The sequence below is a fragment of the Pteronotus mesoamericanus genome, unplaced genomic scaffold (genome assembly GCF_021234165.1).
Source record: "Pteronotus mesoamericanus isolate MK-2021 breed Mesoamerican mustached bat unplaced genomic scaffold, CSHL_Meso_final contig_61, whole genome shotgun sequence".
Lineage (NCBI taxonomy): Eukaryota > Metazoa > Chordata > Mammalia > Chiroptera > Mormoopidae > Pteronotus > Pteronotus mesoamericanus.
In genome coordinates this window covers 417,664-489,752 of record NW_026555217.1, presented here as the reverse complement: position 1 = coordinate 489,752, position 72,089 = coordinate 417,664, and the positions used below count along the sequence as shown (strand labels likewise).

Genomic DNA, 72,089 nt, shown 5'->3' with positions numbered 1-72,089 from the left:
TTGGAAGAGAGAAACCCTGTTGCTTTTCACAGCTGAGTGCTACCTGTGTTCATTTCCTGGTTCTGGTGCTGTAGGCTGGGGAGCCCAACTTGGGGTTTAGAATTCATACTTCTCAGGGGAGCTCCTAACAACTCAGTTTCTTTCTGGCACTTCTACTCCCACCCATGGGAGGCCAAGCAATACTTCAAGTTTCCTCCATACTCTTAACCAGTCATGTTGTGGTGATTCAGTTTCTTTCATTTCTTTGTGTTTATAGGTTTCTCTTCAGCTTTTGTTGTGTTGGTTACTCCAGGTGGTTTCTTTACAATTTACTTGTAATTGCAGATTGGTCCTAAGAGGAGGTTAGTATAGTTTCTGCTATTGCACTGCTATCCTGTATATTCTATTGAAAACTTTTTAATCTAAGTGAAACATGCATGGGAACTTAATATTTTCTCCCTTTTATCTAGTGCATTATTTCTTTTGTCCATTTCTGGGCAGAGAGCTTATCGTATGTGCAGGTGCAGGAGCCTGGATTAGGGATGGCGAAACCCTCACAGACATTGTCTCTCCTGCACTGTGTCTGAATTTTATTTTTAACAAGTTTTGATGTGCACTAGACCTGCCAGGCTCCATGGGAGTGCAAGTAGTGTGCCAATGCTATATGAAATTTGGAAGCACAGGCTCAAACCCAAAACTGAAATCCAGAATCTAATCCAGTACTTCAGAAACAAGACCTCTAAGAGCCCAGTTTTATTAATAATGAGCATCCTGGGAACCAAGGGCATGACTTTCTATATGTTACTGAGCAAGAGACCCAGTGTTGGGAAGAGAGCATCAGCCCAGACGCACACCTTTGTGCCAAAGATGGGAGGGCTGGGCTGCAGGGGTGCTCAGTACAGGAGGGCATGCTCAGAAGCACCACATCACAAAACTGTTGCCCTGGGTGGGAGAAGAGCCTAGATACAGTCTCTCTGCAGTAATTAGTGTTTTCTTCTGCTCTCTAAGTTGATATCACCCACCAGGTAATACCATGCCTGTTCTTTGAGTCTCTAACTTCTCACATCATTGGTGGGGCAAGGAATGAGAAAGAAATTCTGTGTTTGAAGACACCTCATGGACAATTTCTAGAGACTCTTCCTTCACCCATTTCCTTTAGGACTTTGATGAGGGATCATCCTGAGGATTATCATGGTCCCTTGATGGGGACTTGTTTTCTTCAAAGGAGAACAGCAAGGAAATCAGCATGTTATCCATTTTCATCTGATACTTCCTCTCCTCAGACAGATACACACTCTCCCCACTTTGGCTCTATTTCAGACAAGCACAACACTGCCCCTCATGGCTATTAATAAACCTTTAGCCATCCCTGCCCACAGCCCACTTCATACCTTCATCTGGTCAGTGTGTTCATTCATAGATAGCCTGAACACATCCCAGACAGGTGGCCTGAATCTGGCTGTAGCACCCTGTTGAGCCAAGCAGCCACACACAAGCAAAAGCACCAGGAAATTCAGTGCAACCCAGGACAGGTCTGCACAACATGAGGGCACTGCAGCACAGAACTCACGTACTTTATATCATATTCCTTATGACAGAGGGCACCCTGACACTCCACCACCTGCAGAACAATGCAAGGGACAAGCCCTTTTTCTTCTTCCTGTCATGGAAAATGCTGGTTGTACTGGTGTCCACATGTCACTGATGACTGCAGTGACCAGAGCTTACATACACAGGCAGACATCTGTGGATGTGGAAGTAACAGAGGAAGCAGGACTGGGAGAGATATCCAGAACTGGGAATACATCAAATAACCCTTGAAATGTAGGAAATGACAGTAGCAGAAATGTTTAACTCATAAATTGGAAAAGGGGAGGAAAATGTGAAGTCAAGATTAGTGTAACTCAACACATTAAAACTAATGATTCATGTCTTCTTGTACTTACTCTCACTGTCTAAAACCACCAACCGACTTGTTTACATTCTGAAATTGATGACCACAAAAATTTCAGTTATGAAATTAACAAGGTGTAGTCCAATGTTGTAATTCATAATAAATATAAATGTTCATGTTTCCCTTGTTCTGTGCTCTCATTCCCCTCTCCTCTTTACAGATGAACACTGAACTTGCAGCTGAGAACTTCCCAGCCCAACTGTTTGCTGGACTGAATGACACAAGGGTCAAACTGCCTCAGGTGCTCAGAGTGACAACCAGGGGAGCCATGACCTTCACACTCCTGTCCTGGGACACGTCTTGAGTGGACTATAGACAACATTCACTGAAGAATCTTCTTTGAAAAGCCAACCATCACTCAGATGGAGCCCATTCCTTATAATTCCTGGACAAGTTGAAGTGGTAGACTAACTGCCTGTGCCAGGTCTTGCAACTACCCTTCTCTCTTTAGTTCATTCTGCTTTCTGGTTTTCACACAACCTGTATGCTGATCTTCTGATATGACTAGCCCTTGGCCATGTTAATCCACACACTCTGCTAAACACCATGCTCTGAACAAACATTTTGTAGACATATTTGTTGGTGACTACATTCAATTTGATGTGACCTCTTCCCTGTTAGTCTGGCTTTTCTGAGCAGCATGTTCGTTCATAGTTTTTGATGTGTCTTTCACATCTTCCTGATGTTTACTGTTAAAACATTCTTAAAATCACAATTATCCATATTAAAATATGGAAGAATTATTAACAGTATAAATCCATAAAATGAGTCCTCACATCCATGCTTGGAAAATGTGTTCATTTGGGTCAAAAAGGCCAGGAAACCAGTGGTCGTTGGTGAACATTCAGTTTTGCTCTACACATTCCATGCCCACTAAGTTCACAGCAGGTCACCCCTGGTACCTGGCCTTGGACTCCAACCAGGGCTGCCTCCCACAAAGGCAGAGGCAGCTCTGCATGAAGGTCCTCTCCTCAAACCTATGCAGGCATGTTCTTCTCCATATCTTCCCATGGAGGCTGCAAGTTAGAAACTTTAAGATTCATCTTTGCATAACCCAATATTGACATTGATCCTGTTAAGTTGGTTGGACTAGAATTTCCCACTGCAGATATTAGATCACCTCTATAATTAATTGGGATCCCATGCAACACCACTCTGAGGTGATTTCTGATTACCATGGCCTGCTTTCAGCATAAATGCTCTTAGGTCAAATAAAAATCCCCCCCTTCACCTTTGTCATTACGTTTTAGTACTTTTCCATCCAGTCACCTCATCGTGTTTCTTGCATGCCCTTGTTTAATTCAAAGTTGAATCCAATCTATCTCTGCTACTTCAAAACTCAGTTGAATATTCCTCACACTTCAGTCAACCTTCTTGTTGGTAAAAAATGTTGAGACTGGATATTTTCTCCATCACTCGACCCTGAGTGCCTGAACCTATTATGACACATGTCAGCCCTGCCTGTTGATGTGGTCCCAGCTCACAAAGTGCCCAATACACAGTCATTGCTTTGTTGATTAAAACAGACCCCAACCACCTTGGAGGTGGCACTCTATCCCAACCAGAATCTATCTACCTTCTAAGCTGGGTTTTGCTTCTGCCAAGAGCACAGTCTGCACATGAATGTCTCAACCCCTCCTAGGAGGCTCACACATGCACCTTTCCTCATGCCCTTGGGCTTCTGGTTTATGAACCCAGAGAGGCTCCTCCTGCAGGGCAGGGCACTAAATATGCACATTAACATGAGAAACTCTCACTTAAACCCAGAATCCCCTCCATGTTGATCTGTCCATCACCACAATACTGAGTCCACAGTGCTCACCCTCACTGTCGTCCCTCAGGATGGGCAGTGCCACTGTCATTATTTTTCTGTTTGTCCTTTGTGGTAGTCACAGACCCATTGTTGAGGTCATAGTAGAGAGAGAGTAAGATGGCTCCCCTTGCCTGAGCTCTGCTCCACCTCATGGATGTCTGTGCCCAGCCATACCTGGAACGATCAGGGGCAAGGAAAAAAATCAATAAGGGAGGCTCTTCAGAATTTCTTCAGGGCTTCTGTGCACGTCTTTACCAGTAGCAGTATCAGCTGGGGGTTCCAGTTGCCTGGGAAAAGCCTGGAGTAGATAGCAGTGATCAATCCTGGTGACTCAGAAACCAGATACAGCTCGATTAACATCTGCACATCACCACCCTCAGGGAAAAGGTCATCAGCACCAGCTATTTGCAGTGGAGCTGCCTGAAGACTCCTGGCACAGTCATATATTACAGTTTGAGGGACTCAGTGAGAGCAATCATGTGCTGAGAGTGCCAACAACCCTCCAACAGCTGTAGAGGAAAGACACCCAAGAACTCTTATTGGGACCTCCCAGGTACACTCTCGGAGGAAACAATATCTGCAGGGTCCACAGGATTTAGGACAGGAGACAGTCAGGGTGGAAGTGCTGTCTCTGATGGGTCAGGACATACCTGCATCTGGGGCTCTAGCATCTTTTTCTGGAAGGCGATCCCAGTGCGGATTTCAAACACTGTGCTCTGTGAGGTTACACCATAGGGTCCGCTGCCCTTTGTAACAACAGCTCCCCTATGACACACTGCAGACAATCTCTGTGTTTCCCCCTCACCCTCATGTCCTTTTCTCTCTCCATCTTCAAAAGGCGAACTCTGTTTTGGATTCTTTTTGTCTGTTTTATGTTCCAGGTCATTAACATTCTTCACTCACAGTGTGCTGATTCTTGTCAGTGGCTCTTTTCAAATAAAAATTTACTTATTTAAAAAAAAATATCTCAGGCCTTCCAGTGAAACACTGAGGTCACTAACATCTGCTCAGGACAACTTGAGCTCAGAGATTGGCTCCTGCAACAAGTGCAGGTGGAATTCATGGCTGTTTTCTGGGGGTTTCGTCCTTCCTATTGATTTGGCAATTTTTCCAAGAGTTTCTCTAGACATATATTTGTGTCTACCAATGATGTGTCTGAATTTTACAAGTTTCATTGCCATAGTAGAAATACTCACACATAAACCAAAGACAGTGTGTTACAATTAAAGAAGAAAAGTGCAGAGGGGTTAGTTAGCCTGGGCAAACTGTAAAGATACAATCAAAGTTCATCTACAAAATGTGCAACTTGATTAAACTTCGGTGCACTTCAGGAAGGCCATACACATACACTGGGAATTTCTTAAGCTGAATATTTTTCCCCAGATGACACCTACATTTCCCTGAAATGACTGTTTCTTAGTGTCACTGCCAAGCTCAGTCATGGTGTGGGAGTCATGCACACCTATTCCTTCAGCACAAACCATTATGGATCTCAGAGAGCAATGACTGTTTCCTGTGCTCCCTTGAGTTGGAAGTGAGGGAGGTGCAGTCTCAGAACTAAGATACTCTATGAATTACACATTTAAAAAACTGGTTTTGCATAATCCTCTTTGGTTATATATAAAATTACTATTTTTTCAAACAATTGTAATATTAAGAGAAGTTGAATTGCATTAACCCTATATTGTGATGAACATTGTTGCTGAGAGTTATCTTTCAGAGGAGAAACTGTTATATGTGGTTTGAGAAGATGTGTTTCCTTTTCCACTGGTGTCTTTCTGTGCCCAGAAATTTAAATTAGAATAATTTTATCCCTTTCTTCATAAAATACCCTTCTTCTCAATGGAAAGACACAGATGTCTTCGATGCTGAGTCTTAGTCTCAGGTCCTGCAGAGATACTCCCCAGCTGCAGTTTATAAAGGCAGGTGCAGAATTTTACCTGCTCCCTCATCGATACACCTAATTTTTAGTCCCCTGGGGATTAGCGCACCTTAGCAACACATGCAAAACCACACAAAAATATGAATTCCCATTATACCAAGTGCTGCATGAGCAACAATGTGCACCAGTATTCGTCCAGGTTCATACTCTCCCTATGGCCACACTGACCCATGTACTACTGTTCAAAGCAAGGGGCCTGAGGCCACATGATGGTCATTGGTCTCACTTTTTTCTGGATGTCAGGGTGTGTCTTTTTTTTTTTTTAATCTGGCAGTTTATAACAGGTCAGCCAGCATTTTCAGGTTATTAACAAAATATTTAGATTTTTTTTTGAGGGGATCATCCACAAACTTCTGGTGATTCTTTAAGAGCCTACCACTAGGTAGGTAGAAGTTACTACACATAATGTATTATTGAATTTGCATTTAAGATTTTGTTCATGCAAAGAGCCTGTCATATTTAAAGTAAATGGATCTAAATCAGTGCAATACTGGAGACATGGGTGAAGGTGGGTGATTTGATCAGGTAACATTTCAGTCCTGGAGCAGGTGTTCCTCACCTAATCAGAGGTCAGGCCTCACAGGGAACCTTCTGGCCTCCATGGAGGGTAATGATATTAATGTCAATGAAGAAAATTCTAAGAGGGCTGGTGTCCTTTTATTGAGTTTACATATCACGTTGCCACTGCAAACCCAAAACTGCTTTTCAGACAAAAGCAGAAAATGGAGGCCACATCTTCCATGTTGAAACATGACAAGGGCTCAGCTGTAGCATCCTCTCTACTGCTACTTACTCATAGAACCTCAGTCCTGTATTGACACCCGAGAAGTTACAGAAGAATCATTCATCCAGACCAGTAGGAGGGGCAGAGATGGGCAGCTGAGGTTGAGAAGACAAGCAGCAAGGCAGTGGGTGGAGGCCAGTCAGGTGAAGCAGCAGCTGACTGACTGGGCCGTTTGGCTTGTGTGTGTGGATAAACATGGAGGAAGAGCTGAGTCATGAGACAGACTGCTAATTCCGAGTTTACAGTATGGAAAAATAAAGCCTCAAAACCTCTGGCTGTATATACCTGTGAAAGATGTGGCAGCTGAGGACACTTACAGCCTCACAGAAGTGTTTGTTGTTGAAACACTCGGGGTCCTAGAGTGTACACAAACCCATCCATCTGGGAATCTGCACTGGAAACACCAAATTTACCTATGGGTAGGAGGCAGAAGTTACTGAAATCCAGCTCATACCCCAGCAAGTGGCATGGTTATGCCTCAGTCCCCCCCCCCCACACAGCATGACAACACAGTAACCTGGGTTGCTCCCTTCCTGGTAAATACCTAAGACTCCTCACCTGCAATGTAACAGGTGAGCTGAGACAGAGAAATAAGGCTCAAATGAGAGAGAATATAAAAGCTCCAAAAAGAGATCTAAGTGGTGAAAAGATAACCAACCTATCAGATACGCAGGAGGGAATATTAAAAGCAGAAAGTGAAAAGGAGGCAGTTATCTACAAAGAAGTTCCCAAAAGACTTTCAGCTAATTTCTCAAAAGAAACCTTGCAAGAGAGAAGGGACTAGAAGGAAATATTCAAATTACTGAAAAGCAAGGACCTACAACCAAGATTAATCTATCCAACAAAGATATCATTTCAAATGGAAAGACAGATAAAGTGCTTCACAAATATAGTCAAGTTAAGGAGTTCATCATCACCAAGTCCTTATTATATGAAAGGTGAAAGGGACATACCTAAGAAAAAGATGATCAGAAATTGAGAATAATAAAATAACAACAAAATCACAACTATCAACAACTGAACCTAAATACACACACACACACACACACACACACACATCTGTGTATATATACATATGTGTATATGTATATCTGTGTGTATGTTTATACATGCATGTGTATGTATAAATGTATACATATGTCTGTGTATATATGTACATCCACAGAGATATGTATACATATGCATACATGTGTGTGTGTGTGTGTGTGTGTACCAAAAGCCAGCTAAGCAAAGAGCTATAAGAGAAAAAATACAGAAATTGAGATCAGAAAGTAGGAGGAGATGGAGAATTGGGGAAAATGTACAGGGAATGTGAAGCATAAATAGTAGGTACAAAACAGATGGGAGAGGATACAATAGTATAGAAAATGGAGAAGTTAAAGAACCTACTGTACAACCCATGGGTATGAACTAAGGAAGGTGGGGATGCTGTTTGTGGGGGAGCAGCATAGAGGGGAATAAAAGGAGAGAAACATGGGACAACTGCAATGGCATAATTGAATTTTTATACACATGTATACACATATACAAAAAAGGGCCAAACTTCCAACTCCAGACACATGTCCCAGAAAAACTTCTCCAGGAACCTGTGCTCACTGACCATTGAGGACACGGTGTGTATCACTGTGGGGGAGACAGACTGCGGGGAGGTCAGCATGAGCTCAGAGACAAACTTCCCTGTCTGAGGGGCTCTTACACCAGGTGTGTCACTCAGGTTCCTGGAACAGCAGGATCATCCCAGGATCACTTTCATTTGTAAGCCCAGGCTTGTTCCCTGTGATATTTCCTCATCACATCATCTAACAGTTTCCATCAGGAAACCTCAGTGAATTCCTGATTCTGCACGAACCTCTGAAGTCTCTGAGTTAGAAAGTTCTGTTGTAAAGAAAGACAACCTTCTATAGTGGAAAAAAGGGAATGTTGTCTCTTTCAATCAGTTCTGCGCTCAATTTCAATGGATTGTCAGACCTCTGTCCTATCAAACCTAGCTTAATTTAACCAGAGGCTCTGCAATTTTAACTTGTGTGAGTTACAGTGTAACTATACACACCTGGAGGGTTCTGCCACCACTGTGGCCCTAAAGGTTGTGTTTTTACATGCATGACAGTGCAGTAGGTTGTTTTGCACAGCAGTCAGGGCACACACATATGAGCAATGCAATATGCTATGACATTACAATACCTACAATGCCCCCAGGTGAGAGAAATATTTGAGCCACATTGAGATCTGATGTGACCAGGGGAAAATCAGTTTGGCAGAGGAGTGAATGGAAGTCACACTGACCTTGTCCCAGGACCAACCTGGAATTACAACCAAACCATGAATAAATTACTGGAAGAAACAACTAAACAATAGGGAGAGAGGAGCCATATGACCTTGGACAGACAGAAGAATCAGCTTTAACACATCATAAAGGGTAAGGAGTGTGTTAGGGACTTGAGATTCTGGGTGGGGCACCCACAGGCAACAGCATCAGAAGGATAATGAAATGACCAGTTGGATCACTCTGAGAAGAGTGGCAATGAAACTATAATTGGGATATACAGCCTAAATATCAGTGTCCCTAAAGTACACAGATAACAGCCATCTCTGAAAAGCAAAAGGGTCACTCTCTTCCAGAGACAAGCACCTGGAGATGTCAAGAGCCTTTCAAAGGGCCATCAAATATATATTTTTTTCTTTGCAGCCACTTACCCTGTTCTCTGGAAAAGGTGGGGGTACAGTGGGCTGGAGACTCCTGAGGAGAGACTGGGTAAGGAGCTTTTGGGGAGAGAACTGAGAGAGTGGCCAGGCAGGATGCTGGTGTTGACTCCTCCCCATTTGGCAGCAGCACTGTCAATCAGGGAGACCCCTCCCATAAGCAGTAACAGCATGAGAAGTCACAATAACCCTACCCCAGCAGTGACTCTGCCCTGGCCAGTTGATGTAAAAGTCTGACTTCTGAGTACAGAGTGGCAGTCACAGTAATAGATCCCTGTCTAAAGGGGGCATAGAGTGGTCTACACATATTTTAGAAGAAACCAGAGACAGAGACTTTGGAGAGAGAACTTAGAGTAGCTGGCAGGACCCTAGTGCTGACTCCTTTCCCATACTGCAGCAGCCACCTGACTCAGGGAGACTGCTCCCCTGAGTGGCAGAAGTGTGAGAAAGTTTCTATAACCCTCCCCTGTGGTGCCAAAGCCTGATGGCTGAATGCAGAGTGACTAATTAAACAGCAGGGAAGCAGTTGCAGACAGCAGGTTCCTCGAAATCTTGAACAGGCTAATTAAGGTCAGATGGAGTCAAATTCTGACATCATCAAAGGCAGACCCAGAAAGCAAAACAGTGGTTTCCTACAATAAAGTTCACATCAAAATGTCAGGAAATCAAGACAGATCAATTTAAGAAGCAGAAGCAGAGTGGAAGAGTTTCAAAAATAATGGGAAGACAAAGAAACAACACTTAATCGAAGGGAAAGGAGGAATCCCCAGAAAGAGAAATAAATGAAATAGAAGCAAGTAAACTATCAGATGTTGAGTACAAAGCAATGGTTCTAAGGAACCTCAGTGGGCTCTGTGAGCTCAGAGAGAATTTCCAAAAGCTACATGGAAACTATGAGCAATTTAAGATGAAATATATCAGCATGAAAAAGGACATAGAAACTATGAATAAAAGAGAAGAGGAAATAAAGAAATGCGTCCCTTGTCAGTGTTGCAGGGGGAGATGATGGGCAGAGGGCATGTCTATTTGATGGCCCTCTGGAGCAGGAAAGGTCACATATCACTGGGGTGGCCAGGACCATAAACAGAGGCTCAGCCTTCCTCTTTCATGTGGGGGAAAAGGCAGGAGAAGGGTTACAGAGCACAGATGTCCACTGGGGACAGTCGTGATGCTCACTGAAGGTGGCTTAGTCACAGCATCTCTGCGTAAGTGTCCATTTCATTTCCTTCATGCTGGCCACAGCTGTTAAGTGTCCAGAACCCCTGACAGATATCCCTCAGCCCCTGTAGGAGAGTGGAGCCTTCCTGGCATAGATGCCACTTTGTCCCCACAAAGCTGCACCAATACCTCACTCACAGCTCTTTTTTTTTTTTCCAAAGGGGGAAAATACTGAGAAAATATTTACCTGCAGAAATCTCATTTCTTGTCCATGGATGTCCGCATTCTGTCAGATGTGCCCCAAGCATGGAAATGTGCAAATTTTCTGCATACAATGGGTGTGCCAGACTCATACCCTGCTGTGGAAACAAACATGGTTTGAGCATTTACTAGGCTGTTAAATCCCATCATTTACTACATGCCAGTTCACTGATTTAATAAGAGATACAAAGGCTGTGCACTTAGGTTTCCCTCCACCATAACCTTGATCCATCCTGAGGTCTTCTTTTCTTTTCAAAGACATAAGCCCTCAGATATCTGTCCCCTAGGGCCTCAATTGAATACAGGGATGACAGAATCTAAACTGACTGTTTAACTGGAAGCAGGCCCTGTAATCCACACACATATCAGACACCTATGGCCCTGCAATGTGATCCTTATGTCCCTCTGGGATAAGGGGAATCCAGATTTAGTGATTCATGTAGTCTCGAATCCTGTGAGGTGTCTTGTGCAACTCTCCTGCTGGAAGGGGTTGCACTGCTTTGGGGGAAGTGAGGCAAAAGGGAAAACACATCATGTCTAACACCTCTCTCATGTCCCTGACACCCTCATCATTAGTCCCCAAACAGAGTGGCCCATTCTCTGGAGCTGGACTGAGACAGAGGCTTCACCTTCACTGCAATCTGTAGGCCCCAGAGCCTTCATTCAGGTGAAGGGGAAGATGGTTCTCTGGCAATTATTTTCACATTAAAATTTATATCAAATGTTATTTTATACAAAATGCTGTTTATCCAGCAGTGTAACAATGAATTGGCTTCATGTCTTTCATTGGACTTGAGAAGATGTTTGAGGAGATTCTTAATCTGTTTTAATGTCCACTTGAATATTCCATGGGACTAAAGCAGTTTGACCCCTCACCCAGTCCTACTTTACTTTGAAATTGGAAAGAAGGGCTGCCCATCAACATGATTCAAAGATGTCTCATAACAAAGCTGTTCTCTCCTCACTCACACTCTCCATGGAGTCTGAGTAGAAAGGTGCTCTGGACCAAGAAGCACATGAGGAAGTGAATTCAGTTACCCCACTTTTATGAGAATAGTATCCTTCACATGCAAATTCATCTCCCTGTACAAGGTTAAATCCTCCCCTGGTCTGTGGGGGATCACAGCTTTCTCCTCTCAAGGGTCTGACATTTCAGGGAAGGCACAGGCGTGCTCCTCAAGATGAGACTGCTGGGTCTTCTGCTGTGCCTTGCATTAGCTCCACAGGGTGAGTGTCTCAAATGTCAGACATGTGTCTATGGGATGGTAATGACTGCATGTGACTGACAGGAACCGATGCTCCTTGTCCCCAGATGTTCTGTCAGATGTGAAGCTGCAAGAGTCAGGCCCAGGATTGGTGAAGCCCTCACAGACCCTCTCCCTCACCTGCACTGTCTCTGGTTACTCCATCACCAGTAGCTGCTGGAACTGGATACGCCAGCCACAAGGGAAGGGGCTGGAGTGGATCGGGAAAATATGTAGTGGTAGAGACACTTACTATAGTCTGACCCTCAAGAGCCGCACCTCCATCTCAAGTGACATGCCCAAGAACCAGGTCTCCCTGCAGCTGAGCTCCATGACCACGGAGGACACAGCTGTGTATTACTGTGCAGGAGGCACAGTGAGGGGAAGTCAGGGTGAGCTCTGACAAAAACCCCACTGTGGGGGACCGGAGAGATTTTTTTTATCCTGCCAGCTACTCTCTCAGTTCTCTCCCCAAAGCCTCCTTCCCCAGTCTCTCCTCTGGTGTCTCTAGCCCTCTCTGTCCCTGCTGTTGCTGGAGCCCAGTGTAAGTGGCTTCAAATAAAAATTTATATTTTGGCCCTTTAAATGGTTCTTTGCATCTCCTCTTGTCTGTCTCTGGCAGAGAGCAACCCTGATGCTTTTTTCAGCTTGCTGTTATCTGTGTAGTTTTTGGGCTCCGGTATTGTAGGCTGGTGATCCCACTTGTGATTTAGACCCCACTCTTCTCAGGGGGACCCAACTGACCATTTCAATATCCTTATTGTGTGGTCACTTGTGGGCACTGCAGCTGCCTTCTCGAGTCTGTACCACACCTTTACCACTTAGGTTGTGATAAAGCTGATTCTTCTGTCTGTCCAAGGTTATAGGGTTCTTCTTTTGCTATTGTTCATTTGTTTGTTCCAAGTGGTTTCTCCACAATATAGCTGTAATTCCAGGATGGTCCTGGGAGAAGATCAGTGTGGCTTCCACTCACTTCATCATCTTGATTCTCTCTGAGTTCAACTTCTTTGGGATGCTCTATGCTTCTTAGGCTTGTATGTCTATTTCCTTCACTGTTTGAAATTTTTATGTCATTATTTTTTCAAATAGGTTTTCAGTTTCTTGCTCTCTCTCTTCTCTCCTTCTGACATTCCCATGATGTGAATGTTGGTACTCTTGATATTGTCCCAGAGGCTCCTTACACTATCATCATATTTTAATTCATTTTTCTTCTTGCTGTTCTGATTAGTTTTCTTTTCCTTCCTTCCTTCCATCCCAAATCTCTGATTTGATTCTTGGCTTTACCCACAGTACTGCTAATTCCCTGTAACTTGTTCTTCACTTCGGTTAATGTATCCTTCATTTCAGATTGGTTTGTTTTTATGGTTTCCATGTCCTTTGGTATGGAGTTGAATTTCTCTCAGAGTTTTATTCTTCCTCTAATTCATTGAGCATCCTAATAATCAGTGAGCTGTACACTGCTCTTATTAGACTGCTTGTCTCCATTTTGTTTAGTTCACTTTCTGGAGTTTAGTTCTTCTTCTGTTCTTTAATTTCAGCCATGTTTTTTGATCGCGTTTTGACAGACTCCCTGTGTTTGTTTCTATATATTAGGTAGAGCCACTATATCTACCTCATTGTGTAGAGTGACCTAAAATAGTAGGTGGCCTGTCAGTCCATTGACACAGTCTTCATTACCACAAAAAATGGGCACTCAAGGTGCCCCCACCATATGAGCAGCAGTTATGCTCCTCTTGCAGTTGGCCATTAATAGTTGTAGGCAGGTCAGTGAGAATGATTTATCAAGGCCGATGAGCTACAAGGACTGGTTGTGACCACTGGCCACCAAAATTCAACCACCACGGAGGATTAACTGTGCAGAGCCCCACTTCACAAAGCAGTACTATTTCAGCAAGACTCTGGTTCCTTCTAAGTCCACCCCTTGAGGGTATCACATGTGGAGGTGGTTGGGTGGTGGTGTTCTGACATGGTCTGTATCTTTACCACTGGGTACACAGGCTCTGGGGCCTGTTATCATCAGCGACCCAGCATAAGCTGCAAGGCAATCTGTAGAGGGTTGTTACTTGTGTTGGGCTTGGAGGTGTCCAAGCAAGTTCAAGCTGTGAACCAAAGCCAACTGTTGCTATTGCTCATCCTGGGTCCACTTAATGAGGGGTGTGGGGCTCTCAGAGGCCAGGTGCTGCTTTTTTTGAGAGAATTTTAAAAAGTCTGAAACATGAGCCTAACCATTTGTATGTAATAGTCAATGTAAACATCTTAGATGAGCCTGAAAGTTGAAAGGATCAGAGCCTCATAGAATCAACAGAGTGGGGCAAACAATGTTAGCAAGGTTGATGGGGACTTAGATATCCCACCCACCTGCTGGCTCCATGAATGGAAGGGCTCAGCAAAGGAACGATAGCCATGCCCACCTATCTGTGTAGGGGAAAGCCAACCCACATGTTGGGGTAATGTTGTCTACACTGACTGGACAAGGGCCCACTAGGTCTGACTCTCTGGGAAATGAACCAGGACCTTCCTCACCATGGACTCTTCAGGTTCTATGTGTTGGGAAACATGAAAATACAAGGTCAGACACGCTCCAGTCTGCACTTCAACCATGTGTTCTTTCGTTCTCTTGTCCAATCAGGTGACCCCCTAGGTTAGGGTCAGTGTAGGGACCCTTCACATGTGTTAGGAACAGGGACGAAGAAGACCTATAGTTCATTACCATGAAAATCATCACCGTGTGTGTGTGTGTGTGTGTGTGTGTGTGTGTGTGTGTGTGTGTGTGTGTGTGTGGTTTATTGAGAAGTAGAAGTGCAGTAGGATTAGGGCCACATGTAGGGCCACTCAGATTGGACCTACAAGCAGAGGAACCTGAAGACATTATAGGCCTCAAAGCCCCTGAGAACTTCAGGGTTCAGTGTTGTTGGTTGTTTCAGTGTATCTAACTGCTCCAGGTGAGGGAGCTGTTGTCTACACTGACAAGGGAGATTGTCCTTGTTACTTCACAGAGCCCAGGCTTTGGGGCTCCCTGCTGAGTCACTGGAGTTTAGCAAAGTTGGTTCTCTGTATCCTAACATTTCTTAGAACATGGTGTCCCTGACAAAGTACCCTGAAGTCAGTGTGCAGCTATTAATTCTGGACTAGAGTCACCGAGAGAAGCATGCCCTGTGAGCCTACATCAGACCACCCCATGCAGGACACAAGCTGGCCAGTAATGGGTGTGCTGGGCCAACAGGTTCAGGGGTGCTGCCCAAGGAGCAGTTGTAGTGGGAGCTGGAGGGGAATTTTGCCTTAAGGCCTGGGCATTCCTCTTTCCCTGAAAATATCTAAATTAAGAGTCAGGCATGAGGTGACTGTAAATATCATATTTTATCAGAGCACTCACCAAAGTTGATGAGACAAGAAACCACAGTCAATAGGAGTGTTGCTAGGACATCTTTACTTGTGAATTTTAAAGAGCTAGGGACAGTGATGGTTTTATTAACTCACTCGATGCAGTGTTTATGAGACAGAGTGAAGCATAAATAATGCATTTTGGTATTTCAGCCTAGAACTAGTCCAGGTGATCTCTATGTTACTCAAAGGTAACTTCACAAAGAGGATCAAAGGTGGGGTCTTGTTACTTAGAAGGACCAAGTTATGTGAGCATAAAGCTCAGGGACATGCTAGGCTACACAAATCCTACAACACTGATTAGAACCTAGACATTCAGACTCCCTTGTATCATGGACCCTGTGTCCTCTACATTCTCTCAGGTGGCATCAAGTCTTTACTTATGAAACTCTCTGCCTAATTGGCATGCTAATGAGAAGAGGTAGACTTGGTTAAAAGTGAGTCTACTGTGCTCCACAAGCATCATCTGCAGCTACATCCTCCCCTAAAGAGGTCTTGATGGCACAGCGCCTTCCCATGGACTGTAGCTTGAGAGCCCCCTTTCTGGTTAAAGTGGCTGAAGGTAAGGGATTCCTCAGTCCCTGGATTGAAGAGAGGACAAGGAATAATCAAGGAGGATTTTCAACCACTTTGTCTCATCTTGACAAGTGTCCACAACCAGGTGCACCTGATGCAGTCTGGGGTTGAGCAGATAAAACCTAGGGCTCCAGTAAGGTCTCCTGTAAGGCTTCTGGATACACCTTCTCCAGGTACTGTATGGAGTGGATACAACCGGCCCCAGGATAAGAGCCTGAGTGGATGGGGAGGGTTAACCTTAACAATAGTGACACAAACTTCAAACAAAATGTCCAGGGTGGAGTCATTGTGACCACAGAAAAATCCACTACCACAGCCTACATGGAGCTGAACAGCCTGAGTGTGGAAGACACAGATATGTATTACTGTGTGAGGGACTGTGTGAGGAAGTCAATGTGACCCCAGACACAAACTTTCCTGCAGGAGAGGCTGCTACAATCAGGGGGTGCTCAGTGTCCCTGAACACAAAAATCATCACAGGAGCAGGTGCAATTGGAGGTTTGGACTTGTTTCCCATATGGTTTCCTCTTTCTGTTACAGTTTCCTGTAACAGAAAACTGTTACAGTGAGCTATGGCATCACATCAATGTTGTTCCCAAGCAAGAGGGATATTTGAGCCCCGTTAAGAACTTAATTGGAGCATTGTTGGTTGAGTAGTCTTTTCTTGAGCACAAAGCCATATTTGCACATGACTGTACAGGACACTGTTATTGTAGAACTTGGCAATGGCAAAAATGTTTAATGTGATGTTTCATATTTAAATTTATTTCTGGAGAAAATGTCCATCTTTTTGAATAGCAACTTGAACACTCCATGAAACTGGAGTAATGGTGACTGGCCCATTCTCTTTGGCATTTAATGTTATGAATCCAGAGTCAGGCACCCTATGGGATCTCACTCTGGGGGGAGACATGCCTGGTCTCTGTGGAGCAGCTGGCAGTCAGTGAGCTTCTTCTCTGCACATGACTCTCACCATTTGTGAATCAGCCCTGCTACTCTGCTCTGCAATCACAGGACCATGATGTTCTTCATAAAAATGTTAGGGAAATATAGGATATAGTCTCTGTGAGAGTGAGCTGTTGGGTGAATTTTGATATGAAATATTGAGTTAAGATATTGATGAATCAAATTTAGCTAATATTAAAATCTTTTGTCCCACCGAGATACTCATAAGCGAATGAAAAGACATGCCTAGGCTGCAGTGCCTATTTTCACATGCTATGTCTGCAAATTATTGTATCCTGAATATTAAAGACTATCTATGGAATGCAGGTGTCCAGGATCCTCTGGCAATAGGTACATCCCTCCCAGGGAAGATGGAGATGGAGAGGGTTCCTTTGAGTGTCACAATGACCTTCTATCTGAGCAAGCTATGGACTAGCCCCACCCCACTCTGCTGTCTCTGAACACTATGAACCTTTAGTGCCAGAATCTGAGGACGTGGGTCAGTTATGACTCTGCCGACATAATCTCTGTACTATTTGGAAGACGGTACATCATAGAGAGTTGTAGTGACTACTTTGTTTTTCCTCTTCTTTCTATAAATTTGTGCTTCCCTCTGATGGAATATGTGAAGGTTCTCTGCAATAGGCCTCTGTACCTTAAGGGAGAGTTAGCACAGAGAACCTTGGACACAGATACAAGACTCATGCAGCAAAGATCAAAGGGTTCCAGCCTGCCCATGCTTTGTAGCTACTCATATAAACATGGCCCTATGTGTTTAAATGAAAGAAAAGGAGGTCTGGGAAAATTGGTGCTATATTTTGGGATTGTATTTATAACTAAATTGAAAGCAACACATTACTAAACATAAAATTATTATTAAAAATTCTTACCAATGCTGGGTATTTTCATGTTTTTGGTTTTGGAAGGTATATGGGTATCAAGCTATTACCTTATAATATCTATAAAAAAATCAATGAGGTTCCAAATTCCCTCTTACACCCAGATTGGTGGAGCTCTCCTTTGGCTTTTTTGCAATACAATTTAGAACCCCGGTGCCCTCTCTTCCCAGGCCACACAGGTTATGTGTTCAGGAGAAGAGGTGCTGAGAGGGGATGCTGATTCACCCCATGCCCACTCAAAAGAACAGGGGTCTCCACATGCAAATTTATCTCCCAGCTCCAGGATAAGTCCCCGCCTGGTTTTCAGGGGCTTGCAGCTCTCTCCTCACATGGGGCTGGGTCTCTGGGGAAGGCAGAACTGTGTTCTAGAAGATGTGCCTGTTATGTACTCTCCTATACTGGTGTCAGACAGAGTGGTCAAGGACATGGAGACAGCGTGCAGAAAGGGGATGCTGAGGCCGGTGATAGGATATGAGGAGCTTTTGTTTAATGTGAACCAAGTCAGTTTACAATAGTGAGGATTTCTATGTTTGGTTGGTGATGAAGGTTACACAGCAGGGTAAATGTACTTAACATCACTCTGTGCATTTAAAATTGATTAGCACATTGAATATTGGTTAATGTATGTTTTACCACAAATGCAACACCAGCACTAGTGAGAGGTTAGCATGTGTTTTCCAGGAGAAGTGGTGCCTCCTGACCCTACAGGGTTGGAATGCAGCAGGCTGGGGCTGTTATGGAAGGCTGTTCTGCGGAGCTGTTTTTGGGGCAAGAACTTCAGAAGGGGTGTGACTGTTCTATGGGTGTGTCTAGGGAAATGGGATCTGGGAAGATGGTGAGCCTGGATTAGAGTTCTTGGGTCATCAGTTTCCTGGGCTGAGAGCAGTGTGTGGCATGGAAGTATGGGAACAAAGTCAGTGAGTGGTCCTCATCCTGAGAGGATGCAGAGAATTACAAGGACCTGATTGTTTCTTCAAGGGGATCACAATGTGAGTGTCATGTCTATAGGGCCCAAAACTGTCTGACTCACAGTGTCCACCAGGATGATGGGTGGGAACACATGACTTTTAATGACACCATGAACAGGACCATGCTGCCCACATTAGATCCTCCCTTCTCAGGAGACACTTTCTTCCTATGAATTTTCATTTTCCAGTTTCCCTCAAGCAGGTACCCAACACTTCCCTCTGTTCTCACCTGGCATGGAAATGAGAAAAATGACAAGACCTTTAACAGATTCCACTTATCTGGGCCTCACAATATGTAAAGCTCCTTGAAAATTGAGACATAGAGAAAACTGGGACACAGGTGCTCACCTGAAATGTGTCTCTGGTCAGTATTGCAGGGGAAGGTGATGGATACATATTATTATGCTTCCCAGGGCCATGGACAGAGGCTCAGCTCTTCTCCTACATGTTGAGTAAGAGGACAGGAGTAGGTTATGGAGCACAGGTGTCCCCTGGGGACAGGTATGTTGCTTGGTGATGGAGGCTTAGTCACAGCTTCTCTGCCTGGGTGTCCACCTCCTTTTCCTTCATGCTGGTCACAGAATTCTGGTGTCCAGAGCTTCTGACAGTGTCCCAGTGGTATCTGTAGGAAAGTGGTAACAATCCTGGCCCAAATGCCACCATGACCTCACTTGGATGGACCAACTCCTCAGTCTCAGATCCCTTCTCTATAAAGGGGGGGGGCATCCTGACACATCTGTCACCTGAAGATATCTCACATCTGGTCCATAGATGTCCTCAGTCTATTTGACGTGCCCCAGGCCTCACTATGGACTATTAAATGGGGACTACAGTGGGAATTTTCTGTGTATAGAGGGGGTGCAAGACTCAGGAAAGCAAACCTGATTTTGAGTATTTACCAGGCTATTAAATGGCATCTTGTGTTTCACCTCAGTTTAGTGATTTAATAAAAGATACTTTGGTTTCCCTCCATCTGTAACCTTCACTCATCATCAGCTCCTAGTCCCCTTCCCAGCTGTGTATTACTGTTCGGGAGACACAAGGAGAGGAAGTCAGGGTGAGCTCAGGCACAAACCTTCCTGCTGGAGACAGGATGGTTGGGCTGAGGAGACCCTCAGGCAGCACCATGGAAGACAACAATGACCCTCATCAACAATATCTGACAGCCCAGGACCACTTTTCTGAGTTCCCTCTTCCTGCATCAACTCCTGCTTGTGTTCCTGGGGAGACACCAGACCAGTGACTCTAAGGTCCATCACTTAGGGTTCCTGGTTGTGATCTCTGAGAATGCAGGCCTGCAGGCAGTAAGCCATTGAGACTGCTCCCTGGATATCTTCCCACCTAAGGTCTCAGACGAACATGGGTTGGTAAATTCAAAACTGACTGTAAAACTGAGAAGCAGGTCCTGTCATCCACACACATCTCAGACACCTGCTGTTCCAGAGAGAATGTGTTTTATCTCTTTGTGAGAAGGTGAAACAAGTGTCCTAGTGCCTCATGTGGCCTAGGAACCTGGGAGATGACTTGTGCAGCTCACCTGTGGAAAGGGGCTGTACTGTTCTGCAGAAAAGGAGACTAAAGGGAAAACACAGTGTACCCAACACCTCTCTCAGTGCAGGCCTTGGGCTGGACCATGGGTAGCAGTTCCTAACCAGTGTGGCCCATTCCCTGGAGCTGGACTGAGACAGAGGCTGCACCTGCTCTGTCATCTGCAGGAAATGAGTGGGGAGCTCAGTCTGGTCAAGGAAAAGACAGTCTTTAGTTTGATATTAGTTTTCATCAAAATGTATATCAATTGTTATTTTATATGAAATTATGATTATTCAACATGGCAACAATGAATTTGCTTCATGTGTTTCTTTGGGGTTGAAGAGATGTTTGAGCAAATTGTTAATCTGTTTTAATATCTACTTGAATATTCCATGAGGTTAAAATAGTGCAACCTCTCATCCTGTCCAGCTTTAATGTTTAAACAGAGAAATAAAAGTTGCAAATTGACATGATTTGAAGATGACTCATAAGACAGCTGCTCTCTCAACCCTGACTTATACCATTGAGTCCAAGAGAAGAAGTGTGTTCAGAACCCAGGAAGACATGGAACAGTGATTTCAGTCCCCCTGCTTTTATGAGAACATAAAATATCCCCACATGCAAATATCTCTCCCAGTTCTGGAATAAATCCTCCCGTGCGCTGTGGGGGAACACAGTTCTTTGCTTACAAGGGGCTGACACCTCAAGGAGACAGAACTCTCTCTAGAAGATGAGACTGCTGGGTCTCTTCCTGTGTCTGCTGATAGCCCCCCAGGGTAAGTGTGTCTGATGTCGGATGCAGGTTTATGGGATGGTGGTGACTGCACATGTCTGACAGGAACTGCTTCTCCTTTCCCCAAGGTGCCCTGTCCCAGGGGCAGCTGCAGGAGTCGGGCCCAGGACAGGTGAAGCCCTCGCAGACCCTCTCCCTCACCTGCACTGTCTCTGGATTCTCCATCACAACCAGTGGTGACTGCTGGCACTGGATCCGCCAGCCCCCAGGGAAGGGGCTGGAGTGGATCGGGTGCATAAATTATGGTGGAAGCACCTACTATAGCCCGACTCTCAAGAGCCGCACCTCCATCTCCAGAGACACGTCCAAAAACCAGTTCTCCCTGCAGCTGAGCTCCATGATGGCCGAGGACACAGCTGTGTATTACTGTGCAAAAGACACAGTGAGGGGAAGTTAGGGTGAGCTCAGACACAAACCTCCTGTCAGGAGACAGGATGGTTGGGCTGCAGGTGGCCCTCAGGCAGTGCAGTGGAAAACAAAAATGACCCTGGCCAACGATATCTGACAACCCAGGACCACTTTTCTGAGCCTCCCCTTCTTGCATCAGCCCCTGATTATGCTCCCGAGAAGACACTAGACCAATGACTTCCAAGGTCCAGCGCTCAGGGTTCCTGCCTGTGTGCTCTGAGAATGCAGACTGGCAGGTTGTAGGTCAGTGAGACTGCTCCTACAATCAGAGTTTGCTATACTGATTAGATGAGGGTCTCCTGTTGACCTTCTCCAGGACAAACCAGAGCCTTCTCACTGCAGATTTTGAAGCTTCCAGATGCTAGGAGGACAGGAAGCCACCAGTTTGAGCACTCTCCATTCTTCACATCAATCATGTTTGCTTATGTTCTGTCATCAAAGCAGGTCACTCATTCAGTTCAAATGTGTTTGGAGATCCTGTCCATGTACGAGGAGCAGGGGAGCAAGGAGGCCTGAAGTCATTACCATGAAAATCATCAGTGTATGAGTGTGAGTGTAGTGTGGGATTTACTAAGCTGTAGAAGTGCAGTGGCATTAGGGCCACATGTAAGGATACTGAAATAGGATGAGAAAGCACAGGAACCTGAAGACATTAAGACCCCAACACACCTTAAATCTTCTGGATTCAGGGGTGTCAGCTGAGTCAATGTATATGGCAGGTCCAGGGAAAAGACTCTCTGGTAGCTTCATAGTGCCCTGGTTTGGGGCTCCCTGCAGAATCACTGGGGCTTAAAAAGCCAAAACTCTGTATTCTGAGATGTTTAAACACATGGTGCCTCACAATTCAACCTTTAATTCTCGACTAGAGATTCTGAGGGATTTATGCCCTCTGAGGCCAGAGAAGACCCTGCCCTGCAATACATGGATTGGACAGCAGGAGGCACACAGGTCCCATGAGCTCAGTGATACTACCAAAGGAGCAGGTGGAGTGGAGGAAGGGGAGGGATTTTCTCCTCTGTAGACCTGAATCTTAATGTTTTCATTAAAAAAAATATATAAAATGAAAATTAGGCATGAGGTGATTCTAAATATCCTATTCTATCAGAGAATTTACCATACTCAATAAGACAAGAGAACCACAGTTAATGGGGGTGTTTTTAGGGTTTATTTATATCTGCATGTTTAGGAGCTGATGCCAAGGATGGTATTTTCAATTGTTTCAGTGCTGCAGTTTGGAGACACTTTGATGCCAGAAATAAGATCTACAAGTATTAAAGACCATAACTGATCCAAGTGGCCTCTGTTACATTCAAAAGGGGCTTCTCAATGAGGAGCATATCCTTGGGGGATTTGTTCCACTGTGGGAACAGCTATATATGCACAGAACTCAGGGACTTGGCAGGGAATGCATATTTGATAATAATGATCAGTACTTGGACCCTGCGTCACTCACTGATCATGGTCCCTGTGCCCTCTACCCTCTCTCAGGTAGAGTCAACTATTCAGCTATGAAATCCTGCACCTCACGACTATGAAATGGGATTAGGTAGACTAGGTTAAGCCTGGGTAAATCTGTGCTCTGAGAGCATCACCCACAGCCACACTCTCCCCTGCAGAAGTCCCTATGACAAAGACTCTCATCATGAACTGGAGCTGGGCAGCCCTCTTTCTAGTGGCAGTGGCTACAGTTGTGGAGCTCCTTAGTTCCTGGGCCTGGAAGGGGATGAGAGAGAGTCAAGGTGAATATCCACCAACTCCTGCCTCCTGTATACAGATGTCTACTCCCTGGAGCAGATGGTGCATTCTGGGTGAGAGGTGAAGAATCTTGGGGCTTCAGTGATGGTCTCCTGCAAGGTTTCTGGATACTCCTTCACCAGCTATACTATATTCTGGGTGAGAGAGGACTCCAGAGAGGGCCTGCAATACATGGGCTGGATCAACACAAATAGTGTGAAACCCATGCATGCCCAGGGCTTCTCAGAACAATTTTTCTTCTCCATACATATCTTTCAGAATAGCCTATCTGCATATAGATATCTGGAAGCCAAGGACACAGCCATGTGCTAGTATACAAGTGATACAGTGTGATGACCCACAACCTGAGTGTGTCACAAACCATGATAATCAGGACATCTGAGCTGGGATGGGAAGATGACAGGCAATGGGTATCCTGAATTCCTCACACACAACCAGGGACCTGAGACCCAGGACTGATGCTGTAATGGGCACTTCAGAAATTCAGGGAAAATTTTCAAGAGACCAGATGCACTAGGGGGAAGATACTCTTGAAAAGACCCCTGTTATTTGTTGTGATTGTGAAGGGAACACATTTCAAGCATTCGTGTCCTCTGAATTAACCACTGCATCAAGGCGTCTGCATCTGGGAAACCTTGGTCAGTGTCACATTTGGGGATTTAAACCAGGTGTCTCCTAGCAAGTTCTAGGACATTTCCTTATTTCTGAACAATGTAATTGTGCTTGGAAGAAAGTAAGCACATGAAAGTCAAGGAGGAATTTCTATGGTGTTCTCTCTGGCCGAGCATCACACAGATGTCATTCTTGAAGCAAAGATGAGGGTTGACAGGTGTTCTAGGTTCCAGCACAATTGATCACATCTCAGTGTTCTTTAAGTCCTCTGTAAGCATGAGATCCTATGGAATCTCTTCACCTGATACAACAGCAATGCCTAGTTTCCTGTCCCTCAGCCAGTACTGATGTCATCACAGAACATGGAGCAGGGTAGGGACACCATTGTCAATGGAAGGACCACATCCAGTCTGTATTATGTTTCTATGTCAACTGAAATGATTACTACACACATGACACTGAAATCTACACACTTGTATCATTGTATATTCTGGAGGTCAAAGTGGAAATGTCAGCTCAAACAAAAGCCATTCAGTGTCCATGATAATTCATCACCATACACAGGGAACCTTTCCTAATTTTGAATGTCCATATAATCAGTGCATCGGGTTCAATTTTAGTGGATGACCATAAGGTACAGCCATGGCTACAGCACTTCTATGGGTTACATGCAGATATGAATAGAGACTGTGAGATAGAGGAGATGGTTTTTCTGAAATTAACAATCAAATAAAAAGGGGGTCCCAACATGCTCCTTCTCTTGACCCCTGATTAAAACTACACCACACATCCACATAAATACAGGTCTTGATGGTGAGCAGGATGCTGAACTGACAATGATGAATGCTTTAATCTTAAGTTAGATCCACCAGCTCCAGTAATGGAAGGTTTTCTGGATGACTTATTCATTATGAATAAATTGATAAAGAAAAATTGTGATCTTCCAGGAGAATTATACAAAATGTTTAAAGAAGAGTTAACCCCTGTCCTTCTCAGACCATTCCAAAAAAATACAGAAAGAGGGAAGACCCCTAAACTCTTTTTATGAGACCAGCATCATCCTAATCCCAAAACCAGATAAAGACACCATCAAGGAAAAAAACAAAAACAAAAACAAAAAAACAAACAAAAAAAAAACTACAGGTCAATATCACTGATGAATGTAGATGTTAAAATCTTCAACAATATATTGGCAAAACACACCCAGCAAAACATTAAAAAGATGATCCACCATGACCAAGTGGGATTCACACCAGGGATGCAAGGATGGTTCAATATTTGCAAATCAATAAACATATCACATAAACAAAAGGAAAGACAAAAAAACAAATCATATCAATAGATGCTGAGAAAGCATTTGATGAGGTACAGCACCCATTTATGATAAAAAAAAAAAAACTCAGCAAAGAGGGAATAAAGAGGCATACCTCGACATAAAAAAAGAAATATATGAAAAACCTACAGCCAACATAATACTCAATGGGTAAACACTAAAGGTTTTCCCACTAAGCTTGGGAATAAGACAAGGTTATGTTCTTTCACCACTGCTGTTCAACATAGTATTGGAGGTCCTAGCCACAGCGGTCAGACAAGGAAATAAAAGCATCAAAAATGGAAAGGAGGAAGTAAAATTATCACTGTTTGCAGATGACATGATAGTGTACATAGAAAATGCCATAGATTCCACAAAAGATCTACTCAAACCAATAAATGAATTTGGCCAAACGGTGAGATAAAAAAAGTCAGTATTCAGAAATAAAAGGCATTTTTGTACACCAACAATGAACTATAAGAATGATAAATCAGGAAAAAATATCATTTGCTATAGCGACAAGAAAAATAAAGTAACTAGGAATAAACTTAATCAAGGAAGTAAAAGACCTTCATAGAGACAACTATACAACACTGAAGAAGGAAATTAAGGTAGACACACATAAATAAAAACATATGCTGTGTACATGGATTGGAAGAATTAACATCATCAAAATGTCCATACTACCCAAATAAATTCAAAGGTCCTATGTAATCACTATTAAAAAAATCAATGACATATTTTACAGATATAGAATAAACATTCAAAAATTTATATGGAATGATAAAAGACCCCAAATAGCTGCAGCAATTCTGAGAAAGAAGAAAAAAGTAGAAGGAATCACAGTACCTGACATGAAACTATATTACAAGGCCACTGAAATCAAAACAGTCTGATATTGGCATAGGAACAGACACATAGATGAATGAAACAGAATAGGAAGCCCAGAAATAAACCCATTTCTCTATGGTCAATTAATATTTGACGAAGGGAGCAAAAGTATAAAATGAAGTAAAAATAGCCCCTTCAACAAATGATGTTGGGAGAGCTGGACAGTTACATGCAAATAATTAAAATTCAGTCACCAACTTACACCATACACGCAAATTAACTCAAGATGGATAAAAGACTTAAATATAAGTTATGATACCATAAAAGTCCTTGAGGAGAACATAGGCAAGAGACTCAGATATTCCACACAGAGACATTTTCACTGATATGTCCCCTACAGCAAGGGACAAAGGAAATAATGAACAAATGGGACTTCATCAAAATAAGGAGCTCTGCACAGCTAAAGAAAACATCAGCAAAGTAAAAAGGGAACCAACCATATGAGAAAATATATTTGTCAATGATATCTCAGACAGGGGTTTGATCTCCAGAATATATAAAGAACTCACATGAATCTACGCCAGGAAGACATACAATCCAATTTAAAAATGGGCAAAGGACCTGAACAGACTCTGCTCCAAGGAAGACATGAACTGGGCCCAGAGACATATGAAAGGATGTTCAGCATCACTAGACATTACAGAAATGTAAATTAAAACCACAACGAGATACCACTTCACACTGGTCAGAATAGCCATCATGAACAAACCAACAAGTGCTGGTGAGTATGTGGAGAAAAGGGAACCCTAGTCCACTGTAATTGGGAATGCTGGCTGGTGCAGCTACTGTGGAAAACAGTTTGGAATTTCCTCATAAAGCTAAAAAGGGAGCTGCCTTTTGACCCAGAGGTTCCACTGCTAGGATTATATCCTAAGAATCCTAAAACACCAATTCAGAAAAACCTATGCACCCCAATGTTCATAGCAGCACAATTTACAATAGCCAAGTGCTGGAAGGAACCTCTATGTCCAGCAGTAAATGAGTGGATTAAAGAACTATAGTACATTTACACAATGGAATACTACACAGTAGAAAGAAAGAGTGAGCTACTATCCTTTGCTACTATCCGTAACCTCCTCCAGATGGAACTGTAGAGCATTATGCTAAGTTAAATAAGCTAGGCAGTGAAAGACAAATATCATATGATTTCACCTATAAATTGAACCTAATCCACAAAACAAACAAGCAAGGAATATATAACAAGCAACACTGAAAGAAAAAAGAGACCAACAGTACAAGAGGGAAGGAGAGCAGGTATAATGGGGAAAAGAAAGGGAAGGGTCAAATCAAAGAATATGTATAAAGTACTCATTGAGAAATCCAAAGTGGGGAAGGATTGAGTGTGGGAGGCGGGGGTGAGTGGGGCAGGGGAAAGTGGCGGTGCAAAAATGGAGACAAAGATATTTGAACAATTAAATAAAAGTACTGAAAAAAAGAGAAGAAATAGTGCTCTCCATATCAATGATTATTTTATTTTTATTTTTATTTTATTTATATTTTATTTTCTATTAGTGTTTTGTATCAAGGTTTTCCATAATCTGATTTCTAAAGTTTCAAATACTTACTCCCCAATTTCTACCTACATCTTCACTTAAGCAGACCTAGTCATGACTCAGTTTCTTCAATGTCCCAAATGTTTGAACTTGGTTTTATCATAGAGATTAGGAAATAAAAAACAAAAATGAGCCAGTAAGGCTGCTGCACATTCAGCACTAAACTCCACTAAAGAAACATGTCCTAGGAGCACTGCCTGCTTCTCTGAAGACTTCAAACTCCTGTCTCCTAAAGAAACAACTGACACTCCACCTCCTCTAATACTGGGTACATGTCTTCTAGGTTCACACTCTCTTAGTTCATACTCTGATTGGTTTTGAAGGAAAATAAGGACAGAGGGAAATTCCTGTGGTCTGTACTGGAACCTCCTGAACTTTTAATGTTCCCCGTGGTCGTGAGCATTGAAGTTCCTTCATGTGTTAATTACTGGTGACTTTCAAAGGCAGCTCTTATTTTAAATACCTCTATTTTATGAAAATTTACTCTCCTAGGTCATGTAATCATCTCCTTGACCAGTCAGGTCAGTGGAGATTGCCCAGATTCAAGTGTAGGGAGCAAATGTTAACAGACATCCACGTTTTGACATGCCACATGCTGGGACCATGCCTTTCATGTCATCACCCAACCTAAGGGCTCCCTATATAGTTGGAGGACATGCAAATCAGGTCCCTTTGCTCATGAAAAACAGCCTGGCCTCAACACCACTGCTCTGAGACAGAACCCCAGCCTGGGATTCTCAGGTGTTCCCAGTCCCTGCTCAGGACAGAACCTGGACCACTCACCATGGAGTTTGCACTCAGCTGGGTTTTCCTTGTTGCACTATTAAGACGTAGTTTATGGAGAATTAGAAACATTGAGTGTGAGAGAAACAATGGACTGGTGACACTTTGCTGACCTGACATGTTTGTTTTTGCAGGTGTCCAGTGTGAAGTGCAGCTGGTGGAGTCTGGAGGAGGCTTGGTGAAGCCGGGGGGGGGGGTCTCTGAAACTCTCCTGTGCAGCCTCTGGATTCACCTTTAGTAACCATTGGATGAGCTGGGTCTGCCAGGCTCCAGGAAAGGGGCTGGAGTGGGTATCATACATTACTAATAGTGGTGGTAGCACATACTACGCTGACTCTGTGAAGGGCTGATTCACCATCTCCAGAGACAATTCCAAGAACGAGCTCTACCTGCAAATGAACATCCTGAGAGCCGAGGACATGGCCCTGAATTACTGTGCAAGAGACACAGTGAGAGGAAGTCAGGGTGAGCCCAGACAAAAACCTTTTTGTGGGAAACAAGAGGGCTGGGCTTCAGGGAGAGCTCCAGACACCAAGGGGTGCTCAGGGCATACTGAGCACAGGGCATAGTTCTGGAGAAGCTGCGGATTCAGGTTTCTGTTGATTTCCTGGCAGATATGGGGTTAACTCTCCACACAGAAGTTTCCCTCTGAGAGCCTTCCTTCATGATTTTGTGTTTATGTCTCAAATGCCTGCATTACAGAGGCTTGTTGTAATAGGTGGAAAACACTCTCACATGAACCAAAGTGAGAAAGCCAAATGTATGTGCTTACACTTATCCTAATGAATCATCAGTGAGTCATTAAACTTTTATGACCCACACCATCTGAATTTAGTCAGAGGTTCTGCCGGACCCAACAGTGCAGCCTAGCCCCATCCAGCTCAGATTCCAAGCTGGCCAGCAGCAGGACATGTGTATACTGAACAGCTGGCACCAGAGACATATGGACCCAATGCCAGAGAACAAAGGCCTTTGGTGGTGATGGTCATTGACTTGACTCCATGTCCAAGACATCAACAGCAGTTGAGATCATGAGGAAGGAGAGGGACCCCCATGATACCTTGGTATGGATGCCCAAGCTGATGATGTCATACAAATAGAGGGAGTATAAAAATGTTTGTCACTTCGTTGAGGGGTCTGTTAGGAACAAGGCAGACTTTTCCACAATCAGGAATGGCTGGATCACACCTGGTAAGGAGCCTGGTTCAAGTTATTATTGTTCATCAGTGACAAGATTGAAGAAGGTACTGCTCATGAGAAGGTCTTTTGTGATTTCAATCTTCTACCTGCATCAAACTAGAGAGAATCATTTCTTTCTCTACATATTTCTTTTGTGTGTACAGGAGGAGAGAGGGGGTGTACCTTAACTTGTCAGTACCAAATGTCAAAAACGATTTCTTTACTACTACTTATTCCACTGAGCACCTAGAAATTATGAGTGAGAACATGAAGTGAGCAACCATTATGGGTAGGAAGCAAATTTAGCCCCTAGAAAATGAGTATAATTGTTTTATGTAAGTAATAAGAGAAGATAATAATAAATTATATGGATAGCTTAGTTCAAATTATGGGGTGGAACCTATTCACTCTAGGAAGTTGTCAGTTTGTTCTGTAGGATTTGCCTCCAAATCCTTTCTGCCTCCAAAGATAAGAAGCTTCCACAGGATAATGAAGATCCTTGGTTTAGGGAGGTCTGCTGGAGTAACCTTCCAAGTGAGTAGAATAATGATTTGATTCAATTGGTGTTCCTATGTGTGGCTGTGTCGCTCAAAAACTCACATATTAAAACTCATGCTACAAGGCTCATGCTATGGTGTTAGGATGTGTGGCCTTAAGAAAGTGTCAGTCCCCAGGTGGAGCTCTCATGAACAGAATAAGGGCCTTTTTAACAGAGGACTGAAGACGTTGCTTTGCCTCATCCACCTTCTGAGATTACAGCAAACGGACAACTATAAAGTGGGCTCGTACCAGTCATCAAAACTGCTGGATTCTATTCTTGGATTTTTCACATCCATATATGTCAGGAATACATTTCTGTTGTTGGCCAATGTCCTAGTCCACAGATTTTGTTACAGCAACGAGAATAGTTTAGGATTGTAATGTTACATGACCACAAGGGTTAACTCCCTAGAGTTTTGTTGCTGTTTTTCTTGTAAAATATACACCATAAGTTTCCTTCCAGTCATGTTCAAGGGCACTTTTTCTCTTGTGTCTTCATCTACAGACAAAACTTCCTAGTCGAAGGTCATGGGAGACTCCTGAACAAATATAGCAGAAAGGTAGCATTAGAAGTGGGCAAAATCCATGAACCATTCCATTATTCACCCCATCAGCATGGAGCCAGGTCGGCTTTCTCTGAAGGTAAAATCTATGGTCCTCCTAGTCACTGAATCAGAGGGACATGGCTGATGTGTTCTTGAAGGTATTAGCATTGCCACCATTCAGGAGGAGCATTGGCTGAGAGTTTGAGGGCTCACTTACGTTTGATCATTTTAACTAAACATGGCTTTTTCCCAAACTTCCCAGAAATTGTATATAATAATGACTGTGTCATTTGGGTCATAGTATCCCCTTACAGAACAATGATTCTTGTGTGGTGTGCACCTCAGTCATTTGATAGTCTGCAAGCCATTTGGGAAGGAGGAGGTTGAGCACAAATGGTGGCCAGGGCAATTAAAATGCACTGCATGTGTTTATTCCCTCTTTTCACTCTCTTTCTTAATGTTGAGGTACTCTTGGTGCACAGATGTAAAACGGCAAGAATTCTGTTTTGAAAGTACAGGAGAGCAGCCTGTCTAGTGCCCACTGACCTCAGTCCCAGGAGGCTGAAAATAGTGATGAGCTTCTCTCTGTGTGTTGACACATGTACAAGGTAAAACATGGGATTTATCCTGAGATTAATAGCATGAAACACAGCGCACATGGAACATTACTGTAAATCCAATTGTGTTAAACTGACTGATGGTAGAATTTAGAAAAAAATGAAAATACTACAACATGAAGTCTAAACAGCCTCTTATAAAATGTACACTATCACAAGGATGCTTTTCCCTCTGAGTCCAGTGGGGTCTCTTACCTACAGACTTTACTTCTCTGTCCCTAACAGGAGGAGCACTTGCAAATGGGATGCTTCATGTGCTGATAAACTGAGCCCTGCCACTCTCCCTGCACATCTGAAAGAGCAGCCTTAGCCCCTGTGTCTCTGCAGTTTGCACTCACTGCAGCAGTTAATCCAGAGGAAGCACCCTGATATTTAGGCTGAGCTTGGCACTTGCTCTGATGCTTTTACATAACGTTAGGATTAAAATGGTGTGTGTGTGTGTGTGTGTGTGTGTGTGTGTCCACTTCTATTAAGAGTATTTTGTCTAGAGATGCCTGATGTGAAGTGCAGCTCATAGAATCTGGGTGAACTTGAGACACATCTCTGAGACTCTCCTCAAAGGCTCAGGATTCATTTTCAGTGACTATTATATAACCTGAGTCTGCCAGACTCTAAGGAAGATACTGGAGTGAGTAGGTATTATTAGAAACAAAGCTAACAGTCACACAATAGAACACACTGCATCTGTAAAAGGCAGTTTCATCATCTCAAATGATTATTCCAAAAGCACTGCCTCTCTGCCAATGGAGAGCTAGAGAGCTGAGGACAGAGCCCTGTATTCCTGCACAAGACACACAAGAGGGGAAGTCAGTGTGAGGCCAGAGGGAAACCTCCCAGCATGTGGGGTTGTGGCCATCAGGGGTGCTGAGTATCCCTGCTCACAGGAGCAACCCCAGGAGCACTTGCAGGTGGAGGTTTGGTCTGGTTTCCTGTGCAGCTTCTTCTTCCTTTAACAGTTTCCCTCAGGAAAATTATCTGGGGTCCTGATTTTAGGCACACCTCTGGATTCTCTCAGAGAAATGTCTATTCTAAAGACACATAACCTTCCCTCATTGACAAAATTCAGAGTTATTTTCAGACACTCTTGTATTCAATTTAAATGAACCATCAAACCTTCTTACCCTTGTCATTGAATAGAGCCAGAGACTCTGTTGGACCCACTAAAGCAGCACAGCCCCAAACCACTCAGTGTAAAGATTACCAGCAGCAGGACACATGCATGTTGGGCAGGGGTCACCAGAGAATATGGATCCAATGCCAAAAAAACAAAGATTCCCTGATGTAATGGACATTGACTTGGCATCATGTTCAGAACACCAGACATAGGTGACACCACAGAGAAGCAAAGGGACCCACACAGCTTGATGTGCATGTCCAGGCTGACAAACACACAGCAAAGGGCCATGGACTAATTATCACACACTTAATTTAAATATCTGGGAAGAACAAGAAAAACCGTTCAGCAGGGTAAATGTGCTTTGATAGAGCCAGGATTGGAGACTAGTTCAGGGCTTTTATGTTGTCCAGGTGTGGAAAAGATGTGTACACAGGGGCTGGTTCCCAGCGACATCCACAGAGGAGACCCAGACTTTCTTATCAGATTTCCCATTTGGTTCAGATTAAGAAGAGGTAGGAATGAGACTTCATTTGCCAGCAGCCAAATATAAATTACGACTACCTATTTCATTTAACAACCATAAAAAATGAGCAAAAAATTAAAGGTCATTATGTGTGAATAACGACCATATCTACAGAAAAAGAAAAGAAGGACAGTTATATGAAAGCAATTGATGTGGATGATGAGGGTGGTGATGATGATGATGGTGATGATGATGATGATAATGGGGATGATAGTTATTTTGATGGTGGTGAAGATCATGGTTATGGTGGTGGTGGTAGTGGTGGTGGTGGTGGTGGTGGAGCTGCTGCTGCTGCTGCTGCTGCTGTTGGTGACCTTGAATTGAGACTGGTATCCTGGTTCAATGAAACTATGGCTGGTCATACAGACACACCATCACCAGGGCTCCTCCAGTCAGGAGTGTCTTCTGTTCTCTGTAGTGTTGAATGATTTTATAAATGGAGCCCCAGTAAATTACACAGTCTGAGTGAGTCATGGTGTCATCACATTAGTAATGTCCTGAAAATTTTCTAATTTCTAATCCCCTGGACCTGTGATATTGTTACCAAATATAAGAGAGACACTGTGAAAATGTGAATGGGGCTAATGAAGAATCCCCTTTCCATTCATTTCCAATGACACCTTCCTCCTTTCTCTTCATCTCTGTATGCAAAATATGTAACATTTCTATTTGAAACAAACACCTGTGTTCTAAAATGACGTAATCTCTCTTTCATGCCCTGTACTTACTTTTGGATTCTCACTTAAAAAGTCTTTAAACCCATGTGTCTAGTACTGTGTTCATGAAAATAAGGCAAAGTTCTGTATGTCATTCACACTAAGTCCAGCATCTCCACCCTACCCAGCTCCAATGGGCCTCTTATAGTTCCTATGTCTGCTGAAGCTAATGAATGTGGATAATGAAGGCCCACCATTTTCTGGGGAGATCTTTGGGGGAAAAGCACCCAAGAAAAGATCTATTAAAATATTGATACATTAGACTTAACTAAAATTAGATAAATTTGCCCCAACAAAGATCCATTAAATGAATAAACATATGTGAACATAAAGACTGTTTCCAAATTATATAACTGATGAAAGAAAGTATTTATTATACACTAAAAAATATAATATGTTGTGTGGAAGACACGAGCACCCTCTGACCACAGTGATTATCCAAAGAAACAAGGCTGAGAAATTCTGGGAGTGAGGGTTTCTTGTCAGGTTAAAGGATCCTATTCCTGTGAGAAAATCTGTACTAGGAATCCTCAACATTCCCTGCCCTCTGAACAACAACATCACTTACAACACTGGTCTGAGGAAACAGGTCCATTAAGCTACTGCTATAATCATTTCAAAAAATGTAAAATGCTGAGTTGTAAACATAGATCATCACTTTTTTTTCATTTATAGTCTTTTATTCATGTAAACTTTTGATTATTTCTGATGTGATTAGTTTTGAGTCTCTGCAATGTTGCAATGGGTTTGTGAGAGGGGAGAGTTTACATAGAGAGCTTAGACACAACCACTAAACTTCCAACATCAAGAATTCAGGAAAATGTCTGTGCTTGGGAGGGAATTACTGGAAAAAATTGGCATCATAAATTAAGAAAAAAAAGACAATGAATATGAGTATGCTTTATTTCTGAAATTTTCTGCCAAGGCAGATACTATTTGTAATGTTATAATATAAATTTTTGGTAATTATGGATATACTGGAGTTTTGAGATTCAGAAACTCTCCACATAAATGGAAATCCTTTTTACATCTGATTGAAAGATGCATGAAAATGTAAAAGTATCACCCACTCAACTAGTTAAACATTTATGCTTATGCTGAGAATGGTGAGGCCATTATTGATCTTATTTCAAGTGTCTCATAAACCAGTGATCCCCTATATCTGATGCACATGTTGAGTGAATTCAAGAGAAAAAGATGTACATACAAAGGTCCCATAATGACCAGGGCATCAGGCCTCCATGCCTTCCCACCTACAGGGAAACTGTTACCCTCCATGCAAACTTCTCTGCCAGTTCTAAGGTAAGTCCTGCCCTAGCATGTAGGGCCCCACGGCTCTCTTCTCATATGGGCTGAGTATGGGGAAGATATCTCTGCAGCCTATGGTCTAGGAGAAGATGAGACTTCCAGGTCTCCTCCTGTGCCTGATAACAGCCCCAAAATTTGAGTGTCTAAGATGTCAGACACTAATGTAGGGGGCCCTGCTTGACCATGGATGCCCTGCAGGAGATTAGTGTTACAGTTATGCCTGATGTCCTTGGACCTGGAGCATCCACATGAACTTTGATGCTGCCTCAAGCACCCAAGGCACAAGAGCTCCTCCTGCATCTTACACCTGCATCCTTGGACTAAAACTAACCTTGAGACTCCTCTGTGACACCCATGCCACATTCATTCTTAAAAGTCCCCTCAACCTCCTTTCTGTAACAGTCTCTTATTTCCTCAGTGCCACAGTGAAGAGGCAGGGTGTGTGTCCCTGTCTCAGGACTATGAGTTTGAGACAACTGTGACCTGGGTGTGGACCCAGTCCCTATAAGAACAAGGGCCCCATCATCTCTGTCCATGCCACACAGGCTGTGTCACCACCTCCACTTTCTTCTCATCCTGCTGCTTCCAGGACAGACAGGAGACCATGCCAAAGGACCATGAGCATGCTATGAAAATTATTACTGTTTGTCCTAATTCAGCACAGTCTGTGGTCATGGGTGCTTCCTGTCCATTTCAGGTGATCATGTGTTGACTCCTTTGACCTGATTTTGGTTTTTGCCTTCTCTTTGCTGAGTCCCCCCCCCCAGATCAGGAAAAACACACAAAAAAATCATATTTACAATCAATTGGAATCTTCTGTAAACAAAAAAAAGATGGAATAGGAAACTTGATAAGCAAGATCTGCTACATCCTCACCACAAAAAGGCATTCCCCCTTAAACAGAAGAGAAAGTGGACAGATGCAAAAATAAAGATGAACCTAGGAGATACAATGCCCAGAGAAATCTGTGCTTCCTAGAATCACAATGGCTTTGTGCTTCCATGTCGGTGAGAGACAGAATAGTCAAAGACATGAGAATAGAGTGCATCATCAGATGGATGGGGTGAGATACAGGTAGTTATTATTTAATGAGTGAGTTCAGGAAACTAAGCATTCTTGGATTTAGAAGGCGACATCAGTTGCACAATGTAGTGACTGTGTGTCTCTGTGCCCATTCAAAATAGATTATCAAGGTAAATATTTTGGACAAGAACTTCAAAAGGGGTGTGACTGCCCCATACATTTTTCCAGGGAATTGGAATCTAGGAAGGAGGAAGGCCTGGTCCATGGTTCTGTACCACAGAGATCCTTGGGCTGAAAGCAATGTGTGAGGTTGATGTGTGGGACAAGGACAGTGGGAAAGACATTCCCTAAGAGGGTTCATGGTGTTACAAGGACTTAGTGTCTCTTCGAGGGAGATGTGATGTGGGTGGTGCATCATTGGGGTGCAACAAATTCTAACTGTGGGTGTCATGAAGATTAGGGGTGCAGACGCATCATGATGCATGATGCTCACTAAGCACAGGACTGTCCTACACAAAATGGAGCCCCCTTTCTAAGGAGACACTTTGTCCCCATTAATATTCAATTTGCATTGTCCTCCGACAGGTACCTGGCATTCCCTTCTACTCTCATATAGTATGGGAATGAGGAAAATGACAATACATTCAATAAGGTAACACTTACCTTGGTCTCAGAGTCTTTAAATCTCCTTGAAAACTGGGATACAGGATACCCATGTGTCACCAGAAACACGTCTGTGTGCAGGGCCTCAGGGATAGGTAAAGAGGGGACATCATGTCTAATTTGAGGGTCCTCTGGGACAGATAAGTAAACACAGCACTGGGCTGGCCAAAGCCATAAATGCACTCAGTTCTCCTCCACACTGGGGGAGAGGACAGGAGAGGGTTACATAGCACAGGTGTTCCCTGAAGCATAGGTATGCTGCTCACTGGAAGAGGTGTTCTCACTCTTTTTCTTCCTTGGCATCTACCTACTTTGTCTTCATGATGGTCATTACTAGCCAGTGCTCAGGACTTTTCACAGGTGTCCTCCAGCACCTGCAGGACTGTGGTGCTATCCATGTCACAGATGTCACCTTGGTCCCTCATGGCTGCACCAACCCCTAACTTTCAGCTCCCTTATCAACAAAGGGGGGATTCCTCCAGACATTTGTCACTTGAGGAAATCTTGCATCTGGTCCAAGGATGTCCTCAGTCTATCAGATAGGCCCCAGGCCTCACTGTGCACTATTAAATAATGGGGGCTGCAGTGGGAATTTTCTGTTTATGGAGGCTGTGTTAGACATGGGGAAGCATATCTGGTTTTAAACATTTACCAGGTTGTTAAAACCCATCATATGTTTGACTTCAGCTTAGTCTTTTAATAAAATATACAATTACTCTCTTCTTTGGCTTCCTTCCATCTGTCACCTTGTACATCATAAGCTCCTAGTCACCTCCCTAGGACATCAGCCCCCAGACTCACCCACCCCAGGTTCTCAGGTGTGTGGGAATGACAGATTCCAAAATAATTTCTATGACCAGAAAGCAGGCCCCATAATTCTCACATATTTCAGAATGTCTGCAGTCCCAGAGTCAGTGTCTGTGTGTCTTTGGGAGAAGGTGACTCAAGGGTCCTTGGGCTTCATGTGGTCTAGGAACCTGGGAGGTCTCCTGATTGAATCACTTGTAGGCAGGGCCTGTTCTGTCCTGAGTGAAGTGAGGCTAAAGGAAAAACACAGCCTGATTAACATCTGTCTCAGCTGCAGGCCCTTGGCTTGACTCTGAGCAGCAGTTCCTAACCAGTTTGGCCTGTTCCCTGGAGCTTGTGTGAGACAGAGGCTACACCTGAACTACCATGTGCAGGACCAGAGGCCTCAGCTAGATCAAGAGAAAGACTGTTCTTTATTTTGCTATTACTTTGATCAAAATTTACATCAAATGTTATTTTATATGTAATTATCATTACCCAAACTGGCAACGATGTTTTTCTTTGGGCTCAGGAAGATGTTTGAGTGTAATGTTAATCTGTTTTAATATGCACTTGAGTAATTAATGACATTTAAATAGCGGGATACATCATCCAGTACAACTTTAATTTTCAAACACAGAAAGAAGAGCTGTCCATCGACATGATTCAAAAGCACCTGAAAACCCAACTACTCTCCCATACCTCACCCATGCCACCAAGTCTGAAAGAATAAAGGCGCTCAGGACCCAGAAGGACATGCGGCAGTGACCTCAGTTCCTCCCCACTTGTGAGACAAGAGTCCTCCACATTCAATTTTCTCTCCCAACTCAAGGTAAATCTTCCGTTGGGCTGTGAGGGCTCACAGCTCTCCCCTCACACGAGGCTGAGTCTCCGGAGAAGGCAGAGTTGTGCTCTAGAATAAGTTGAGCCTGATGGGGCTACTACTTTGCCCCATGGTAAGTGTCTCAGATGTCAGAAATGGGTCTGTGGGATGGTGGTGACTGCACATGGCTGAGAAGGACTAATGTTCCTTGTCCAGGTGTCCTATAACAGGTGCAGTTGTGGGAGTCTGACCCAGGGTTGGTGAAGCCCTCACAGACACTCTCTCTCACAAGCGCCATCTCTGGTTACTCCATACCCAAAATGACTGCTGGTGCTGGCTCTTCCAGCCCCTAAGGAAGGGGTTGGAGTGGATGGGGTGCATAAGTTATGATGGAAGAACTTACTACAACACATCCATCAAGAGCAGCACCTTCATCTCCAGAGACACATCCAAGAACTAGTTCTTCCTGCAGTTAAGCTCTGTGACCACTGAGGACATGGCTGAGTATTACTGCAAAAGAGACAGAGTGAGGGGAAATCAGGAGAACTCAGACACAAACCGCCCTATGGGATACAGGAGGGCTGAACTTCAGGGGGCACTCTGGAATCCAGGGGAAATTCAGGACATCAGGGGTGCTCACGACAACAGGGGGCACAGTGAAAAATAACACTGACACTGACCTATAGATTCTCACAACCCAGGACCACTTTTCAGGGCCCTCTGTTCCTGAATCAGCACCTACTTCTGCTCCTAAGGAGAAAACTGTCTAGTGTCCTCCATGTCTCTGCCTTCAGGGCTCTTGACTGTGAGCTCTGAGAATGGGGACCTGTGTACTGTAGTTCAGGGTGACCTTCAGCATGTCAGGTCAGTATTCACTACACTGACTGGACATGGGTCCCCTGGCTTGGTCATCCCCAGGGCAAACCAGAACCCTTCTCATCGTGTTCTCAGCAGATTTCAGGTGCTAGGAGAACAGGAAACCAGAAGTGTGGGCACTCTCCATTCTTTATGTCAATTGTGCTTGTTTTTCTTCTGTCATCAAGTAGGTAAACAATTTGGTTTGGGCCACCGTGTAGCCTCAACAAGAGAGAAGGAAGACTCAGAGTCATGACCATGAAAATCATCTCAGTGTGTATGTGGTTTATTGAGCAGTAGAAGTGAACTGGGAATTATGGCCACATATATGGATACACAGATAGGACCTTCCAGCAGATGACCATAAGGACATCGGAGTTCCCCAAAGCCCCCAAGAGTTTTTGGACTCATGAGGACAGCTAAGTCAGTACACCTGGTAGCTCCATGAAAGGGGTTCCCCGGAGGGTCACTGGGGTTTAGTAAGCTCAATTCTCTCTATCCTGAACAACCTAAACAGATGGAGTCCACGTGGGAGCATCCTGAAGTCAAGGTGCAGCTTTTAATTCAGGAATGCAGAAGCTGAGAGGTCCTTTCCCTCTGAGACGAGACAGGACCTTTCCCAGCAGGGCATGGGCTGAGCAACAGAGGACACCTAGAACCTGCCATCTCAGGGCTGCTCTCAAGGAGTAGGCATAGAGGGAGTTAGGGAGGGGTTTCCTTTGAGGGCCTGGGTCTTCCTCTTTTTCATTAAAAAAAAATCTAAAATAAGGGTTACAGGCACGTGAGGTGATCATAAATACCTTATTCTATGGGAGCACTTACCAAACTCAGTAAGACAAGATAACCACGGTCAGTGGGAATATTTATAGAGCTTCTTTATACCTGAATGTTAAGGAGCTGGAGACAGGGATTTTTTTTTCAATTAATTCCATTGCTGTATTTTGGAGACACTCTGATCACAGGAATAAGACTTTTGTTTATTAAAGCTCAGAACTGGTTCTGGTGGACTTTATGTCACTCAAAGGTGGGTTCTGAATGAGGATAATTTCCTGTGGGGCCTTGTTCCTCAGTGAGAGGAGCTATGTCTTCACAGAGCTCAAGGACCTGGCAAGAAATATGTGTAGGGTAAGTAGAAGCAGTATGGCTTCCTCACCCAGGTGTCTGGGTAACTGAGGGGAGCAGTTTCTCACAACCTTGAATAGGTCTGATAAAGCAGTGTTCTCATAGCCATGAGACTGGATCTCACAGCCTTGAGTTTTGTTCCAGTAAATGATTCCCATAACATGAAGTTGGCTCACATGTGCAGCTACTGCTATGTTACTTAGCTTTTTGGCCTGAGGACAGCTTTGTTCATGCTAGTACATAAGGAATAGGGACTTCTAACTGTGAGTGGGTGGCACATAGTCATGCTGGGGGAATGCAAGGGCCCACACTGGGTGCCAAAGAGAGGGAGCAGGTGACATAAGTGTGACACACAACTTGCAGTGTGTATGGATCATCCATGCTTGAATAAAAGACATGTTAGACCTTCCAACACCCTGTGAATATTCTTGAACAATTTCCAGTCAATGAACACTATTGTCGATTAGACAATTTTGGAAATACCTGTTACTGCAATTCAGTTCTTTGAGTACTTTATTTTTGTCATCCATTTGGGAAAATTCTCTAGCATACAAGAGTCAACCTAGGAAGATGGAGTACCTTCTTATGTGCTTAGCAGATCTGTTCCATAGCATAGCCAAGCAGAAGAAAAACGTTGGAGTAATACTTCCCGATAAGTCTATAACGATATTATAGAAAGAAAATGAGCTTTTTGACAATTATATGCAACAGGATGTCCATGAGTTCTTAAATTACTTACTAAATACAATTGCTGACATTTTACAAGAGAGAAAGTAGGACAAAAAAAATGGCCATCTACCTAATGGTAAGATTGACAGTGAAAATAACAACAGCACACCAGAACCAACTTGGGTTCATGAGGTTTTTCAAGAAACATTAACATATGAAACCAGATGTCTTGTTTGTGAAACTATAAGTAGCAAAGATGAATATTTTTTAGACCTTTCTGTTGAGGTGGAACAAAATGTGTCAAGTACTCACTGTTTAAGGGGATTTAATAACACAGACACTCTATACTGTGCATACAAATACTACTTTTAATAATGTCACAGAAAACAGGAAACACACACACATTTGAAAGTTAACACACTGTTCATGATTCTAGCTCTACACCTGCAGAGATTTAAGTATATGGATCAACTTCATCGCTACACAAAACTTTCTTACCAGGTAGTTTTCCCTTTAGAACTTTGTCTCTTTATCGCTTCACGTGATGCAACCAATCCTGACAGAATTTACAGCCTTGTTGCTGTAGTGGTTCACTGTGGAAGTGATCCTGATCAAAGCCGTTGCATTGCTATAGTGAAGAGTCATGACTTTTGGTTGTTGTTTGATGACTATGTTGTGGAAAAAAATAGAGGAACACAGGTACAAAGGAAAAAAAGTACTCATCAATAATAACTTTAAATGTAAATAGATTAAATGCCCCAATTAAAAGACATAGGATAACTGAATGGATAAAAAGCATGGTCCACATATATGTTGTCTACAAGAGACCCACCTCAAAATGAAAGACCTACCCTGACTGAAAGTAAAGAGATGGAAAAAATATTCCAAACAAATAGACAGGGAAAAAAAAATTCTGTGGTAGCAATAATTATATCAGACAAAATGGATTTCCAAACAAAGGCAATAAAAAGAGACCCAAAAGGACACTCATTAATACTCAAAGGAAGAATCAATTAAAAAGGCATAAACATTGTAAACCTTTATGAACCAATTAAGGAACACCCAAATATATAAGGACAATCTTGGGGGGCTTTAAGAGAGATATAGACAGTAACACACTGATGGTGAAGGATTTAAACAACCACCTGGCAAAATTGGATAGATCTTCTAAACAAAATATCAACAAGGATATTGTGGAACTGAATGACACATTAAATCAAATGGACTTAACTGACATATATAGAATCTTTCATCCCAAAGAAGCAAAATACAAATTTTTTTTCCAATTCACGTGGAACATTTTCAAAGATAGACCACATAATAGAACACAAAAAAGGCCTAAAAAATTCAGGAAAACTGAAAACATAACTAGAATTTTCTCAGACCACAAAGACATGAAACTAGAAAACAACCTCAAGGAAAAAACTGAAAAACATTAAATCTCATGGAGACTGAATAGCATGCTATTAAACAATGGATGGATCAATAATGAGATCAAAGAAGAAATAAAATAAGTTTCTGAAAACAAATGAAAATGGATACACAACAATACAAAATCTATGGGACACAGTGAAGGAAGTCCCGAGAGAAGTTCACAACAATAATAAAGGCCACCTAATAAAGACAGAAACATTTCAAATAAATGACCTAACCTTCCAGCTTCAAGAACTGGAGAAACAACAAACAAAACCCAGAGCTAGAAGAAGGAAGGAAATGAGGTCAGAGTAGAATAAAATGACATAGCGACTAAAAGAACAATTCAAAGAATCAATCTATCCAGGAGCTTGTTCTCTGAAAAGATAAACAAAATCAGCAAGATTTATGCAGAGTTATCAAGAAAAAAAAGGGAGGATACAAATAAATAATATCAGAAATGATAGAGGAGAAATAACAACAGATACCACAGAAATAAAAAAAAGATTGTAAGAAATTGCTATGACAAATTATATGCCAAGAAATCTGAAAACCTGGGTGAAATGAACACATTTCTAGAAAAATATAACCTTCCAACATTGAATGAAGAAGAATCAGGAAGCCTGAACAGACCAATAACAGCTGGTGAAATTAAAGCAGAAAAAAAAAAAAATCCCAGCAGACAAAGCCCTTGGCCAGATAGTTTCACAGGAGAATTTTCCAAAATACATAAGGAAGCTCTAACCTCTCTCCTTCTCAGACTATTCCAAAAAACCCAAGAAGAGTCCAGCATTATCCTAATTCCAAAACCAGATAAAGACATAGCAAAGAAAGAAATCTGTATGCAGGCCAATATCACTGATAGAGATGGATGCTAAAATCCTCAACAAAATGTTGACAAACCACACCAAGCAATGCATTAAAAATATCATACATCATGATCAAGTGGGATTAACTCCAGATATGCAAAGGTGTTTCAATATTTGCAAATTAATAAATGCAATAAATCACATAAACAAAAGAAAAGACAAAACACTTGATCATAACAATAGGTGCAGGAAATACCTTTGATAAGGTACAACACCATTCATGAAAAAAACACTCAGTAAAGGGGGAAAAAAGGGGGCATACCTCAACATAATAAAGGCCATATATGAAAAACTTACAATGAACATCATACTCAATGGGCAAGAACTAAAACCTTTCTCATTAAGATCGGGAACAAGACAAGGATGTCCACTTTCACCAAGCCTATTCAACATAATATTGGAAGTACTAGCCACAGTGATCAGAAAAGAAAAAGAAAGAAAAGGCATACAAATTGGAAAGGAGAAAGTAAAATTATAATTACTTGCAGATGACATGATAATATATATAGAAAACCCCATAGATGCCACCAAAAAACTACTCGACATAATACATTAATTTGACAAACAGTGGGATACAAACTCAATATTCAGAAACTGAAGACAGTTTTGTACACCAACAATGAAATTTCAGAAGCAGAAATTAGGAAAAAACGTCCCCTTTTCTATAGCATCAAGAAAAATAAAGTACTTAGGAATAAAATTAACCAAGTAAATAAAAGACTTTTATGCAGAAAACTATACAGGACTGAAGAAAGAAATTGAGGAAGACACTAATAAATGGAAGGATATTCTGATATACCATTTTCATCGATTGGAAGAATTAACAGCATCAAAATGTCCATACTACCCAAAGTCATTTATAGATTCAATGCAATCTCCATTAAAACCATAATAACATATTTCACATAGAACAAACATTTTAAAAATTTATACGGAACCATAAATGACCATGAATAGCCACAACAATTTTGAGAAAAAAGAACAAAGTGTGAGGGATCACAATGTGTGACACAAAACTATATTATGAGATCACTATAAGCAAAATAGTCTGATGTTGGATTAAGAACAGAAATATAGATCAATGGAAGAGAAGAGAGAGCCCAGAAATAATCCCTTTGCTCTAAGGTCAATTAATGTTCCACCAAGGGGGTAGAGGCAAAAAGAAAAAAAATAGAGTAAAAATTAACTCATCAGCAAAACATGTTGGTAGAGCTGATGTGTACATGCAAAAAATTGAAATCTGGCCACAAATTTACAGAATACACAAAAAATAAACTGGAGATGGATAAAAGACTTAAATGTATGTCACAACACCATAAATATTCTATAGGAACACATAAGCAGGAAACTCTTAGATATCCCACACAGTAATTTCTTCTTTTTTCTAAAATGTTTTTTTTCTATTACACTTGCCTCAATTTTCTCCCCTTTTCCCTCCTCCACCCATCCCACTCTGCTGTCCATGTCCATGGATCATTCATACATGTTCTTTGTCTACTCCCTTCCACTTCTTTCCACTATTGTCCTCTTTCCCCATCCTCTCTGGTCATGTTTGGTCTGTTCCACGTTTCCATACTTGTGGTTTATTCTGTTCATTTGTTTATTTTGTTGAATAGATTCCACTTATAGGTCAGATCATACGGTATTTTTCTTTCACTTACTGGCTTACTTCACTTATAATAGTATTCTCCGGTTTTATCCATATTGTTGCAAAAAGTAGGAATTTGACTTTTTTTCCTTTTTTAAAATTCAGATTGATCTTATTTATTTTTGAAATGTAAAAATCCATTATATATATATTATATATATATATATATAATAAAATCAATTATAAAGTCTCAGCAGTTAAAACAATATGACACATAAACAATATGGCTCATAAACAATCAATAGATCAATGAAATAAGATGAGCATTCTAGAAACAAATGTATATATCTGTCTAACAATGTAATATATGATTAAATTTATATTTTAAATAATTGGGGAAAATAAGGCTTATTCAACGAATTAAGGTGCATGGACCACTATTACTTGAAATAAAACAAATATAGAGCCCAATTTCAACATTATAAAAATAAATTCAGGTGAGTTAAAAACCTATATGTAAAATCTAAGGAGTTCTATGATAAAATACAAAATAATGCTTCTCTTACCATGAAGTAAAATATTCAAACCTCGAAGCAAAATATTTACAATATGACTATATTAAACATTTAAGACTATACAGTATTATACATATTAAAAAGTCAAAGAATAAGTAATAGGCTAGTAAAGTATTTGCAACACACCTAAAAAAGGAATAGTTTTTAGGTTTTATTTTAGAGAAAATTTCTGCAAACATTTAATTAAAAAAAAAGGATAAGGAAGACCAAAAATTATTTAAAGATTTTTTAAAATAATAGAAATAATCAAAAAATATATAAAAACAGGTTTATTTCTACAAATAATAAAGTGACAATTAAAATAACACATTATTGTCACAATCAGATTAATAAGTATTAAAAATATTGGTAAGATCAAGTATTGGTGACTGTGAAAGGAACTGGTTATTCACAGGCTCTTTTTCTTCATCTTAAAGCAGACCTTTTAGCATATCTTGCAATGCTGGTTTGGTGGAGGTGTATACATTTAGCCTTCTTTTGTCTGGGAAACTCATTATTTCATGTTCATTTTAATTGAGAACCTTGCTGGGCAGAGCAATCTTGTTTGGAAGGCTTTGCTTTTCATGACTTGGAATATTTCTTGCTATTCCATTTTGGCTTGCAGTGTTTCTGTTGAGAAGTCAGCTGTTAGCCATAATGGGGCTCCCTTGCATACTACTACATATTTCTTTTTGCTGCCTTTAGAATTCTGTGTTTGTCTTTGATATTTGCCATTTTAATGATGATGTGTCTTGGAGTGGAACTCACAGGGACCCTCTGTGCTTCCTGGACCTGTGTGACTTTTCTTTCCTCCAATTAGGGAAGTTTTCCATCATTACTTTTTCAAAGAGTTTCTCTATCCCTTGCTCCTCTTCTTCTCCTTCTGGTATCCCTATTAAATTGATATTATTATGTTTCATGTTGTCCTTAATTTCCTTAATTGCCTCTTTTTTATAATTGTTGTTCATTTTCTTGCTCTTCCTGGGTACTTTTTTCTGCCTTATCTTGCCCCTTGCTTATTCGGTTTTCTGCTTCATCTAGACTGCTTTTGTGTCCTTCTACTGTGTTCTTCAACTCATAAATTGTGTTCTTCATTTCCTCTGACCTCTTTTTGATAGTTACTGTGTCCTTTTTCATGCTGATATAGTTTGTAGTAAGTTACTCATATTTTCCCTTTAGTTTTTTTTTTTTTAATTCTCTCTGAGCTCACTGAGCTTTCTTAGAACTGTTGTTTTGAACTCAATATCTGATTGTCTACTTGCCTCTCTTTCATTTAGTTCTTTTTTTATAGGATTCTTTTTTTCTTTTGATGGGGGGGTGCTTCTTTGTATTCACATCATTTATGAGACTCTTCTTGTTTGCTTCTGCTTCTTAAATTGATCTGTCTTGATTTCCTGACTTTGTGGTATGGACTTTTGTGGTAGGATACTGCTGTGTTTTTCTTTCTGGATCTGCTACTGTTGATGTCAGATGTTGACCCTGTGTGACCTCAGATAGTCTGTTTGAGACTTCCAGGAATCTATTGCCTGTGACTATCTCCTTTAGTTGTTAATCTAGTCACTCTACACTCAGCAGGCCGATGGCATCTATCAGTCCTTGCCTAAGTGTTACCTTTGCCTTCACTCCCACTTTCCATCATGGGGAGGACCATGCTAGCCCAGCCCACGCAGTAATATTTTCAATAATTTGTCAAGTGGGAGGGATACCAGCTGAAGGAGCTATGGCATGGATGTCGGACTCTGGATCTGAGGGTCCCTGTCCGAGGGCCAGCTGAGGGAGTGAGCATGGACTTTGAATCCCACAGAGCTCATCCTGAGAGTCATCACAGATAGGGAAAATAATGAATTGTTCCAGACACCTCTCTGCCAGAGGAAGGGGCAACTCTTCCCTCTAGTGGAGATGACCCTGAGCTCCTGTTTCCAAAGGCTTTTATTGAAAGGGGTTAACTAGTAGGAATGTACAGGTGACTCCATTACATCAGTATGTTAATGTTCACAGAGGATAGGTGATGTTGAGGAAAACAAATGGCAGGAACACACTGATTAACATGGATCCATTTACATGGGTCTGAGACAAGGAAACACGAGAGAGTAAACATAAGAGCACAGAAGGGTTTAGGGTCAGGGTCTGCGAATAATATAAATTTCCTTACTAGCATGTGCTGGTAATCATGATGTACAGATGATGTCCATCTCATGTGGAAAAAGCATTCTCTAGGGCCATGTGCAGGCATCAAAATGGACAAAATGTTAGGAGGCAAAACTTGTCAAATTTACTTCTGATTAATAGGGGATGAGACTGTCTCTTGGATGCCTGATTAGAACTACATCATATGACTACATATCCACAGATGTTGATGGTGAAAATAAGGTGGAACTGCTGAGGCTGACCAGGTTTATTTAAAGTTAAATCCACCAGTCCAAGGACGGAGAAGTTTAAATGATTTACTCATTTTGTAATATATGGATGATTGATTACAATGAAAATGTAAGATTTTCATTGTAAAATGAAAATCTTATAAAAAAGTACATGAAAAATGATTCCCTTCTTCTCAGTTATGATTTCATGTAATTTCTGTTATTCTGTATTAGTGATTTATATCAAGGATTTTCATAATGAAATTTCTATAATTTAAAAACACTTACCCAATTTCTACCTACACTTCTACCTAAACAGATCTAGTGATGACTGTATTTCTTCTGATCCCCACTTTTAAAAAAAATAGTTTATTTATCTTTAGATAGAAGAGAAGGAAGGAAGAAGGAGAGGACAATATCAATGCGCAGTTGCCTCTCTGTCAGGGTCCAGCCTCGGCGTGTCTCAGGGTCCCTGAAGGAGAGACGGCTTGGCAAAGAAATGGAGGGGGGTAGTAGGGTTAGGTGCAAGAGGACAGCTAGACTTGTGAGTCTGGACTGACAGCCTTTAAGCTCATAAACTTTATTTTTATAGGGATAAACCAAGGAACTGATGCATGGTATGATTACATCAAGGATTATTACAAAAAATAGCATAGCATAGTACAGGGAAACTTAAAAACAATCATTTTTAGTAAAAGTTACTTTGATTGGAAAAGTACCATTGTTTACAAGTATAATAGTACTAGTCAAAAGTTATTCTGAACAAGAGGGCTATTCAGACATTAAAATAGAGCGAGAAGTACAGGATATTAGCTCCTACAAAATGTCTATCAATAATTCTCAAAAATTAACAAAGGTTAAGAAAATTCAATAGACAGCAGTTATTCTATAAAGGTTATCTTTAAGCCTTCAGTGGCTACCCGTCTGGGAAGAGAGTTGACATCTTGTCTGTATTGTTTAAGTGCCGCCCCTGCGTCATGTGCAGTCTTTAGAACCAACCAAGGTCATAGAGGGTTCAGCAGTCCTAGTGGCTGTCCTGTGGAGGTTTAGCTTTAAACCATACACAAAGAGGAGGATTTCTATGTATTTGTTCCCAAGCACTTAAATCATAATACTTAACTAACTTCCTTGGCCTTTTCACCCATATGTCTCCATTAATCCATACTCCTGTCCAGGGTATCGGAGGGGCTGTGGTCTCCATAATTCTGAGAGGTGACCACCAAGGGGAATTCTCAATAGAACTTTTATCCACTTTTCTGGCAGCTGGCCAGCCCAATGTCTAATATTAACTTTCCTGACAGGGGAAGTGAGAAACAGCGAGGTGTGTCATAGGCTTTTGTTCTGCAATTAATAATTCTTTCTGGGCAGTATCAGAAGAATTGTGTGAGTTTTTAGCAGAAGGATACAAGTGCCATAAAACCCCACCACCAACCATCAATAATAGCAGGCATGCAAGGAAGAATGACTGAGAGATCTAGCCATGGCTAGTTCTGCTATGCAGTTGCACCTCATTCATCCTGACTATGCCAAGTGTTGGATTTGGTCAGCTCCCAACACCTCTTGTACACCCCCTACTAGAGACCTGACCTGCATCCCAGGCATGTGTCCTGATTGGGAATCAAACAAGCCACCCTTTGGTTTTCAGGACAGCATTCAATTCACACCAGCTGGAATCTTCTGACCCCACATTGTTTAAATACGGTTTTGAACATACCACAGAGTCTAGAGAATAAAAACAAAATGAGGCAATGAGACTGATGTACATTCAGCACTAACACCCCCTGAAGGAACATGACCAACAGCACTGTCTTTTTCTCTGTGGAGTTCATCCTTCTGTCTACCCATGCCCACACAGATGCTCCAACACTGACTCTATATGCTCCACAGCCATTCTCTGTTCTTTGTTCATATTCTGATCACATCGTAGGGGAAATGGTCAGAGATGGACTTTATTGTCTCCTAAACACAAAGATCATGCAGTTTTAATTCTTGCTCTGGTCATGATGGGTGACTTCTCTTGGCGTGATCATTACTGATGACTCTCAAATGCATCTCTAATTTTAACGCCTTCTCCATTTATGACTATGTATGCTCCTAGATCATGTACCAAACACCTGAAGCAGCTGGCTCAGTTGAGCAGGCACAGGACAAAATGTAGGAAATAATGCTTTTATTTTTCATTTATTTTTTTTAATATTCTCAGAAGATATTCTTCATTGAAGTCAAGTAGGAAAAACATGACAGAGAGGGGGAGAGAGAGAGAGAGAGGGGTTGAAATTGACTGGTTGATTCTTGTACACACCTGGACCAGGAATCATATGAATCCAGATGTGGGATAAAGCCTACAATTGTTTGGTTCAGAATGATGCTCCTCTCAACTGAGCCAAGCTTTCTAAGGCTAGGACATAACTGTTAATAGACATGAGCCTTTTACATAAGTCCCAAACTTGTACCACGTCTTTAGTATCATCCTCCAACCCCATAGTAGAAGACATGCAAATAAGGTCCCTCTACTCATGGAAAGCAGCTCATACCTAACCTTGAAGCTCTAGGACATGATCCCAAGATGGGATTCCCAGGCGTTCCCAGTCCCTGAGCAAGACAGAACACAGATCACACACCATGATATTTGGGCTCACCTGGGCTTTACATGTTGGTATTTTAAGAGGTAGTTCATAGGGAGACTCTGAGTATGTGAGTGGATATGAATAAGAGGAACAGTGACAGGTGACATTTCTCTGACATGATGTCTTTGTATTTGCAAGTATCCAGTGTGAAGTGCATCTTGTGGAGTCTTGTGGAGGCTTGGTGCAGCCTGCTGGACTACTGTCTCTCCTACATGGCCTCTGGAGTCAACAGTGGTAATCACATATGCACTGGGCCTGCCAAGCTTCAGGAAGGGGCTCCAGTGGGAGGCACATGTATGGTGTTATGGAAATCAAAATTGCCATATAGACTCTGTGAAAGGTCAATTCACCATCTCCAGAGACCATGCCAAGATAACACTGTACTGCAACTGAGCATCCTGAGATCCAAAGATTTGGTTGTGTATAACTGTCTGAGACACACTGTGAGGAGATGTCATAAAAAGCCTAGACACAAACCTTTTTGTGGAAGACAGGAGGGCTAGGCTGCAGGGATTATGCAGGACACCAGGGGGTGCCCAGGACTAAACAGTGATTGATCTTGCAAATGGTTTTTCTCCATATTGATCTTGGACAATAACCAATTGCACTCTGCCTGCATGCTGGAAAGTTTGTGAGACCCACTTACTGAAATGATAGAGATTTATTTTATTCATCATATTATTGAGAAAAAAAATTTAGAAGGATGTTTGCTTGGCACAGGTCCCAAGTATGATAATACATTATAATGGCAACAACAACAGAGAGAACAAATATGCAGTGACTTAAATAACATGAGAGCACACATAACTGGCATTCGCTTGATAAATACAGTACAGATCCATGGCATTGTACAAATGAGAACTCTCTTAGTGCTCTCCTAGTTAGGAACCACCGGTGACATTCCCCAAACAATGAAAAACAGATACTCTCATCTGTCTGTGGAACTACGTGAATGCTCAGTTCCTGCAAGGCTGCTGGATTTAGAGGACATGGAGTCCACAGGGAAAAAAGTGCCAAAGCTCCTTCATACCCAGCCCTTAAGAAGACCACCCTTGGAAAAGAGCCTAAGTAATAACCAGTGTTCTCAGAATACTCAACTGTGACATTTTGCTTTCTGTGTTTGGACACTAATATTCACATTCGAACATGACTGAAGATATATCTACAACTTGCACTGGTGCACATGGGGCCATGGGAGAAAGGTACATGTGTTCACCTGTGTTTTGGCTGGAACTTTAGAGCAGAAATTCCCCAAGGCAGGGGTGTGGGAATGAATACACAGGGGTGTGGGAAGAGACAGTTATGAGCTGACTATTTAGCATGGAAAGTTTTCTTTGACTGAAGAACCAAAAGTAAATTTGAACATAAAATATCCATACAGTCGTGGGCCTGAAATTCAAGCACTTCCTTAAGGACAGCAATACCCAAAGTGGCTAGTTTCAGAATGGAGATAATTATGTTGGGCCATGGCAACTGACTAATGAAAGGGGCTGCTCCTTGTGGTCTTGATCAGGGAATCTCTCTTCCTCCATGGTTGACTCTGGAGAAAGTAGGGTTCTGTCATTTCCTGTTGTCACATGGATGCTGGTCCTTTAACATCTTCCAAATGACCAGCAAGATGCTTCTTGGGTTTCAGGTGGAATTTTTAGGTATATGAAAATTCTGTTGTGGGAAAGCCACTACACTGTGATGATGGGAAATTCTGGGGTATAAGTTAACAGTGAATCAGCTCAGTCAGCCAAATCATGGGCTCTTTTCTCTGAAGGGTGTGAACACCAAAGTACTCAGGTGTGAGAGACATATGGGCATTGCCCTGTGCCCTAGCCATCAGTCAGGAAGATGGTAGTGAAAACCTGTTTATTATAGAGATGACACTATGGAGCTTGACCCTACTGAAATGTCTTGAAGTTTAAGCAGAATATTTAGTAAAGCCGGTTTTATATGATCAGAAGAAACTCTCAGGACACAAGAGGCAGTAGGGGGACTTCACAGTGCTCCTGATGAAGTTACTGCCTGTGGCCCTGTGGTGTAAGGACATGAGAAGCATGTGCAAGACCTTGTTAGGTTCAAGGTCCATGTATTTCTCTTCAACTCATGGAGAAGTCCAGTGCCAGCAATGATTGTCATGCCTACCAGTCAGAGAGACCATATCAGGCCATGGGAAAAATGCCCTTGAGAAAAATGTTCTTAGGAAATGGCTCTCAAGACTCATTGAGGGCAGGTCAATTACATCCTAGGGCACAGGGGGTCCAAAAAGCAGCAGGTTCTTACTCTTCTCTGAACATCAAAGATCCTATGGTGGTTGCAACAGCTTGAGGGCCATGAAAGGAATTCAAAATAGACAGAACACTGCCATGGACATCTGACTTACATTTCTTCATGTCAATGGATGGACACATTTTCTTTACAATAGCCTCTAAGAATGGTCATAAAATACACCACATCATATGGACTTACTGTGATCTATGTCACTTCTGAAGTCCTGGTTTCACAGGTATTGAAATGTGTTGTGTGCACAGGAGTAGATAAAGGTGTGAGAGCTGGTGTACAGGAATCATGAGTGTGTGCTTACATTCTCCATGAGGGACACAAGGACATTCCACTGCACAGACTCTGATACTCGCTTAGGGGTTGCATATAGAGGCATGGGGGAGCATGCAGGTAGGATAACACAAGTAACTGGAAAACCTCTTCCTTTCAATTTTCCTACAGGAAGCAGTGAACCGGGTAATGCTGGTTTGAGAAGCAAGTTTCCCTAAACAAGTAATGCTTAGTGAACTATATATTTCAACTGCTGTGTCAGAATTCATACCTGCTCGATCAGTTTACTATGTATTTATCCCATCTTGTAGTCAAAGGGACACAGAAGACTCAGAACAAGATTACTTAACATTTTTATGAATACAAATAAAATTAAAGATTGTTATTTACAGATTAGAAAAATGAAGTGAATAGACACCCTTTGTGTTGAAGTGAAATACATGCTCTTAATCGGCATGCCCCACTCTTGCCCAGAGGTTATATAGTGAACATGAGCTCTGCCCTCTACTGCTCACAAACATCAAATTTTCTTCTACACTTGTCTCCCTTGGACTTGTTTCACCACCACAAAGAGGACATCGCCATTAGTCTGGGATGTGGCATTGACTGTGGGCACCTTCTAAGGGGGGGCCCTCCCAAGAACAAGTATGGCTCTAAGTTTGGGTGGACTGAGCTGTCCTCCATTTCATGATGCCCTTAGCTAATGGTATTTCCAGGGGAGTACTAGGGATCTCAATAGATGATCAGACACTGCAGGTTGACCGTGAAGCACAGACCCATGAGATGTGCTTGACCTCACACCAAAATCCACTGTGTCTCTGACTCTGAAAGTTATGACCTGGCTCATGTCTCCATTGGTAACATAGTATGGAGAAGATTAGACCCTTAGACAAGGGCTTATGAGCCTGGACATACAGTGATGACCCTGTACAATGCTGATTCTCTCTGAATCCTTTATCATGAACTTTCAGAAACCCACCTCATCATGCATTTTATATTTTCAGATATAATTGAGGGTGTTCTAGAATTTGGAAGAGAAATGTCAACACCCACAAAGAATAATAATAAGTGATATTGTAGAAGGGATGGACACAGATTAATGGAACAGGGCACATGTGACCTTGGAAGAGACCAGTGTGAACAAGAAAGTGCAGATGGAAAAAGTCAATGCATTGCTTTCCACCCAAATTTTTAAATAGTTTCAGATTTGAAATATTCATTTAAAATTCACAGAAAGTAAAAAAAAAAAACATAAATTAAAATCAAAATGTGTATTTTACAAAGTATTTGAATCTGAAGATACAACAAAGATTTACTACACAATAGAAATATGACTTCCAGAATTATAAACTTTCAACATCAGGAATCAGGGACTCTGAGCCTCCTTGCAAGGTAAAGGCAAGTGTTTAGGTAAAAGGAGCATCATGATTAATTTAAGTAAAATAAATGAGGTTCATGAAAGTCTGTCTTTATATGGGGTTATTTTTACAGCCAGGCTGATGTCACACATTTTTCACTGTTCTGTGAAGCTAAGAATGAAATAGGGCCTGAGATAGATGTCACTGGGAAATTTCACCCTGTGTGAAAATCACATTGTAATTGCATGCAACTGGAAATGTTCAGACACACTTGGATTTTTCCAGCAATTGTCTGACAATTCTAGGTGAATCTTAGTTATATTTGCTGATCTAGGATCATGCCACACATAATGCATTTCCTCCTAGACTTAGTAAGATTCTGAGAACACAGGTGCATATACCCCTGCAGTGTAGGTAACACAGTAGATACAGACGCTCATTCATGTTACCATTACAGCAAAGGGGTATTGTAACATTACTTAGCATGTCCTGTTCTGCCCTAGATTAGATTCGGGAGAACCATGGGGGCCAGTGCGGAGGGCACAGGCCCAGATGTTAGGCTCACTACCACCTTTAGTGGCCCCTTTTACATGCCTCAGACCTGCTCAGGATTCTCTCTTTAGTTATTAAAATGTTGTCATTACCACCTTTCCCAACACACTCAGACCGGCACCTAGGGGTGGCACTCTCTGCAAGTGTCAAACCCTGAGCTCCCTATATAGTAAGAAAACATGCAAATAGGACCCTTTCCTGAACCTGCACAGGATTCCCAGGTGTTCTCTGTCCTGTTCAGGACAGAACACAGACCACTCACCATGGAGTTTGGGCTCAGCTGAGTTTTCCTTCTGGCTATTTTAAGAGGTAATTTATGGAGAGCATCATACACAGAGTATGTGAGTGGATATGACTGAGAGTAACTATGGAGGGATGACAGTTTCCTTATATGATGTGCTTGTGTTTGCAGGTGTCCAGTGTGATGTGCAGCTGGTGGAATCTGGGGGAGGCCTAGTGCAGCCTGGATGGTCTCTGAGACTCTCCTGCACAGCTTCTGGATTCAAGGTTGATGACTATAGCATGTACTGGGTCTGCCAGGCACAAGGGAAGGAGCTGAAGTGGGTCTCATACATTAATTGGGATAGTGGTAGCATATACTATGCCAACTCTGTGAAAGGCCGATTCACCATCTCCAGAGAAAACAGCAAGAACACACTCTACCTGCAAATGGACAGCCTGAGAGCTGAGGACACAGTCCTGTATTACTGTGCTAGAGACACAGGGAGGGGAAGTCAGTGTGAGCCCAGATAAAAACCTCCCTTCAGGAAGGGGTGTGACCACCAGAGGGTGCTCATGGTTCTTGGAAACAAGGACCATCACAGGAGCAGTTGTACTTTGGGTTTGTCTCGTTTCCTATGTGGTTTCCTCTTCATATAACAGTTTCCCTCAGGAAACCTCTCTAGATTCCTGATTCTGCATTCACTTTTGAAGTCACTGAGTTAAGACAGAAAAGTCTGCCACAAAGAGTGACAGTATTCTCATGTGTACAAAATATTCTCATATATCTATTTCAGATACTCTTATGCCCAATTCCAATGAATCATCAAATTTTGTGATCCACAATCTGTTGAATCTAACCAGAATACTGAAGGACTGAGTAGCACAGAGCAGCCCCACACAGCTTGGTGTCCAATGTGGCCAATAGCAGATGTGCAAGCAGGATGTCAGGCACCAGGGGCCTATGATCCCAACAGTAAAAGATAAATAATCTTGGTTGTGACAGCCATTGACTTGGCCTCATGGTCACAGCACCAAGCCTAGGTGATGTGATAGAGGGCAGAGACCCACAAGAACTTTGGGTGAATGTCCAGTTTGATGACAAACACACACAACAAGAGAACATGGAGTGTTTATCACACACGGAATTGAAATATCTGGGAGGAAGAGGAAAGGTCCCTCAATAAGTCAGATATGCATTGACAGAGCCAGGAGATGAGGTGATGGAGGAGAATTCTGTTCACAGCGGCTTGTGTGGATTCAGTCTCTCAATGACATCTCAAGAGAAAATCCAACCTTTCTTATCACATTTCCCATTTGGGGCAGATGGGGTAGAGGCAGGAATGAGACACTAGTGGCCAGAAGTCAAATATAACATAAAATACAGTCTGACTACCCATTTCACTTAACTCTGAAAAAAAATGAGCAGAAATGATTGAGGGAGCAAGGTGGGAGAGAGGCAGAGGAAAGCGGTGGCAGGAAAATTGAGATTAATGTATTTGAACAAAAAAAAAATGAAAAATGAGCAAAAAATGTGATAGTCATTCTGTATGGCAACCACCATGTGCAAATAAAATGAAAATATGATTATAATTAAGCCTATGATGATAAAGAGGAAGATGATGATGATGGTGAGGATGATTATCATGGTGATTATGTTGATGGTGATGGGTTGAGATAAGTCTATTTGTCTCAGGAGATGATAGCTCCTCATGCAGACACACCATCATGAGAGCTCATGACAGTCATAGTTTATGTCAGCCACAGAACCATTACATGCACTGTTGACACAGAACTTTCCACCATGACAGGTGGTCCAGATCTCATGTGACCATCTGTTGTTTTGGTCCCAAGATGTAGATCCACCCCAAAACACAAAGATGCTTCTATCAGCAACTGATGGAATCCAACACATTCCTACAACCTAGGCAGACAGGTGACATGGATACACTGTAGGTGTCCACACAATGTCAGTGTAAGCACAACACATTAGTTTGTTGCTGTCACTTCTTGTACACTGTTCACATTGGTGTCCCTTTGTATTCATGCAGTAAGAGGCATCTGGACTGTTCAGCGCACCTTCTCAAAAGACTTCCTTGCAGTGTATATATCATGGTAAGTACAATTTCCATGATGGCAATACCAGTCTTGGGTGCACGTGGTTCCATGTTGCAGATAAAAATTTTCAGGGCATGTGAAGGTCTGTCCCAGGCAGTACTCGGAAGGTGACATATGTTTTGGTTTGGTTGGCAGAGTGTCCCTGGAGGTAAGTAGGTGCAGTTTGTGCAGCACCTGCTTGTGTTAAAAGCACTCCCACAGGTATAGTGGCAATCACCCCTTCAGCATGGGTTGCAGTCACACTGTTTGATGGGTCTAGAGTCACACTACTCTCCATCACCGACCAGAGTTTCCACATTGAGCAAATGTCAGGCCTTTATTTGAATACTCGGATCCACACTGTCAGCTGCAGTGATTTACACTGTAACTAACTATATTTTCTGTGTGCACCCTGAATCAGTTACTGGGGCATCTGTCAACACAGGATGCCTAAATATGATGTCATGGACATTCACAATATATACAATAACTTTTCCCAATTAATTCACTAGCTATAATTGGTAACAATAAATGGTATCTTAATAGAACACCCAGCATGATGACGTTAAATATTTCACATACAGCGCATAGGAAAGGAGTAACCAAGTTCATGGGGCCAATTTCTAATCATAATTAATCATGAATGTGGCTGAAGGGAAAAATAAATATTGGTTATTTAATTGTCATAAAATGGACTCCTGTCACCACATACTTGTCCATGGTGTTTGGATCTCTCACATTATTAATGATTATGATGCTGATGTATTAACTTAGATCAGGACTTAATAACATGGAATCAATTAAAGTACCTACTCTTATCATGATTCATTTTCATACATTTCATATAGAATATAAACTGAATTGGAACTCATAAGACAGCTTTTTATATTTTCTAGGCGGTCTGTGTAGAACTCACTGCTGAAATTGAATGCTGCACTGGCATTCACTTGAGAGAATGAGGCAGCCTCCCTTCCTTGTGTCCCCATGTATTCGTGGGTCCTGTTGCATTGGTGTCTGCCACTACCTGAGAAAATACATGTTAAAGCCTTTGGGAATCCCTGAGGGGTTGGACTTCATAGGCCAGTTCAACCAACTTCATAATACATTTCCAGCCCCCATAGCATGTGCCCATGGTGACTGAGGAGACATGAGGAGAGTGGGACCTCCTACAGGGAGAAGTGATAGTAACAGCCAAGAAGGACCAAGGGGAAACTGATTTTCAAGTCTCCATGGTCACCCTGAGCCATCATCACCAGATGTTGGGGGTAAAACTCTGTTTTGATACACATGTGGATGATATGTCTCTGGCCCCCAAAACTAAGGTTGTAGGAGAGTCAGTTGGAACTCAGTATCTTTCTTGGCATTTCCTTCCTGGAATCACCGCCTTGGAAGAGATTTAGCACCATGAGAGAGGGCTTTGGGAATGTTGGATTGTGGCAAGCACCCCCAAGAGCCCAAGAAACAAGAGCACTGTTCTTAGGCTTATCAAGCCCTCTGACCACATATGTCCCTGATTAGGAAAAACCATTAGTGGGAATGGGGAAAGTGAGGATCCACAGTGAATCCAGGAGCCAAACATCTCCTGTAGCCACTGGCTTCCAAGGACATAGTGACATAAAACCTACCCTGGGTGGGCCAGCTGAGAAAACTAGGTAATAATTACACAGTGTGGCAGAGGTTGGGGCTGGACACGATGTCAGCTGGTAGTCAGCTTAAGCCCAGATCAATACCTCCCTGATGGAGACAGCAAGGCTGGGTAGCAGGGTATGTTCAGGACACCAGGGGCACTCAGAAGCACCTGGGGATATCTATCTATCTGAGTTTTATAGAGAGAACCAGGAAGGGAGAAAGACAGGGAAAGAAATATCCATATGTGAGAGGTTGCCTCTCACATGTCCCCTACTGGAACATGGCCATACACCCAGGCATGTGTCCTGACCAATGAACTTTCCGTTTACACGCTGGTGTGAGCCACACCAGCCAGGGCTAAAATACTATTTTTGTGGGAACTCTTTACATACTAAGGGAGACTGGTTCTCCTGCCCTGCAGACACAAACTTCTCTCAGGGAGACAGTATGGCTAGGCTCCAGTGGCTGCAAAGGACCAAAGGGAACATTAGTACCAGTTGGGTGCATTGATAACACAAGGTATTTAAGTACTACCAGGGGTTATTCAAGACCAGGAGGAATCATTACACTTGAAGGGAGGAGTCCAGCATAGTAGCTTATGCATAAGAGAGTTTTGGAAGGGATTCACTTTGGGGTCATCGATTTTTTCCCCTCTGGTTCACCCTTGGGGAAATCCCTGCTACCATTTATGTGCCTACAATTTCTTAAATTCTCTGCAGTCAAGAACGTAGACAGTGACTGGGTTTGCAGATACAGTCACTTTCTTATCTGGGTCCTTATTGTTGCCCTATCTCTCAATGATCTGTTTTTCCTGTCTCACAAAAAATATATAATAGCAATTTCCACAGAACCCTGACCGAGGATGATTTCCCCCACATTCCAGTGCAGGACTGAACCGGCAGTGAATCAACGTGCTGAGTCACACCCTCTTCTTCACAGAGCACAGACTGCACCACATGAGGATGATCAGCCCCACCTTGCTGTGAGGCTCCCTTTTCTCTTGGGAGACGTGAGACACTTGCCACTTTTCCACATGGCTGAATCTTGATGTTCAGGGTTGGACCCCTTCTGTTATACCCATCAGTGTCCTGGATGGAGAGGCACAGAGCCTGACAATCAGAATCAGCTTTTGGTGCACCCCCCAGATGGAGGCAGGTGGCCTGCACAGAGATGGAGCCCTGTTGCAGGGAATGCAGGACAGCATTCTGAGTGTGTCTGAATGCAGTCCTAGGGGATGAGTACTACAGCGTGTCTCTACTTCATGTGCAGAGCCCACATGGATCACGAGGACCAGCTGGACATGGACCTGACCTTCCCACATTCTGCTATTCATGTAGGACACCAGGGACCTATGCCATCATCATCCTCTGTCTTCTACTGCCCAAATGCTCCCTACGTCTATCTTAAACATTGGAGTACCATGTGACTGGGGCTCTACTCTCTCTTTTCCAGTCCTGGTACATTTTGCCTTAAATATGACTCCTCTCATTCCTGCATGTCCATCTATTGTGTCAGTCCATCCATGAGAACCCAGGGCTTGTTACAATCACTTGACCTGAAGCTGGCCTCAGCCACTCTTCTGAGTCCATATGGAGCACTCATGGGTTTTCATTCATTCAGACCTTACTGCAGGGGATCATACGGGGTTCTGCCTGATATGATCAAGGTCTCAGGAGGGCTGGCCAAAGGTGAAGTGGCTTCTGAGAGATGGGCCGGGAGCATGGCTCAAGTAGTGTTGTGGCCAGAAGGTGAGGACCACTGAGGGTTCCCATGTTGGGCAGGGACTTGGATGGACTAACAGTCCCACCAGAGGTGAAGGAAGGATCCCCCAGGCTACATTATCCACGTGTCCAGACCAGGGCAGACATACATAATGAAGATGAGCCTTAAAAGCTCCCAGACGTCCAGCATCAAAACCTGGGTCCACCTAATATTTGAAACAATTAAGAAAGGGGAGATAGTCATGTGAAGATGTGCACAGCAATCTAAGATTAGAAACAAACAAATGAAAATAGAGGAGCCATTACACAGGGGTGTCAGAGGGGCATCTTGAGTGGCAGTTTCCACTGTCTGAGATTTTTATAATTGCACCAAAATCCTGAGTCACCTGACTCCTTCCAAGGATTGCAGCTCCTGGAGGTCCTGTGAATCCTGAGTTGGATGCCCTGCAGTAAAGCCATTTTCAAATGTCTGGAGTTTACATTTGCTCTGTGATCTTTAGGTTATTAACCTTTGGACAGCTCTCCAGTTTTACCGTGCCCTTGTTATTGACACACACACTAAGATCTCACCCATGAGTTTTGTCAGCTGTTTCCCCTGATTCCTCATCCAGCAGATACATCTCCTAGTGGCAGATCATTAAGATACTATTAAGGATCATGTGCGGGGAAGACCATCTGAGTCTTTTGAGAGTAGAAGGCATGTGGGTCAAATGATAGTTAAATTCCATGTCCACTTGACTGACAATGGGTGCCAACATATTGTTGGGATATTATCTGGAGATTTCCATATTTTAATTCAGTTAAATGGATGAGGCATATTGTATTCCTTAGTGTGGAGGGTCCTGTCCAACCACTGCGGGGCTGCAGAAGACAAATGTGTCCCCCCGCCTGATGGACTTAGATGTGGAGCATCCACATGGGCTGTAGTCCTGCCGCCAGCACTCGGGGCACACAGGTTCCTGCTACACATGTGGCCTCCCATGCTGTGACTAGAACTAACCTTGAGACTCCTCTGTCACTGTCACATTGCTGTTGCTCCTTGAGGTCCCCTGAACCTTCTTTCCATCATGATCTTTTATTTCCACAAAGCAACAGTGCAGAGACAGGCTGTGTGCTTCTGTCCTTGGGACACCAGGGTGACACGGTTGTTACCTGGATGTTGGCTCAGACTCAGGGCTCCATCACCTGTGCCCCCATCACACACCTGTGTCTCCTCCTTCCCATTTCTCTTTGTCTGCCCCTTTTAGGATGGACAGGAGACTGTGACAGAGGGCCTCAAGCATGCTATGCAAATTATTACTGTTTGTCCTAACTCAGCACAGCCTCTAGTCACAGGTTCTTCCTGTCCATCTCATGTGATCATGTGTTCACTCCCTGCACCTGCGTTTGTTTTCCACCTTCTCTGTGTCATGCCCCTCCTTCATGATCAGGAAAACAGCAAAGACACCTGTTTACTAGCAACTGAATCCTTGTGAACATGAGACAGAATAGGAAACTAAATGAGCAAGATGTATTCCATATTTACCACAATATATCACCCCTCCCTTAAAAAAATAAGAGGTGCAAGAACAGGGATAGGCTTTGGAGATACAAAGCCTAGGTGCTTTGAGGAAACTGAGCTCTGAGTGTTCCCTGGGGTGCTCTGGATCCAAGGAGATCATGTCCCACAAAAGGAGCGGAGTAGGAACACATCTACATTCAAAGTGTTTATCTCCATGATGTGTAAACATTTTTTTTTTTTTGCATGCAGACTCTATATACACTCACCATAATGCTGTGTGAATACAGACATATCCTCTTTTTACTCTGAACTCTCAGAATTGTAACCACCAAATGTTCTAAGCTCCAGGCATGGGAATAATTTAACTAATATCACCAGGATAATGAACATGAGTTTAAGCTGCAAAAATCTCCATTTTGCAGATGATTAGTTAATCTTAAATTCTAGAATTTTCACAGTTCAAAGGTAAGAGAATCTTCAGTTGCCCCATCCAGGGTTCTCATCTCTTCCTGTCACCTCTGCATATGCATGCATAAAAGATTTGAACATTTTGTCCTCTTTAACTGTCTCTCAGATTAATTGATTATTTCCCCAGCTATAATGATTTAGAAAGGTGGGAGGAAATCTATCTTTCTACATTCACACAATGCGGTTATTATGAATTATCCTTAGGAGAGTTCTCTCTTTACCTGACTTGATTTATGTATCCGATAATTTATAGATGTCCAATCAGAACAGAGCAAGTTTTCAAAAATTATTTAAAAATTTTAAAGAAAATACCTTAACAAAAGTCCTGGCCTATTGGCTCAGTTGATTGGAGATTTTCACGTACAATTAAAAGGTTGCTGGTTCAATTACCAGTTAGGGCACGTGCCTGGGTCTTGGGTTCAATCTCCAGTCAGGTGCATGAACGGCAACCAACTGATGATTATATCTCACATCAATGTTTCTCTCTTTCACCGTTCCATTCTCTCTAATATCAGTAAAGGTATCCTCAGGTGAAGTTAAAATATAACATAAATTTTTATTTTTAATGTTTCTTATCGATCACTATATTTCATTTATTTATTTTATTTTAATGCCTATGTTTAATTTAAATGATATTTTATTGTTTACATTATTACAACCATTCCAGTTTTCCCCCTTGGGCTCCTCCACTCAGAACTCAGAGAATTCCCATACCATTGTGCATGTCCATGGTGCAGGCATATATCTTCTTGGGCATCTAAGTTACCTATGTTGCACTCTACATCTACATGACTGTTCAGAAACTAACCAATTTCTACTTCTTAACCCTTTCCCCTTTTTCACCCATCCTCCCAACCATCCTACCATGTGGTAGCCATCAAAACACTCTCTGTATCTATGATTCTCTTTCACTTCTAATTGGTAATTTTTTATGTTTGCTTTCTAGATTCAATTATTGATAGATATGTATTTATTGTCATGTTATTGTTTATAATTGTCATCTCCTTAAAGAAGACCACTTAAGATTTAATTCAATATCACTTTGGTAGTGGTGAATTCCTTTAGGTTTTCCTTTCATGGGAAGACTTTTTATCTACGCTTTGATTCCAAATTATATGTTTAATAGGTACAGTCATCTTGGTTGGAGGTCCGTGTTTAAATTGTTTTGAATATTCTTGACAATCCCGTCTAGACCTCAAATATTTTATCTGAAATCATCTGGCCTTCTTATGGAAGCTGACTTGTAGGTAACTAACTGTTTTTCTCTTGCTGATTTTAATATTCACTATTTGTTTTTTACCATTAGGGATTTTGATTATGATTTGTCTTGGCATGGACCTCTTTGAATTTCTCTTGTTTTGGACTCTCTGTGCTTCCTTGACTTGTATGTATATTTCCTTCACCAAGTTAAGGAAGGTTTCTGTCATTTTTTAAATAGGTTTTCAATTCCTTGCTCCTTCTCTTCTCCTCGCATCTACAAAATGTGAATGTTGCTATGCATGAAGTTATCCCACTGGCTACTTACGGTATCCACATTTTTCTAAAAATCCTTTTCCATATTGCTGTTTTCAGCAATTGGAATTTGTTTGGCTTCCTTACATTCCAATTCACTGATCTGATTCTTGGCTTCATTCAGTTTACTGTTAATACACTGTAAGTCGTCCTTTCTTTCAGTTAATACATCCTTCATTACTCACTGGTTCTTTTTTGTCATTTCCATGTCACTGTGATAGACAAGCACAGAATTGGCTTCAGCTGATGACAATACATAAAGAAACCATGTGGGATGGCCATTCCCAATGTCCCCAGTGTCCCCAGTGACCACGGCCCAGATGCACAGTCAATGTCTGTGAGCCCAGCATTATTGAAGAGGTCTGTGAGTGAATAAGGAGAAGATAATGTATCTGGAAGTTCTTTTATGGGAATATTGATAAATAGTGAATGTCATGACCTAAGAGGTGCACTTCAAAGCTGGGCAAAGTCAGGGAACATGTGTTTGAAGTCAGTATAATTCAGTACACACTTGAAAGTATGATTCTGTGTTTTGATAAATCCACTCAGGCTCTAACACTGTCATTCCAGTGGCTGGTTCCATTAAGGACCTACCATAAGAAGGAAAATTTCAAGTCTACCAGAGGTAGTTCTGTCTTTGCCTTGACTCTCATTCTGTGCAGCTTCCTTACAGCTTCTGTCTACACTGACCACTTTCAATTTTTTGAATTAATTTCTCCTGTGTCTCTTGGAGAGAAAGTTTCTGTAGGGCCTCAGTGTTCAATGTGGCCTAAAGAACCAAGGAGGCCTCCTGGATGCCTCACCTGTAAGAAGGGGCTGTACTGTCATCGGGGAAGTGAGATCAAATAAAAGAACACAGCGTGCCTAACAACTGTCTCAGCTGCCACACCTCATCTGGACCCTAGGCTGCAGGTCCCAAATAGCATGGCCCATTTCCTGGAGGTAGAATGAGACAGAAGCTGCACCTGCCAGGTCAAGAAGATCATTCTTTATTTCATAATGATGTTTACAGCATATGTTACTTAAATTGAAAATATGATTATTCCATCTGGAAATGATGGATCGTCATCTGTTTCCTTTGACTTGGGGAAATATTTGGACTTAATGTTAATATGCTTTAATATCTACTTGAATATTCCCAGATATTAAAATAGAGGAATCCACTCATCTTGATCAACGTTAATTTTTAAATCCCCCAACATGAGTTATCCTTTAACCTGTTTTCAAATTGCCTGTTATCATGACTGCTTTCCTGTGCCTGACTCACCATCGAATGCAAGTGAAGTAATTTACTCAGGACTCTGAAAGGCATAGGACAGTAACCTCAGCCCCTTCCCACCTATAAGAACAGAGTCCTTCAGATGCAAATTTCTCTCCCAGCTTCAATTTAAGTCTTTCCTTGGACTGTTTGGCTGACAGCGCTCTCCTCACTTGGGGCAGAAGACTGTGGGGAAGGCAGAGCTGTGTTCTACAAGAAGATGTGAATGCTGGGCTGCTTTCTGTGCCTGGTGACAGATCACCAGGATTAGGGCCTCAGGAGGCAGATTATGGTTTGTGGGATGCTTGTGACTTCATGTGACTGGCAAAGACTAGTGCTCTTTTTTTCCCGTATCCTGTCCCAGGTACAGGACAGGAATAGGGTTCAGGAGTGGTGAAGCTCTAGCAGACCCTCTCCTTCACCTGCATTGTCTCTGAATTCTCTCTTTTTTAAATATATATTTCATTGATTATGCTATTAAAGTTGTCCCATTATTTTCTCCCCTTTACCCCCCTCCACCTGGCATCACCCCTCCCCTCAGCATCCCCCCCCGCCCTTACTTCATGTCCATGGGTCATACATATAAGTTCTTTGGCTTCTCCATTTCCCATACTATTTTTAACTTCCCTGTGACAATTTTGTACCTACTACTTATGCTTCTTATTCCCTGTAGCTTTCCTCCGATTCTTTCCTTTCCCTTCCCCAATGGTTTCCATTTCTATGATTCTGTTCCTGTAGTAGTTGTTTGCTTAGTTTGTTGTTTTTGTTTTGTTTTGGTTTGGTTTGGTTCAGTAGTTGATAGGTGTAAGTTTGTTATCATTTTACTGTGCATAGTTTTTGAACTTTTTATTGAAAAAGTCCCTTTCACATTTCATATAATAAGGGCTTGGTGATAATAAACTCCTTTAACTTGACATTATCTGGAAAGCACTTTATCTGACCTTCCATTATAAATGATAGCTTTGCTGGATAGAGTAATATTGGATGTAGGTCTTTACCTTTCATGACTTTGTAATGTTCTTGCCAGCCCCTTCTTGTGTGCAAGGTTTCTTTTGAGAAATCAGCTGAGAGTCTTATGGGAACTTCTTTGTAGGTAACTGTCTCCTTTTCTCTTGCTACTTTAAATGTTCTCTCCTTACCTTTAATCTTAGGTAATCTAATGATGATGTGCATTGGTGTGTGCTCCCTTGGGTCCAATTTCTTTGAGACTCTCTGAGCTTTCTGGGTCTCTTGGAAGTATGTGTGTGTGTGTGTGTGTGTGTGTGTGTGTGTGTGTGTACACATATGTATATATGTATTTATCCATATTGGACAAGTTCTCCTTCATTATTTTTTCAAATACATTTTCAATTTTTTGCCCTTCCTCTACTCCTTCTGTCACCCCTATGATTCAGATGTTGGAATGTTGAATGTTGTCCCAGAGGTTCCTAAACCTCTCCTCAATTTTTTGAATTTTGATGTTTCATTCTGTTCTGGTGGAATGTGCATCTCTTCATTCTGCTCCCAGTCATTGATTTTTGTCCTGGTTTACTTCCCTTTACTGCTGTTTCCCTGTGTATTTTTCTTTGATTCACTTTGTGTATCCTTCACTTTATCCTCCAATTTGCAACCATACTCAACCAAGTCAGTGAGCATCCAGATTACCAGTGTTTTGAACTGTGCATATGTGTTAGGTTTGCTATCAGTTCTTCACTTTGTTCTAATTTTTTTGAACTTTGATCTGTTCTTTCATTTGGGCTATATTTCTTTGTCTCAGTGTGCCTGTGATGTTGTGGGGGTGGTATTTGCCAGGTTGGGGCAACCCAGGTTTCTGCTTTGTGATGCTGTCTGTAAGGAAGGGGTCCAAGAGGGGGCACTGCAGCTTGCTCGGCTCTCTTATGGCTTTAAGTCACTATTTCCGCTACCCCCAAGCAAATTGGATGATGATTCCTGCGTGGGAGGGTTTGTGAACATGCTAGGCTCTGTGAGTCTTTCCAATGGACTCTCCTCTGAGGCTGGGAGTTTCTCCTGCAAACGCATCCCCACAGGACTTTACAGCCTGAGGTTTTGAGGCTCTCCCCAACACTGGAATCCTGGATGGCACACTCTGCCTTGCTCCTCAGCTGTTCCTCCTGAGTTATTTGAACAAAAATTTGGAACGTCCAGGTCCTCCATCTGTCATCTTGCCATGTGTCCTCTATGCCTTGTCTGCCTGTCTCTGCCTCTCCTACCTGTCTGGATGAATGTTTCTTCTTTAGCTCCTTGTTTGTCAAACTTCTATACAGTGCAGTTTTCTGGCAGTTCTGGTGGTTCTTTTTGTTTTGAAATTTGTTCATCTTTTGATTGTGTAAAGAAGGAAAGTGTATCTACCCATGCCTTCATCTTGCCCCTGCATTGTCTTTAATGAGGTTTCCTGCATTGACTTCCCACTAGGTTCCAGGAAGGACCTGGAGAGCTTGAGTAATATGTAGAGAGATGGAAGCACAGACTACAACCCAAGGCTGAAATCCTGGTTCAGAATCACAAGGGACATCTCCAACAGCCAAGTTTATTTAACACTGAGTAGCCTGAGAGCTGAGGATGCAGCTATGTATTCCTGTGTGAGGCAGAATGTGGGAGCTCAGTGTGAGCCCAGACATAAACCTCAATGCAGGTGACAAGGGGGCTGGATTGCAGGGGCTTCTCAGGACACTAGGGGGTGCCAAGGATACCAGGTTGCTTAAGTCATATGAACCACAGGAAGCAACATTAGTGGCTAGTGTGAACCTGGATGTGCAAGGAAGGGGCTTCTTGGCAACAGTGATTCCCTCTCAGAGCTATCAGCTGTCGCCAGGGAAAATTCCTCCTCTGTTATTCTGAATTGTCAGCATTTCACTGCAGGCAATAAACAAGGATGTAAACAAGTTTTCATTAAAATAATACCAGGAACAACCAACCTGGTTTTCCCCAAGTTCCTATAATTGTTCTTTCTAAACAACATGCTTCAAAGTTTCTTATGACATACTTAAAATGAAACCTAAGAGTGTTTGCTCCAGAAGAACACATTCTATGTGGTCATAAAATATAAGACAGTATTTATAGCATTTTTATTTGTATTAGAAGCTACAAACAACCCAAAAATCATTCTAATTTTCATTTTTTAAAGTTTTTATTGTTCTAGTATATTTGTCTCCATTTTCCTGCCACCACTTTCCCCTACCCAAACACCCCCACCTCCCTCCCTCAATCCTTCCTCTCTTTGGTTTTGTCCATGGGTTCTTTATATTTGTTCCTTCACTCAACCCTTCCCCTTCTATTCCCCATTAACCTCTAACTCTTCTTCCTTCTTGTTACTGTCACTTTTTTTTTTCTTCTTTCAGTGTTGCTGGTTATATTTTCCTTGCTTGTTTTGTTGATTAGGTTCCACTTTTAGGTGAGGTCATATGGTATTTGTCTGTCATCCCCTGTTTTATTTTGCTTATATAATGCTCTCCGGTTCCATCCATACTGTTGCAAAGGGGGTAGTAGCTTTTTCTTTTTGTGGCATAGTATTATATTGTGTCAATGTACTATAGTTTTTTGATCCACTCAGTTACTGGTGGGGACTTAGGTTATTTCCAACACTTAACTATTGTAAATTGTGCTGTTATATACTTTGGGGTGCATAGGCTCTTTTGAGTCGGTGTTTCAGAATTTTAAGGGTATTATCCCAGCAATGGAATGTCTAGGTAAAAAGGCAGTTCCATTTTTAGCTTTCTGAGGAAATTCCAAACTGTTTTCCACAGTGACTGCACCAGTCTGCATTTCCAACAGTGTACTAGGGTTCCCTTTTCTCCACAACCTCACCAGCACCGACTTTTTGTTGATTTGGCTGTTATGGCCATTCTGACAGTGTGAAATAGGATCTGATTGTCATTTTAATTTGCATTTATCTGATGGCTAGCCATCCTGATCATCCTTTCATATGTCTCTGGGCCCTGTTTTTGTCCTCCTTGAAGAAGTGTGTGTTCAGGTCCTTTTTGCATTTTCAGGGCAAGTGAACCTGGTAGCCATGATGAATAGGACATACACAGCAATAACAAGTTCATGGGCACAGTCATCCCGAGTCATTTAATTATCCAGGGAATAGATAAGATTGTAGAGCTGTGGAGGGTGTATTCAGGGCTCAGGACTTAATCCTGCATGTGTTTTGACCAGATTACACATGACAGTATTTTCCAAAAGTCACTATAAGTACTAGTACAGTCTATAATATGGACAACCACTCTCGTCCAGGACACTCCCCATGACCTTAACACCATGAGCATTACAATTACTGGGAGCTACAGCATATGGTCTGGCACAGGGAGTTAAGCAGAGTAATTCCCCAACCACACCAGTGAAAACAACTAAGAGAATATGTCTTTTAATCTCAGCAGTCAAAACCTGAAATGGATTAGATGTTGGTTCACATAAAGCAATTTGTTCGTAGTTGGCACATTTAGGCATCAATTAAATCGAGGCTGTGACCACTGCCTCATCCAAGGGATTCCTTACTGCTCTGTATTAGACAGAGCTGTAGGAAAACAGTTTCTGTGTGGGTGGTGCTTTTGCACCCCATTCTCCTCTTTGTGTAATGTTGCAAATCTCAGCAGGGACAGAAATATGTTAGTCTGGCTGGAGGGGAGATTCTTCTTTTCTCTAATTGCCTTCAAAAAAGATGAAGAAAATTTGCATCATTCAAATGCCTGATAGAAGCCAGAGGATCAAGGTCCACTGCCCCTGTGTGCCATTGGCCTAGGGTTTCACAATGAAAAAGCCACATACAGGAACATGCTCCCCACTGTGTGGGGTCTTCTTATAGGATCCTGAGGGAGAATGAGTGGTGAGGAATAATGGATTTCAAGTCTGGCCATAGGCCTGGTGACAGCAGTGAGTGTCATACCTGAGCTTCTAACACTCACATTCTTATCTCCATTATATCAGGGTTTAAGACTGTCTCAGGCCCCTGATAACAAAGGGGTCAGAACAGGCACTATGTGGACTCAAGAGAGTGGTCCTAGGCCTAACACAGATGTTAGCAGAAGTTGTATGTGACAGTTCTAGGTGAATATTGGTTCCCTTTGCTGATCTTGGACCATATCACCTGTAATGCATTTCTTTATCCACTGTACTTAGGACTCTGAGAACACAGCTCTATACATTCCTACAGTGTAGGTAACACTAGATGCAGAAGTTCATTCATGCCAACATTACAGCAAAGGTATCCTGCAACCTTACTTGCCATGTCCTTCTCTTCCTTAGGTAAGATTCAGGAGAGCTGTAGGGCCATTGGGGAGGGCACAGGCCCAGATGTTAAGCTCATTGTCACTATATGTGGCCTCTTGTACATGCCACAGACCTTCTCAGGACTTTCTCTTTAGTTTTTGAAATGTTATCGTGACCATCTTCCCGAACACATTTGGACTCTTCTTTTTGTTTCTCCTCCTTAAGTTGATATGCCTTGATTTCCTGACTTTGTGGTGTGAACTTCTATGGTAGGACACCACTGTTCTTTTCTTTCTGAATCTACCTGTGATGATGTCAGCTGTTGTCCCCATTTGATCTAAAGCATTATTTTAGAGACTTCCAGGAATATACTGTCTGTGGCTGTCTCCTCCAGTTGTTATTCTAGTCATTCTTCAGTGAGCATTCAGGCTTAGACACCAAAGGTCCAGGGAAGAGTCCCTCCTGCAGGTGGGGCTGTTGTGCCATCTCTTGCTGCTGTTGTATAGGGGAGGAATAAACACCAGGATAGACTAATGATTCCCTCAGTTCTCTCCCATAATCCTCCATCTCCAGACTTTCCTCAAGCATCTCTAGACCACTTGGAACCCTATTTACCTAGGGAACTGTGACTTCCAGTCTGTGCTCAGCAGTCAGGCTTGCACACCACCTCAGGGGCAGAGCATCCTAGGGGCAGGGTTATTGCATCCACTCATGCTGCTGCCATTCAGAGGAGTGGTCTCCTTTAGCAAGATGGCTGCTGCAGAATAGAGGAGGAATCATCTCCCTGTTCCTGCCAGCTACTCGCTCTGTTCTCTCCCCAAAACCTACATCTCCAGACTCACCTCAGTCTTCTTCATGCCACTCGAACCCCATCTTTGCTGGATCCCAGGGTTTGTGGTTGCAAATACAAGTTTATGTGTTGGCCCTTTAAATATGTCTTTGAGTCTCAAGCTGCCCATCTGTCAAAGAGAAAGCCTGCCACTCTTCGCCCCTGGCTGTTATCTGTGTACATTTTGTGCGGTGGTGTTGTAGGCTGGAAATCCCCAGCTATGGTTGAGACCCAACTCTTCTCAGGGGGATCCCGTTGGCTGTTTAAATATTCCTCATATGATGTCACTTGTAGGTCCCCAGAATGACCACACTGCTTACCATTTATGTTGTGCTAAAGTGGATACCTCTGTCAGTCCGAGGTTTAAAGGCTTTTCTCTAGCTATTGTTCATTAGAGTTCCAGGCGATTTTCCAATAATTCAGTTGTAATTCCAAATTGGTGCTGGGAGGAGGTCAGAGAGACTTCCTTTCACCCCTCAGCAATCATGATGTTAATCATTCTAATTTCTAAATGGGAAACTAGAAAGCAACCATGAATGGAATCTACTCATCAGAAAAAAATCAGATGATACAGACTTCAGTGCAAGTGGCTCTCAGTGATCAATCAGTGTAGTATGCTTCATGTCCAGAAACTACAAAGGGGCATGCCCTAGTGCTCACAGGCCACACTAGGAAAACTGTGAAAGCCTGAGCTTAATTTGTCTTTCTCATTGTTATCAGGTATAAATATGTACCCCTTTTATGCTGATTGAGCCTTAATTCTCAGCAAGGCCTGATGAATGGATGGCTCCAAATAAGGAAAGAAGTACTTCAGCCTCCTGTGTATGCAGAAAATTCACCACCAGGCATTATGTTGTCCTGACAGCAGCTGACTTCTCCAGGTACCTCTGTGTTTTGCTCACTCCCACAAACACAGAACTCCAGGGCAGAGGATGTTCCATTGACCCACCCTTCCCTGCAATGATCTTTTACTAACCCAAGCTTCAAACACCTCCACAAACTGTTTAAAATGATGTTATCTCCTTGGGAGTAAATCTGGAATTCTACCTGATGGATGATATCTA

The 72,089-nt window shown here is 42.4% G+C and overlaps 1 pseudogene and 2 gene segments (V, D, J or C); all 3 read left to right on the top strand.

Moving 5' to 3' along the window:
* The first annotated feature begins 11,745 nt into the window (after window positions 1-11,745).
* On the top strand, window positions 11,746-12,238 carry LOC129076584 (immunoglobulin heavy variable 4-38-2-like). The segment is given in 2 exon segments: window positions 11,746-11,818; window positions 11,904-12,238. Coding segments are annotated over 2 exon segments (381 nt in total).
* An 8,601-nt stretch (window positions 12,239-20,839) lies between these two features.
* LOC129076583 (immunoglobulin heavy variable 4-30-4-like) lies at window positions 20,840-21,324 on the top strand. The segment is given in 2 exon segments: window positions 20,840-20,910; window positions 20,996-21,324. Coding segments are annotated over 2 exon segments (375 nt in total).
* Window positions 21,325-21,508: 184 nt separating this feature from the next.
* Window positions 21,509-55,339, top strand: LOC129076582 (ubiquitin carboxyl-terminal hydrolase 12-like; annotated as a pseudogene).
* The last annotated feature ends 16,750 nt before the right edge of the window (window positions 55,340-72,089 follow it).